General features: G+C 35.2%; 2 protein-coding genes across 2 annotated transcripts; one reads left to right on the forward strand and one right to left on the reverse strand.

The window, feature by feature from the left end:
• Window positions 1–23652: 23652 nt before the first annotated feature.
• LOC139849428 (eukaryotic peptide chain release factor subunit 1-1-like) lies at window positions 23653–24054 on the reverse strand. Its single transcript, XM_071839106.1, has 2 exons — window positions 23939–24054; window positions 23653–23848 (listed from the first exon to the last, which is right to left on the reverse strand). Exons 1-2 carry the CDS (start codon window positions 24052–24054, stop codon window positions 23653–23655), a joined length of 312 nt encoding a protein of 103 aa, XP_071695207.1.
• A 3474-nt stretch (window positions 24055–27528) lies between these two features.
• Window positions 27529–37823, forward strand: LOC139857885 (uncharacterized). The gene is made up of 6 exons (XM_071846739.1): window positions 27529–27661; window positions 27754–27906; window positions 37130–37170; window positions 37351–37413; window positions 37507–37566; window positions 37689–37823. Exons 2-6 carry the CDS (start codon window positions 27777–27779, stop codon window positions 37764–37766), a joined length of 372 nt encoding a protein of 123 aa, XP_071702840.1. The 5' UTR covers window positions 27529–27661; window positions 27754–27776; the 3' UTR covers window positions 37767–37823.
• Window positions 37824–72089: the final 34266 nt, after the last annotated feature.

Here is a 72089-nt window from a genome sequence, read left to right on the forward strand (position 1 = left end):
AGGGCATAAAAATAGAGAAATCTAATTCCAACCCCGATGAACTTTATATGTATCGTCAACCCCCGAAGTCCTTAAGTTGTAACAATGACCCGGGAACCTCTAAACCACCAGGTTTTTCTAAACCAATGTGGAAAACGACGGCTCGTATTAAGGGAACATCATATATCCCTAGAAACTTGGCAAAACGAACCAAAACCGAATAAGAAGAAACAAGCGAGTCGAAATAAGATAGTTGTATTCGTGTGGTGTAATATATGTAATATAGTGTGCTTATGCTTTATGATATATGTAAAAATTGCTTGTATTAATAAGTATTTTTTTTTATGAATCTAACTCTTGTCTATTTTACAGTATAAAAACACAAAATGGATAGACAACCCAATATTTTAAGAGACCTACCCGGAGACATGATTGATGAAATCTTGTCTAGAGTCGGTCAGAATTCTTCGGCACAACTATTTAAGGCGAGATCAGTTTGTAAGACATTCGAAGAACGTTCCAAGAATGCCTTGGTTTATAAAAGGCTTTCGTTCGAAAGATGGGGGATATCACATTGGGAAATCCATAAGTTACGATGTGTGTTACTTTGACGCATATATTACGGGGAACCCAAATGCTATTTTACGCAATGGGTTAAGAAATTATTTTGACTCAATATATCCGAATATTGGACTTCGTGATTTAGAAAAAGCGGCTAACATGCAACATAAAGAAGCATGTTATGCTTACGGATTAGTAATGTTCGCTTCTCACCAAAGTGAGAACAAGAACATCGGGCTACAACTATTAAACAAAATGTTCCCACAAGTGATGGAGTCGGTAATTGGGGTAAGAAATGAGGTTTTTAGATTGTTACGGGACTATTGGACATTACGGAACCCTCGTCCCTTTGACGACGTTACAACACGCTGTCTTATCAACGGCCATAACGGTTATGTTCCACAAGACCAAGGATGGGAAGTAATCCTAGTAAAACCAGAATGCATGACTTGTTTCTGGACGTATGAATTACGTGTCTTTATTGCCTTTGCTGAACGACTTGTGTACTTGCTAGAATTATCTTCACAACCATCTTGTATCAAATTTATTGTGTGCTATATTTCATGCTATATGTAAAATAAGCGGTATTGTAAGTTTGTAAAATATTGTGTAAAAGTTTGAACGCGAAATATTATTATAATCAGTTTTTCATATAGAATTGTAGTAGTTGAATTGTATATTAGCTACTAAGTATGAACTTAACGGGTAGGAACTACCCGAATTTAAACTTATAAAACGCTAATATGAAGAAAAAGCTTTTATAAATGAGTTCATATTATGCTACGAAATACTATTAACTACTCTTAATATTCTGTATGATTAACTTGTTCCATTTGACTATTTTAAAGGAAATGGCACCAACTACTCGACACACCGTGAATATGAATGAAGAGGAATTCCGTACTTTTCTAGCTTCAAACATAGCCACAGTACAGGCTGCGCTACATACCAACAATAACCTTGGATCTAGCAGTACAGGAAATCGTGTAGGATGCACCTACAAAGAATTCACTGCCTGCAAACCTTTGGAATTTGATGGAACCGAAGGACCGATCGGATTGAAACGGTGGACCGAGAAGGTCGAATCGGTGTTTGCCATAAGTAAGTGCACTGAAGAGGACAAAGTGAAGTACGCTACGCATACCTTCACAGGTTCTGCGTTAACATGGTGGAATACCTATCTAGAGCAAGTGGGACAAGACGATGCGTACGCACTACCGTGGTCAGCATTCAAGCACTTGATGAACGAGAAGTACCGTCCCAGAACCGAGGTCAATAAGCTCAAGACAGAACTTAGAGGGTTACGAACCCAAGGATTTGATATTACCACGTACGAAAGACGATTCACAGAATTGTGCCTATTGTGTCCGGGAGCATTCGAAGATGAGGAAGAGAAGATTGACGCGTTTGTGAAAGGATTACCGGAAAGAATCCAAGAAGATATAAGTTCACACGAGCCCGCCTCCATACAACAGGCATGTAGAATGGCTCACAAACTAGTGAACCAGATTGAAGAAAGAATTAAAGAACAGACTGCTGAAGAGGCCAATGTGAAGCAAGTCAAAAGAAAGTGGGAGGAAAACGGTGATAAGAATCACCAATACAACAACAACAGCAATTACAACAATAATCGCAACAATTATCCCAACAATCGCAACATCAATCGCAACTACAACAAACGGCCCAACAACAACAACAACAACAACAACAACAGCAACTACAACAATCATCCCAACAACAATAATAATCGCAACAACAACAACAACAATCAGAAGCAGCTATGCCAAAGGTGTGAAAAGTATCACTCGGGGTTCTGCACCAAATTTTGCAACAAGTGTAAAAGAAATGGTCATAGCGCGGTGAAGTGTGAGGTCTACGGACCAGGGGTTAATAGAACGAAAGGAACAAATGGTGTCGGAACGAGTAATGGCGGAGCAAGTAGTGTCGGAGCAAGTTATGCCAATGTAGTTTGTTATAAATGTGGAAAACCGGGCCACATTATTAGAAATTGCCCGAACCAGGAGAACACGAATAGACAAGGCCGCAGAAGAGTTTTCAATATTAATGCGGCAGAGGCACAGGAAGACCCGGAGCTTGTTACGGGTACGTTTCTTATTGACAATAAATCTGCTTACGTTTTATTTGATTCGGGTGCGGATAGAAGCTATATGAGTAGAGATTTTTGTGCTAAATTAAGTTGTCCATTGACGCCTTTGGATAGTAAATTTTTACTCAAATTAGCAAATGGTAAATTAATTTCAGCAGATAATATATGTCGGAATCGAGAAATTAAACTGGTTAGCGAAACATTTAAGATTGATTTGATACCAGTAGAGTTAGGGAGTTTTGATGTGATAATCGGTATGGACTGGTTGAAAGAAGTGAAAGCAGAGATCGTTTGTTACAAAAATGCAATTCGCATTATACGAGAAAAAGGAAAACCCTGAATGGTGTACGGAGAAAAGGGCAACACGAAGCTACATCTTATTAGTAATTTGAAAGCACAAAAACTAATAAGAAAAGGTTGCTATGCTGTTCTAGCACACGTCGAGAAAGTACAAACTGAAGAAAAGAGCATCAATGATGTTCCCATTGCAAAAGAATTTTCCGATGTATTTCCGAAAGAATTACCGGGATTACCCCCACATCGATCCGTTGAATTTCAAATAGATCTTGTACCAGGAGCTGCACCAATAGCTCGTGCTCCTTACAGACTCGCACCCAGCGAGATGAAAGAACTGCAAAGCCAATTACAAGAACTTTTAGAGCGTGGTTTCATTCGACCAAGCACATCACCGTGGGGAGCTCCTGTTTTGTTTGTCAAGAAGAAAGATGGTACATTCAGGTTGTGTATCGACTACCGAGAGTTGAACAAACTTACCATCAAGAACCGCTACCCACTACCGAGAATCGACGACTTATTTGATCAACTACAAGGCTCGTCTGTTTATTCAAAGATTGACTTACGTTCCGGGTATCATCAAATGCGGGTGAAAGAAGATGATATTCCAAAGACTGCTTTCGGAACACGTTACGGTCATTACGAGTTTATGGTCATGCCGTTTGGTTTAACTAATGCACCAGCTGTGTTCATGGACCTTATGAACCGAGTGTGTGGACCATACCTTGACAAGTTTGTCATTGTTTTCATTGATGACATACTTATTTACTCAAAGAATGACCAAGAACACGGTGAACATTTGAGAAAGGTGTTAGAAGTATTGAGGAAGGAAGAATTGTACGCTAAGTTTTCAAAGTGTGCATTTTGGTTGGAAGAAGTTCAATTCCTCGGTCACATAGTGAACAAAGAAGGTATTAAGGTGGATCCGGCAAAGATAGAAACTGTTGAAAAGTGGGAAACCCCGAAAACTCCAAAACACATACGCCAGTTTTTAGGACTAGCTGGTTACTACAGAAGGTTCATCCAAGACTTTTCTAGAATAGAAAAACCCTTGACTGCATTAACGCATAAAGGGAAGAAATTTGAATGGAATGATGAACAAGAGAAAGCGTTTTAGTTATTGAAGAAAAAGCTAACTACGGCACCTATATTGTCATTGCCTGAAGGGAATGATGATTTTGTGATTTATTGTGACGCATCAAAGCAAGGTCTCAGTTGTGTATTAATGCAACGAACGAAGGTGATTGCTTATACGTCTAGACAATTGAAGATTCACGAACAAAATTATACGACGCATGATTTGGAATTAGGCGCGGTTGTTTTTGCATTAAAGACTTGGAGGCACTACTTATATGGGGTCAAAAGTATTATATATACCGACCACAAAAGTCTTCAACACATATTTAATCAGAAACAACTGAATATGAGGCAGCGTAGGTGGATTGAATTATTGAATGATTACGACTTTGAGATTCGTTACCACCCGGGGAAGGCAAATGTGGTAGCCGATGCCTTGAGCAGGAAGGACAGAGAACCCATTCGAGTAAAATCTATGAATATAATGATTCATAATAACCTTACTACTCAAATAAAGGAGGCGCAACAAGAAGTTTTAAAAGAGGGAAATTTAAAGGATGAAATACCCAAAGGATCGGAGAAGCATCTTAATATTCGGGAAGACGGAACCCGGTATAGGACTGAAAGGATTTGGGTACCAAAATTTGGAGATATGTGAGAAATGGTACTTAGAGAAGCTCATAAAACCAGATACTCAATACATCCTGGAACGGGGAAGATGTACAAGGATCTCAAGAAACATTTTTGGTGGCCGGGTATGAAAGCCGATGTTGCTAAATACGTAGGAGAATGTTTGACGTGTTCTAAGGTCAAAGCTGAGCATCAGAAACCATCAGGTCTACTTCAACAACCCGAAATCCCGGAATGGAAATGGGAAAACATTACCATGGATTTCATCACTAAATTGCCAAGAACTGTAAGTGGTTTTGATACTATTTGGGTAATAGTTGATCGTCTCACCAAATCAGCACACTTCCTGCCAATAAGAGAAGATGACAAGATGGAGAAGTTAGCACGACTGTATTTGAAGGAAGTCATCTCCAGACATGGAATACCAATCTATATTATCTCTTATAGGGATGGCAGATTTATTTCAAGATTCTGGCAGACATTACAGCAAGCATTAGGAACTCGTCTAGACATGAGTACTGCCTATCATCCACAAACTGATGGGCAGAGTGAAAGGACGATACAAACGCTTGAAGACATGCTACGAGCATGTGTTATTGATTTCGGAAACAGTTGGGATCGACATCTACCGTTAGCAGAATTTTCCTACAACAACAGCTACCATTCAAGCATTGAGATGGCGCCGTTTGAAGCACTTTATGGTAGAAAGTGTAGGTCTCCAATTTATTGGAGTGAAGTGGGGGATAGACAGATTACGGGTCCGGAGATTATACAAGAAACTACCGAGAAGATCATCCAAATTCAACAACGGTTGAAAACCGCCTAAAGTCGACAAAAGAGCTATGCTGACATTAAAAGAAAAGATATAGAATTTGAAATTGGAGAGATGGTCATGCTTAAAGTTGCACCTTGGAAAGGCGTTGTTCGATTTGGTAAACGAGGGAAATTAAATCCAAGGTATATTGGACCATTCAAGATTATTGATCATGTCGGACCAGTAGCTTACCGACTTGAGTTACCTCAACAACTCGCGGCTGTACATAACACTTTCCACGTCTCGAATTTGAAGAAATGTTTTGCTAAAGAAGATCTCACTATTCCGTTAGATGAAATCCAAATCAACGAAAAACTTCAATTCATCGAAGAACCCGTCAAAATAATGGATCGTGAGGTTAAAAGACTTAAGCAAAACAAGATACCAATTGTTAAGGTTCGATGGAATGATCGTAGAGGACCCGAGTTCACCTGGGAGAGTGAAGATTAGATGAAGAAGAAATACCCGCATCTATTTCCAGAAGATTCGTCAACACCTTCAACAGCTTAAAATTTCGGGACGAAATTTATTTAACGGGTAGGTACTGTAGTGACCCGAATTTTTCCATGTTTATATATATTAATTGAGATTGATATTTACATGATTAAATTTTTTCAACATGTTAAGCAATCAAACTTATTAAGACTTGATTAATTGAAATATGTTTCATATAGACAATTGACCACCCAAGTTGACCGGTGATTCACGAACGTTAAAACTTGTAAAAACTATATGATGATATATATATGGATATATATATAGTTAACATGATACTATGATAAGTAAACATATCATTAAGTATATTAACAATGAACTACATATGTAAAAACAAGACTACTAAATGATTTTTAAACGAGACATATATGTAACGATTATCGTTGTAAAGACATTTAATGTATATATATCATATTAAGAGATATTCATACATGATAATATCATGATAATATAATAATTTAAAATCTCATTTGATATTATAAACATTGGGTTAACAACATTTAACAAGATCGTTAACCTAAAGGTTTCAAAACAACACTTACATGTAACGACTAGCGATGACTTAACGACTCAGTTAAAATGTATATACATGTAGTGTTTTAATATGTATTTATACACTTTTGAAAGACTTCAATACACTTATCAAAATACTTCTACTTAACAAAAATGATTACAATTACATCCTCGTTCAGTTTCATCAACAATTCTACTCGTATGCACCCGTATTCGTACTCGTACAATACACAGCTTTTAGATGTATGTGATGTCGTGCGAGGTGTACGTGAAATACTATATATTTTTGATACGAAAAGCGATACAGATTACACAAGTTTTAATTATTTATTTACAAATGGGATATACCTAAACCTTGCTACAACACTATAGGTAGTGTACCTAATCGTAGAGTAGTATAGTTTTTAGTAAGTCCGGTTCGTTCCACAGGGAGCTGGCTTATTTTACACTATATTTTTAAACAATTATATTTGTACAAAATATATTATATATATTAATAATATATAAAAGGGGGTTTACCGTTTAATGACTGGTTTGTCGATTTTATTTTTTAAGCGAAGCGTAAAGTAAATGATGATATTTAACTAACAATATAAAATAAATAACAATGATTAAAATGACAATAAATAAAAGTACGAGGAAAAATGAAATAAAATATATTATGCTTATTTAAGCTTCCGTAACCATGATGTTTGACGTTTTGATTATTTATTACCCTGGGTTAATTGTCCTTTGTTCTGGATTATTTGATAAGTCCATCTGGTTTTTGTCCATAACGGTCCATCAGTCATAAATATAAAGTGCGAGTGTCCTCGTCAAATTATCCTTATGTCTGAAGTCAAATATTCCAACTAATTGGGGACTTAAACTGTAACAAGATTTTAATACTTTGTTTAATAATTACACCAGGATATCGACTGCGTGTAACCCAAGGTTTTAATACATTGTTATCAATTATGTGATGACCCGGGAATTTCCGACCAAATTTAAACTTAATCATTATATGAATTCGACACGATAAGCAAAGTCTGTAATGTGAAGTCTCAAAAACTTTGAACTGTGTTCATATATTCATTTGACCTTTGACTACTTCCAACAATTCACAAACAATTGTGTGTAAATAAAAATGTAAATATGAAATGAATCTATATATGATTTCCATATATGATAATGATTATATGTATACTGTAATGTATAAGAATTCAATTATACATAGTATACAATTATTAAACATTATATAATTAATAAAAATTGTAATGTTAATATATTAAAAGTAATCCTAAGTTAAAATATTGTTATTATTACTTTCATTATCATTACAATAAATATTAATACTAATATTAAAGTTAGTATTATTAATTAAAATATATGAATACTAAATTCGATACATGTAATTTGTTACATTACTAATATCATTAATATTATTGTTATCATTAATAGTACCATTGTTACTAGTAAAAATTATAATCTTAATTATTATTATAATTACTAAAAGTATTATTAATATTAATTAGTATCAGTCTTAGTAATTAGAAGTTATTATCATTATCATTTTTTTTTATTAGTATTACCATATAATTATTATTTGTCTTTAACAATAATAATATTATTATTAGTAGTATGAATATAACTATATTAATTATCAAAAGAAAATAAGAAATCAGATATATATAACCAAAATATATAAATTTAGATTTTATATATTACAGATATATATATTTATATATAAAAATACGCCTTAATACATGTATATATATATAAATTTTGTATTCTGTTGTCAATCACTCTTCAACTATATCTAAATTCGTTTTGGGTCTACCAGTTAGTACAGATCGATTCCAAGTGTTTCAATAACAACAAAATCAGTCAGGATCAAATATAACTTTTTATTTATTTATTCTGACAGAATAATTTGGGTGTCGAGCAATCAAACTACAAAACAAATGAATTGCGTCACACTAGCTGTCATTAAGTCTACTAATATTCATAATACGCTGCAATTACAATTGGAGTGAGGGAGAAACAGAAAATCAAAGTTTATTTCTATTAAATGCATAAAAGGTCTCTGTTCTTGACCAAGAACATCAAATGTCGATTTCGAATTGATTTTAAAAATCTAAAAGTGTAGAAAGCATCCAATTCAGGTCGTTAATCTTCCTGTAAGTTTTCAGATTTTAATTTAAAGAATTAAAGATGAATTTTAGAGTCAAAGTTATCTTGAAAAAGTCAACAGTCGAGTTCTTCAGCAAAATTCGAGTTCAATTCAATATATTGGATCCAACTGAAGATACATAAAGTTTATACGTTTGATTTACAACCATTTTCATGTAGAAAACATTTACTAAAATGTTCTTAAAATCAAAAAGTTATTTTTTTTTTTTAACATCGACGCTGCTGTGGCAGTTTTTTTTTTTGTTTTTTTTTTGTTTTCAAGTAATTTAAAGACCCATTTAGCTTGACTACAATTCGTATGACAGTCTCAAAGCCAATATATAATGTTGTTGTTGTTAAATCGAGCTTGGGTCGATGGTGTCTGAGTCAAGAAGATGAAGCAATAGAGGAAAAAAATATGACGGGTTATATGATTTAAATTGGGGTTACAAACCAGGAAATGGGCAACAGCCCAATGGATTAGGGGAGTGTGCAACGAGCGAGAGGTCTCGAGTTCGAGACCCGGCAGTGGCATATCTTTTTAAAATTTGACTTCAAAGGTTGTATCCATTTTTATTATTATTATTATTATTGTTATGTTATTATTATTGTTAATACTAGTATTAGTAATTAAAATTGTTATCATATAAATAAAGATTACTAATATAACTATTATTATTACTACTATTAATAGTATCATTATTGTTATGATTATTATTATCATTAAGTATTAAATCTATTATTATTAGTATTGACATGGTTATTATTATCATTATATTATTTAAGTAAAGTATCATTTTATTATTAGAACTACTATTATTATTATTAATTATTATTTTTATTATTGTTATTTGTATTATTATCATTAGTTATAGACTTATAGTTATTATTATTATCACATGTATTATAATTATTATTAGTATTAATGTTAAAATAAGTATTGGTTATCATTATTATGATTAAGATATTATTATTATTATTATTAAGTATCTGAATTATTATTATTAAGCATTATGAATATTACTTATTATTGTTACTACTGTTAACATAAGTAGTAGTTACCAACTATTATTATCGTTAACATAACCCTAGTTACAATTATAATAATTATTATTATTGTTACTACTAATAATATTATTATCAATATAAGTATTAATATTATATAATATTATTATTAATATTATCTTTATTAATCTCAAAAACTATCACTTTTAAGCAAATAAATATGTTGTACATAAAATATATTTATTATATATACTACACTTATATTAAAACTCCACATAACTATAAATATATAAAACCTACTAAAATTATTTATATAAACACTTACAACAACAAATTATCGATTTTTAAATATAATATCAAACAAGTACGTATATCAAAATATTAATATAACTATAAAAATATTAACCACTTGAATGAACATACAAATTAAAAATATATATTATTAATATAAAAATAATGTAATTAATAAATTTATATATATATTCATTCGAATACGATTATATGTATTAATAAATATACAAATGATTTAGGTTCGTGAATCCGAGGCCAACCCTATACTTGTTCAATGTCGTCGTATGTATTTTTACTACAAAATACATTAGGTGAGTTTCATTATTCCCTTTTTAAATGCTTTTGCAATATATATTTTTGGGACTGAGAATACATGCGCTGCTTTTATAAATGTTTTACGAAATAGACACAAGTAATTGAAACTACATTGTATGGTTGAATGATCGAAATCGAATATGCCCCTTTATAGTCTGGTAATCTAAGAATTAGGGAACAGAAACCCTAATTGACGCGAACTCTAAAGATAGATCTATCGGGCCCAACAAACCCCATCCAAAGTACCGGATGCTTTAGTACTTCAAAATTTATATCATGTCCGATGGAGGATCCCGGAATGATGGGGATATTCTTATATGTATATTGTGAATGTCGGTTACCAGGTGTTCAATCCATATAAATGATATTTTTGTCTCTATGCATGGGACGTATCTTTACGAGAAATGGAAATATGAAATCTTGTGGTCTATTAAAATGATGGAAACGATTGTTTATGTTAAACTAATGAACTCACCAACCTTTTGGTTAACACTTTAAAGCATGTTTATTCTCAGGTACGAAAGAAATCTTCCGCTGTGCATTTGCTCATATTAGAGATATTACTTGGAGTCATTCATGACATATTTCAAAAGATGTTGCATTCGAGTCGTTGAGTTCATCAAGATTATTATTAAGTCAATTATATTTGGATATATTATGAAATGCTTTACATGCCTGTCAACTGTCGATGTAACGAAAGTTTGTCTTTTAAAAACGAATGCAATGTTTGTAAAATTTATCATATAGAGGTCAATTACCTCGCGATATAATCAACTGTTGTGAATCGTTTGTAATCGATATGGACTTCGTCCGGATGGATTAGGACGGGTCCTTTCAAATTATGCCAAGTATCCTTGTACATAATTTCACCCCTGTTTTAATAATTCTAGTGACTATTAATCCATTCCCATGTCCGGTTAAATGAACGATTATTCGTACATATAAATACCCCGCCCACCGTGTCCGATCGAGTGTATATGGTTATTTATAGGGACGTCCAATTGTAAATCTTTATATTAAAATTAACAAACTATCATTTAGTTAAACAAATATAAAGCCCATTAATAGCCCATAGTCTAATTTCCACAAGTGTCGTTCTTTTGTCCAAACCCCAATTATGGTACAAAGCCCAATTACCACGTCTTTAATTTTTAGCACAACATCATGATTACTTCGGCTCAAATAAGTATAATAATAACTTAAGCATGAGACATTAATTTAAAAAGGAGAACATAGCTTACATTGATTATTTATCGCGTAGTGATACACGAACAGAGCTCCGACTTTAAAACCCGTAAAAATAACTTTTACATAACCCAAACTAATCTAATATAACACTAATCTATACTATATATATATATATATATATATATATATATATATATATATATATATATATATATATATATATATATATATATATATATATATATATATATATATATATATATATATATATATATTTATTTATATTATACTACGGAGTATTATTATTATTATGTTATTTTTACTCGCAGAATTCGTGACCTTTTATAGGCATTTTGATTTCTGACAGCTCCGCGAGTCGTGGAGTTTTTGGCCTTCAAACTCCTCGAGTCGTGGAGTTTGAAAATCCAGCTCACAAACTTTTAGCTCCTAGCTTGTCGACATAATAAATATATAAATATAAAATATAAATAATTAATATAATTATTTATATATTATATTATATTCTTGTGCATAGTAGAATTGTAATTTTTGGTCCATTGCGTCGAGCGTTGATAGTTGGCTCGGGTACAGGTTCCGGATTTTCGAACGTCCTTTCGTATAATTTAATATCTTGTACTTTGCGTTTCGAAACTTGTACTCTTGTAATTTTTAGACGTTTCTTATCAATAATTTGAACCACTTGGATTGTATCTTGTACATTTGAGCTTTTTGGACGTTTGTGTCTTCAAATCTTCATTTTCGCCTTTTGTCTTCGCACTTATTTATTTAAACAATTACAATGAAAATATAATACAATTACATATGAAAACCTATTATTTAGGAGGGATATTGCTATGAAATATATGTTCCTTTTTAGCCTTATCAAACATCCCCACACTTGAGCGTTGCTTGTCCTCAAGCAATACAGAACTTGAAATAAAAACATACATGAATCACTTTTTTATTCATCACACTTTGTACATCAGTGATTTTGATATGGTGATATAAACAATGATAGTAACGATAGAACCTTGGTTAAAGGTGGGTGTGTCATCCACAGTTGCCTCGGGTTTAGGTCAACGACACTTGCAATCAAATAGCCGATTCACTTTCGGTTTCCAAAGCAAAGTGCACATTTGAAAGGCGGTTTACAGTCCCACATGACTATGAAAATGTAGATCCTTAAGGAAATTGGATCTTTATGAAAACATTTGATCTTTTGAAAATTCAAGCTAGATTTTACCCTAGACAAGTTTTCTGGAATAACCCTTCACCGGTGTTTGCAAAATATTTTTGTGGGTTGTGTGGGTTTCAGATTTGAAAATTTTAGCTCAACACTTGTGGTTTTTTGTTACCCACTTGCTAACCTTGTATTAGGAAAGCAACACGTCCAGTTCACTTGTCCCGTATATTACCTTTCGATAAACTACCGTCCGGTTGTAAAGGAAAGCGATGAACAAGAAACTGTTAAGGCAATGTCTAATGACATGCATTTGATTATTGGTCTAAAACGTGTTGGATGCTATTACTATCCTTTGTAGGAGCAATAGTAAAGATCATCCTATGATTTTTCGGTCTGGCACAAGGTCCTGTCTTCGACCATGCTATGCAACCACCGTTCTTACGGTTGACACCCGATTTGGTTCAGGTGACCTAATGAATTCCAGGTGAATTCCTAGGATTTTACGTTCAATGGTAATGAACGCATTGAAAATGGGTTTTCAGAAAACAAATCGGTTTGTATTTTTGATCAAAATATTTTCTCGTTCAAGCTCGAGTTTAGATATCATCGAATTCCATGAGTTTGTAATTCTCAATCTTTAAGGTCAATCTCAAGGATTGAGTAATATCAGTCTTAAAAGCTGATTTTTGATCTTTAAGGAGATTATCCTTTCTGGGGATCTGATTCATTAGTCTTATCCAGCTAATTTGCACGGCATCCTCCCCATTTTACAAGACAGATCCTCTCATGGTTAGGATAAGTCTGACTACTTGGCGACCCTGTTTGATGCTGAGGTCCGTGGATATCCTGCTGATTTTAGAGATGACTTTTCTAGATTTTTCGCCAACCTACAGCTGGTCTGGACGACAACTTCTTGACCTAAATCAAGAAGCGCGTGTCTTTTTCGGAAGACTTTACTTCCTTTTAATGATGGAATTGATTCATCGTGTAGATCCATCTCTTATTTCAAAAGTATTACAGTAAATCGGGTAAAACTGATTAAAATCGTCCAAAACAAAAGTATCTGCAATAACTTTACAGAAACATGTGATAGATAGTTTTTAATTGAATAACTTGGTACATTCTCCCCACACTTAGTTTCTTTCTTTGCCTTTTTATTCTCCTTTATTCCATTTTAAATGAATTCAATCGTTTTAAGGTGTTTCTCAATTTATGTCCTTTTCGAGGTAACGATAATTTCGGTATTAACACCTAGTTTTCACCGTTCATAAATATATATAAACATGATTTTAAATTCATTTAGTTGAAAATTTTTAAAATTTTCACAAAATTTGGCAAATAAACAAAGTATAAACCCGAGAGAATTTATAACCCTTCCCCACACTTGAGATCATGCAATGCCCTCATTTGCATAAAATCAGACTTTAATTATAAATTCACGAGGGTGATAAGTGTAGAAAAGTGATTGAAAATACCCAGTTTGTAATTACAAAGCTCGTCGAATGATAGATGGCGCGCCTCATCGTTCATTCCTTCTTGTTTTATCACACATGTTTTTTCTTCAAAAACGGTTGCTTTTCTGAACTGTTTACTAATATTTGAAAAAGCGTCTTTTACCCTAATCAGGCATTTTTATTAACGAGTTATGCACTAACCCAAACCCCTAATTTAACGTTAAGTGGGGTTAAACTTCCCCACACTTAGCTGACGACATGTGAAGTCGGTAGAATAAGTTCCAAGAATTAAAATAGTGAGCCAGTTATTTACATCTCGGGTGGTATATATTATATCAATGGGTTTAAAGTTTAGACCCACCAGATCGTCACTACTTAATTCTTTTTTAAGTGTAGCTTTTAGTAAATGGATATGTCTCTTTTCTGGTTCTTGGTCAAATGGATCGATATACACCGACATACATATTATAGGGTGGATAATTTCTAACGTTTCCTTTCGTTCATTCTCGAGATCAAAGTTTTCACCTCTATTACCCAATTGGGTGAAATCCGAGGTGTCATTATCTATTACAGCACGTAGGTCATCTTCAGTAGATGACTTGTCTATTGAGAATATTGGGTTGGAAGGTTGTGGCTGGATTGAAGCAAATTCTTCTTCATTAACGGTCCTTATCGGTTCTACCACTTTGGTCTCGGGGGTAAAATTTTCAACGTTATCGTTTTCCCAAGAGTACCAATTTGTCACCCTTACTTCTTCTTTATCCATTGATGGATCGATGATTTCGTCGGTAGAGGCTAATGTGTCGATATGTTGTGAAATTGGTAAAACTGAATAAAAAGTATCATCGGTATAATTGGTGATTTTGGAGCTCTCGAATTCATCAAAATTCGATGATATGAGATTTTCTTGCACACGACTCCTCAGATCAACAGGTGTGTAGTCTGATAGAGTTTCAGCTTGCCGGTTTACAAACTCTCTCATTTGTTCATTTTGAGCATTGAGTTCTTCGAGTTTGATTTTCATTTTGTCTAATAAATTTTCAGACACGTAATTTTCCTCGTCTACTGGTTGTTGAGTTTGGAAATATTTTTGGGAATAATCCCAATTTGAATTGTATTCTTCATAATCGTTCCATTCAGGTTCCATGGGTGCATAATTTTCCATAGGAACGTAATAATAACATTCCCATGTTGAGTGATAATCTCCACAGATTTCACAACCAGTTATTGTTTCGTCATTCGTGATCCAGATTACACAAGTTTTAATTATTTATTTACAAATGGGATATACCTAAACCTTGCTACAACACTATAGGCAGTGTACCTAATCGTAGAGTAGTATAGTTTTTAGTAAGTCCGGTTCGTTCCACAGGGAGCTGGCTTATTTTACACTATATTTTTAAACAATTATATTTGTACAAAATATATTATATATATTAATAATATATAAAAGGGGGTTTACCGTTTAATGACCGGTTTGTCGATTTTATTTTTTAAGCGAAGCGTAAAGTAAATGATGATATTTAACTAACAATATAAAATAAATAACAATGATTAAAATGACAATAAATAAAAGTACGAGGAAAAATGAAATAAAATATATTATGCTTATTTAAGCTTCCGTAACCATGATGTTTGACGTTTTGATTATTTATTACCCTGGGTTAATTGTCCTTTGTTCTGGATTATTTGATAAGTCCATCTGGTTTTTGTCCATAACGGTCCATCAGTCATAAATATAAAGTGCGAGTGTCCTCGTCAAATTATCCTTATGTCTGAAGTCAAATATTCCAACTAATTGGGGACTTAAACTGAAACAAGATTTTAATACTTTGTTTAATAATTACACCAGGATATCGACTGCGTGTAACCCAAGGTTTTAATACATTGTTATCAATTATGCCAAGTGTCCTTGTACATAATTTCACCCCTGTTTTAATAATTCTAGTGACTATTAATCCATTCCCGTGTCCGGTTAAATGAACGATTATTCGTACATATAAATACCCCGCCCACCGTGTCCGATCGAGTGTATATGGTTATTTATAGGGACGTCCAATTGTAAATCTTTATATTAAAATTAACAAACTATCATTTAGTTAAACAAATATAAAGCCCATTAATAGCCCATAGTCTAATTTCCACAAGTGTCGTTCTTTTGTCCAAACCCCAATTATGGTACAAAGCCCAATTACCACGTCTTTAATTTTTAGCACAACATCATGATTACTTCGGCTCAAATAAGTATAATAATAACTTAAGCACGAGACATTAATTTAAAAAGGAGAACATAGCTTACATTGATTATTTATCGCGTAGTGGTACACGAACAGAGCTCCGACTTTAAAACCCGTAAAATAACTTTTACATAACCCAAACTAATCTAATATAACACTAATCTATACTATATATATATATATATATATATATATATATATATATATATATATATATATATATATATATATATATATATATATATTTATATTATACTACGGAGTATTATTATTATTATGTTATTTTTACTCGCAGAATTCGTGACCTTTTATAGGCATTTTGATTTCTGACAGCTCCGCGAGTCGTGGAGTTTTTGGCCTTCAAACTCCGCGAGTCGTAGAGTTTGAAAATCCAGCTCACAAACTTTTAGCTTCTAGCTTGTCGACATAATAAATATATAAATATAAAATATAAATAATTAATATAATTATTTATATATTATATTATATTCTTGTGCATAGTAGACTTGTAATTTTTGGTCCATTGCGTCGGGCGTTGATAGTTGGCTCGGGTACCGGTTCCGGATTTTCGAACGTCCTTTCGTATAATTTAATATCTTGTACTTTGCGTTCCGAAACTTGTACTCTTGTAATTTTTAGACGTTTCTTATCAATAATTTGAACCACTTGGATTGTATCTTGTACATTTGAGCTTTTTGGACGTTTGTGTCTTCAAATCTTCATTTTCGCCTTTTGTCTTCGCACTTATTTATTTAAACAATTACAATGAAAATATAATACAATTACATATGAAAACCTATTATTTAGGAGGGATATTGCTATGAAATATATGTTCCTTTTTAGCCTTATCAGTATGTACTATTGGTATATACACTCCAATGATCAGCTCTTAGCAGCCCATGTGAGTCACCTAACACATGTGGGAACCATCATTTGGCAACTAGCATGAAATATCTCATAAAATTACAAAAATATGAGTAATCATTCATGACTTATTTACATGAAAACAAAATTACATATCCTTTATATCTAATCCATACACCAACGACCAAAAACACCTACAAACACTTTCATTCTTCAATTTTATTCATCTAATTGATCTCTCTCAAGTTCTATCTTCAAGTTCTAAGTGTTCTTCATATATTCTACAAGTTCTAGTTACATTAAATCAAGAAAACTTTCAAGTTTGCTAGCTCACTTCCAATCTTGTAAGGTGATCATCCAACCTCAAGAAATCTTTGTTTCTTATAGTAGGTTATCATTCTAATACAAGGTAATAATCATATTCAAACTTTGGTTCAATTTCTATAACTATAACAATCTTATTTCAAGTGATGATCTTACTTGAACTTGTTTTCGGGTCATGATTCTGCTTCAAGAACTTCGAGCCATCCAAGGATCCGTTGAAGCTAGATCCATTTTTCTCTTTTCCAGTAGGTTTATCCAAGGAACTTAAGGTAGTAATGATGTTCATAACATCATTCGATTCATACATATAAAGCTATCTTATTCGAAGGTTTAAACTTGTAATCACTAGAACATAGTTTAGTTAATTCTAAACTTGTTCGCAAACAAAAGTTAATCCTTCTAACTTGACCTTTAAAATCAACTAAATACATGTTCTATATCTATATTATATGCTAACCTAATGATTTAAAACCTGGAAACACGAAAAACACCGTAAAACCGGATTTACACCGTCGTAGTAACACCGCGGGCTGTTTTGGGTTAGTTAATTAAAAACTATGATAAACTTTGATTTAAAATTTGTTATTCTAAGAAAATGATTTTTATTATGAACATGAAACTATATCCAAAAATTATGGTTAAACTCAAAGTGGAAGTATGTTTTCTAAAATGGTCATCTAGACGTCGTTCTTTCGACTGAAATGACTACCTTTACAAAAATGACTTGTAACTTATTTTTCTGACTATAAACCTATACTTTTTCTGTTTAGATTCATAAAATAGAGTTCAATATGAAACCATAGCAATTTGATTCACTCAAAACGGATTTAAAATGAAGAAGTTATGGGTAAAACAAGATTGGATAATTTTTCTCATTTTAGCTACGTGAAAATTGGTAACAAATCTATTCCAACCATAACTTAATCAACTTGTATTGTATATTATGTAATCTTGAGATACCATAGACACGTATACAATATTTCGACCTATCATGTCGACACATCTATATATATTTCGGAACAACCATAGACACTCTATATGTGAATGTTGGAGTTAGCTATACAGGGTTGAGGTTGATTCCAAAATATATATAGTTTGAGTTGTGATCAATACTGAGATACGTATACACTGGGTCGTGGATTGATTCAAGATAATATTTATCGATTTATTTCTGTACATCTAACTGTGGACAACTAGTTGTAGGTTACTAACGAGGACAGCTGACTTAATAAACTTAAAACATCAAAATATATTAAAAGTGTCGTAAATATATTTTGAACATACTTTGATATATATGTATATATTGTTATAGGTTCGTGAATCAACCAGTGGCCAAGTCTTACTTCCCGACGAAGTAAAAATCTGTGAAAGTGAGTTATAGTCCCACTTTTAAAATCTAATATTTTTGGGATGAGAATACATGCAGGTTTTATAAATGATTTACAAAATAGACACAAGTACGTGAAACTACATTCTATGGTTGAATTATCGAAATTGAATATGCCCCTTTTTATTAAGTCTGGTAATCTAAGAATTAGGGAACAGACACCCTAATTGACGCGAATCCTAAAGATAGATCTATTGGGCCTAACAAACCCCATCCAAAGTACCGGATGCTTTAGTACTTCGAAATTTATATCATATCCGAAGGGTGTCCCGGAATGATGGGGATATTCTTATATATGCATCTTGTTAATGTCGGTTACCAGGTGTTCACCATATGAATGATTTTTATCTCTATGTATGGGATGTGTATTGAAATATGAAATCTTGTGGTCTATTATTATGATTTGATATATATAGGTTAAACCTATAACTCACCAACATTTTTGTTGACGTTTTAAGCATGTTTATTCTCATGTGATTATTAAGAGCTTCCGCTGTCACATACTTAAATAAGGACGAGATTTGGAGTCCATGCTTGTATGATATTGTGTAAAAACTGCATTCAAGAAACTTATTTTGTTGTAACATATTTGTATTGTAAACCATTATGTAATGGTCGTGTGTAAACATGATATTTTAGATTATCATTATTTGATAATCTACGTAAAGCTTTTTAAAACCTTTATCTATGAAATAAAGGTTATGGTTTGTTTTAAAAATGAATGCAGTCTTTGAAAAACGTATCACATAGAGGTCAAAACCTCGCAACGAAATCAATTAATATGGAACGTATTTAATCAATAAGAATGGGACATTTCAAAGTACGTGGCCGAGGAAGAGGACAAGGATATATAAAACATGGAGGTTATAGTTCTTACAGAAATGAAGAAAGAAGTCAAAATTTTCACCCGACAAGAGGACGCGGGAGAGGCTACACAAGTAGAAGGCCAAGGTGTGACAATTCTCAAACCAAATGCTATAATTGTCATAAATTTGGCCACTATGCTTCGGAATGCGAGAAGTCAAACAATTACGTGCAAGAAAGAGCAAATTTAGTGCAAGAAGATACCGAAGCCGTGAAAAACACTTTGTTACTAGCATGCAAAGGTGAAGATAACGGAGAATCAAATTTGTGGTATCTCGACACGGGTGCAAGCAACCATATGTGCGGTGACAAAAACATGTTTGTGGAGTTAGACGAGGTAATTAGTGGAAATATCACCTTCAGAGATTCCTATAAAGTCCCGGTTAAAGGCAAAGGTAAGATTCTCATCCGCTTGAAAAATGAAAGGCATCAATTTATCTCTAACGTGTATTATGTGCCCAATATGAAGACGAATATACTGAGTATTGGACAACTCTTGGAGAAAGGCTATGATATTAACATGATAAATCATACCCTTTCTTTAAGAGACCAAAAAGGAGGTTTGATTGATAAGGTGCCAATGTCAACGAATAGGATGTTCATGCTAAATATTCAACATGACATTCCAAGATGTTTAAAAGCATGTTTCAAAGATAATTATTGGCTTTGGCACATGAGATACGGGCACTTAAATTTTGGAGGCTTAAAATTATTATCAAGTAAAGGAATGGTGAAGGGTTTGCCTCCAATTAATCATCCGGATCAAATATGTGAGGGATGCCTTCTAGGAAAGCACTTCCGAAACAGTTTTCCAACAGAAGCTTCTAGTAGAGCGAAGAAACCTCTAGAACTTATTCACACGGATGTGTGTGGACCCATCAGCCCACCGTCTTTTGGTAAAAATAGATATTTTCTTCTGTTCATTGATGATTTTAGTCGAAAGACATGGGTCTATTTTCTAAAAGAGAAGTCGGAAGCTTTTGGAATGTTCAAGAAGTTTAAAGCATTTGTGGAGAATCAAAGTGGTCTCACCATAAAGGCGATGAGATCCGATCGTGGAGGAGAGTTCACATCCAAGGAATTCAAGGATTTTTGCGACAACAATGGGTTACGACGTCCTCTAACCCTTCCGTATTCACCTCAGCAAAATGGTGTTGCGGAAAGAAAAAACAGGACCATTCTATATATGGCTCGGAGTATGTTAAAGAGCAAAAGGATGCCTAAGGAGTTTTGGGCTGAGGCAGTGGATTGTGCGATCTATCTAGCAAATCGCTCGCCCACTAGAAGCGTCAAGAACAAAACGCCCATTGAAGCTTGGAGTGGAAGGAAGCCCGGCATCTCATACCTTCGAGTGTTCGGAAGTGTGGCATATGCTCATGTGCCAGATCAGAAGAGGACGAAGCTCGATGATAAAAGTGAGAAACTCATATTCGTGGGCTATGACTCAAGTTCGAAGGGTTACAAGTTATACAATCCCAAGACCGGTAAAGTAATCTCAAGTCGAGATGTGGTGTTCGATGAAGAAGCAACATGGGATTGGAATGTTCCCGAAGAGGAGAACTACGACTTTCTCCCTTATCCATTCGAAAGTACTGCAAGGAACGAAGAATATCTAGAAGTTCAAGAACCTTCTAGTACATCATCTCCTTACTCTCCACGTACTCCAACCACTACACCTAATGAAGTGACACCAACATCAGGAGGGGAATCAAGTAGGCTACAACATCACACAAGGAGCATTAGGAAGTTGTACGAGGTAACTCAACCTATGGAGGATCTATCATTGTTCCGCCTTCTTGCCGATTGTGAGCCAATAAGTTATGAAGAAGCAGCAAAAAGCCAAAAGTGGAAACGTGCCATGGACGAGGAGATTCAAGCAATCGAGAAGAATGATACGTGGGATCTTGCTACACTACCAAAAGGGCATAAGGCCATTGGTGTAAAGTGGGTGTACAAGGCCAAGAAGAATTCCAAAGGTGAAGTTGAAAGATATAAGGCAAGGTTGGTGGCGAAGGGATATAGTCAACGAGCCGGCATAGACTATGACGAGGTATTCGCTCCCGTCGCTCGTCTAGAAACTATAAGATTGATAATCTCACTTGCGGCTTAACATAATTGGAAGATTTATCAAATGGATGTCAAATCCGCGTTCCTTAATGGCCACTTAGAAGAAGAAGTCTATATAGAACAACCTTTGGGATACATCGTGAAAGGCCAAGATAATAAGGTGCTGAAATTGAAAAGGGCCTTATATGGGTTGAAGCAAGCGCCTCGAGCATGGAATAGCAGGATAGACAAGTATTTCCAACAGAATGGCTTTACAAAATGCCCACATGAACATGCTCTCTATACCAAAGTAAGCAAGGAAGGAGATGTTATGATTGTGTGCCTATATGTGGATGACTTGATATTCACTGGCAGTAATCCCAAAATGTTTGAGGAGTTCAAGAAAGCAATGGTTCGGGAGTTCAAGATGACCGACATTGGACTTATGGCTTACTATCTTGGGATCGCGGTAAAACAAAAGAAAGAAGGAATATTCATATCCCAAGAAGGATATGCGAATGAGGTGCTCAAGAAGTTTAAGATGAATGACTGCAAGTCAATGAACACACCGGTGGATTGCAATCTCAAATTGTCAAAAGATGATGAAGGATACTTGGTGGACCCAACAAAATACAAGAGTTTGGTTGGAAGTCTGAGGTACCTAACTTGCATGAGACCAGATATTCTCTACGGAGTTGGACTAGTAAGTCGATACATGGAAGCACCTACAATAAATCACTTGAAGGCGGCCAAGAGGATACTTCGCTACATCAAAGGTACGATTGACTATGGCCTGTTTTATTCGCCTTCTGATCACTTCAAGCTAGTTGGATACAGTGATAGTGATTGGGCTGGAGACATAGATGATCGTAAGAGTACGAGTGGTTTCGTGTTCTATATGGGTGATACGGCGTTCACATGGAGTTCGAAGAAGCAACCCACTGTGACTCTGTCAACGTGTGAAGCCGAGTTTGTAGCAGCAACATCGTGCACCTGTCATGCAATATGGCTCAGGAAGTTACTAAATCAGCTTAAGTTTTTCCAAAAGGAAGCTACAGAGATATATGTGGATAACAAGTCTGCGATTGCTCTAGCAAAGAATCCAGTCTTACATGATCGAAGTAAACACATCGATACAAAATACCATTACATAAGGGAGTGTGTTACAAATAAAGAGGTGCAGATAAAGTACGCGAAGTCACTTGACCAAGTTCCTGATATTTTCACAAAGCCCCTAAAACACGAGACATTTCAGAGATTACGGAATATGCTCGGAGTGACAAAATCAAGTTTAAGGGGGGCTGTTGGAAACTAAACTTGATTTTGGGCTATGGGTTTTGGATTTGGGCTTGCAAGTATCCAATTATTTTGGATCAAGATTGTAGCCCATTATCTAGAAACCTCATGGAATATGTAGTAGTCAAAGTGTATAGAAAAATCTTATAAAATATCTAAGTCTAGAATTATCAAGAGAATACTTAGGAAATATCTAGATATTAGTGGATGGTGAAGTGTTCTAGAGTAGTCCATTGTGTAGTATAAATAGAGGGCTTCACCCCTCATTGTAATCAAGCAAAGCAAAACAATAAGCAATAAAACAAAGTTTTCAAGATTAATCAAACTTCTAAATCATCAATCCTCTCTTCCACAAATAATATACATAACCTCCTATTTCTAACAGATTTCGGATACTTGCAAAAGACTAAAAACGATGGCATGTTTTCCATGCAATAAAACATGAAACCAACAAAAAAAGTCTACAAACAAAATTCAGAAAGGATTTGGTCCATATAGAACCAATCTAAACCAATTTATCGTTATTATTATAAGTATCACTAGCCATATCTCAAAATATAAACAACTAAGTGTTTACTTAAATAAGTTCGCCATAAACAAATTCTGAGGACAGCTCAATAGCAGTGTCGAAGCCCATCTCACCACCGTAAGTAACATCTGCAACTTTCAAGATTTTAGCTTTAAGACGAGGATCAAACATATCAGTCCGATTAAGCAGCCCAGTTATAAAACCAGGAGTGCCGGCAAGAATAAGTCCAGAAACATTCGGTTGACTAGTGACGGGATCAATGTATAACTATGTTGCTAGCTCTGCTGTCTTCTTCAGATAGTCGCGATATTTCTCCTTTTGAATATGTTCATACCTAAGAGCAGCTTGCCCTCCACGCACAAATTTGTGTGGTACATTAACCGTCAATTGGTGTAGCACTTCCTTGGTGGTTCCACTCAATGTCCCAAAAAGGCTCCCTTTATTGTCCATGACTACGAAACCAAGGATATTATAATCAACTATGTCCTCCCTGTTAAAAAAATAATAATAAATAAAAGATAATCTACTATATCAATGTACTCAAATAGGATCAATAGATACGGTCATCTATATATTAAACCCTATGAATATAAAATCAAATCCATGTAACATATAGATGTTACTGTATTAGTTTTGGCTGGAAACACATAAGAAACACTATCAAATATCTCTCGAATCTTATATATACATACACAAATGAGTCGTATTATTGCACCTGTCAAATACACTCTCAAAAAAGTGATAGCTTTTAAATTACGTGAACTTCTTATGTGGTTGCACCTGTCATCTATAATACATCTAACAGTTAATTGGCTATATAATTATAATGATTTGACTTAATTAACTAAACACATGCAAAACAACCAGTTCGATAAACTGTAAGTCACCAATATCACCAGATTCAAATCAAGTAACTCAATATGTTGCATATATTAACATGTAATTAGGAAGAAAAATCACAAAACGTGACGCAAAATTTGACGATGTAAAGCTAAGATACTAAATAGATACAGTTATCGACAGAGTAATTAAACCTTATGCATATAAAATTAAATGTATGTAACTTAAATTAGGTGAATAAATCTGAAGAGAGTACATGCTTACATGAAAAGCTGTAGGAAGATGATCGGCCGCAGGTAAAGAGTCAGACTTTACGGAATGCGGTGGACGTACGTAGAATAATAACCCCGTGGATTCTTGTATATTCAATATTTATAGAGCACGGTACATATGCTAGCTAAACCTAATGGCCCATTTATAAAATTGGATTGTGTCTTATTATAACCCAACTATATTATTCTAGTATTATTCTAGTTAAATTAAATGGGAGGTGAATAGGGCTCTAAACGAGCCAAGCCGAGTCCGAACACTGCCAGGCTCGAGCTCGGCTCGTTCGAGTTTCATAGAGCTCGAGCTCGGCTCATTTGATATTTTACAAGCTCGAGCCGACTATTATTCTGGTTAAATTAAATGGGAGGTGAATAAGGCTCTAAACGAGTCGAGCCCGAACACTGCCAGGCTCGAGCTCGGCTCGTTCGAGTTTCATAGAGCTCGAGTTCTGCTCGGTTCGAGCCTAATATATTAAGCTCAAGCTCTGCTCGTTTGATATTTTACAAGCTCGAGCTCGGCTCGAGCTCGACTCGTTAACGTATAATCTTATTATTTTCTGTTATATACATTTTTTTTTATTATAGAGCAAATGACCCGAAAAAGTAACCTAAGTTACCCAATTTGACAATCAAGATAACCCTAAACTTGTCTAAGCCCAAAAAAGGATGTCAATTTTATTTTTGCTCAAGAAAATGATTAAGATTTGAAAAGGTGTTAAATTGGAGTAATCTTCGTCAAACTGGTTAATGATAGTTAATCAAAAATACATGATTGGTCCCTGAAGTTTCTTAAAAATTGTACCCATCATCCTCTTCATCATCTTCATTCCCATTATTATTATCTTCATTTTCAGACTTAAACCCAGATGCAAATTAATAACCCAGCTGCTAGCTTAATACCTCTCGATTTGCAATCTTGAAAATTTTAAATCTGATAAATAGAACAATATAATCTTAAAGCTTTCAACTTTTTAAATTATACGAAATAGTATTTTCAAGTTCCCATGAAGCAAAAGGGAATTTTTTTTTTTTTTTTTTTCTTCATAAACCTACATAAGCATCAATAAAGGAACGTCAATCCATACAAAGCCTTTAATCCAGTCGAATTTACATAATTAAGGTTCCACTTTGGAGAAAATTATATATTTATATATGAATAATGAATTATTAAATTGACTTCCAATTACGACAGTTCAACTCCTCTCATATAGCTTAGCAGATCAATAATAAAAAGGTCAAATAAGCTAATTTAATTTGATATTTGAATCAAAAGAACCCTAAAATTGAAATAACAAGAGAACCTTAAATTATCATCACAAAGAAACTGACAACTAAACAGCTAATCAAGTAAAATTGAACATCTGAACTAGTCAAACAACCAGATCTAACAGAACCTTATAACAAATATATTATAAACACGCAAAATGAGTCAATGATAAAAAAAAAATCTGCGGTTTGACTAGTACAAGAACATACTATTCGGGATTCATATCCGTGTATAGAGTTGAGATCGATTAAATCAAAGATAGGCGGAGCGTTGTTAGTAAATGTTCGATCAAGCGGCGAGTCTGTTCACGAGTCGTGAAATGTGTGGGTCCTAGCTTTGGGCATGGGTAAAAGATTTGACCCGTAAAATAGTTTATGGTCTTTACGGGTAAAGAAATTTTTTGGTGAACTGGACACTTACGTGTCACTTGTCGTTGTGTTCAGAGGCAAAAGTAATGTAGATCGGGGGCAGATGACCCATTCAATTTCAAACTTTTAGTATAAAGATTTTTAATTTTTTCATTTTGACCATAATGAGTTTTTTTGCTCAAAAGGTGTTCATCATTTACCCCCAAACTCTATATATTAACCTTATTTTAACCTTATATATACTAAAAAGAGTGAGAAATAACCATTCAGTCTTGCCTGAGTAGCCACCGAATTGCCCAATGAAGCACACCACCCGGGTTCAATCTTTGGCTATGCCAAATTGTTCAAAAAGGGAGTGTGACTAGAGGGTGCGCATAATGCGCAATTCACCTGGTACCAGGTCTCGCGCTCGGGGGGCTTGATTACCCGAGGTTTTACCTTCTATGGAGGAACCAATGTGCTCGTTCATAGGAGGGTTTCCTCGCTTACCCAAAAAAAAAAAAAAAAAAGAGTGAGAAATTATGACGTTTTTGGTCCCCCATGTTTCCCAAACGACAACAAGCAACAAAGTTACAAAACACTCCATAAACAATGTTAAATATGTCAATTTTTCAGGGGTAAAAAGCATTTAATTATTATTTTATAAAAAAGACTTAAATAAACTTCACCTAAATTTTTAACGGGCCGTATCTTACCATCCGTTGCGAGTTAAATTTTTCTGACGTCACCGTTCAAATCGTAATAATTTTACGAACACAACGCAACTAAGTATACACGAAACGGGCGTTTTTTAAAAAAAAAAGGTGAAATATTTTGGGTTATCTATCGTACATATATATACACGCATAATAAACAAACCAAACTAACAACATCATATCGATAGTTTCGTCCCACTTTTTTATGCGATTATCTCGGCGTTAAAAACGCGTAGGTCATTAGGTATACTAGGTACTAATCACATATATCCAAATACACCCGTAGCAACGCGTTTTTAACCTTGTAAACACGTAACGCTACGTTAAATATACATACGCAACTCGAAAGGCTCTGCCACATCGGGCCGACCGATACGGATCTAGTTTGGACTAAAAACATAGGTATTTTACTCAAAAACTTAAATATTTTACCTTAAAAAAAGGTTGTTAAGGTTTTACAAAAAATTCGCCCGGTGAAAATAAAATCGTTTTTTTGGAAAACCGATCTGAAAAGCCGAAAATCGATTTTCTAAAAAACCAGTTTACAGAAAACCTTTTGTGCCTGACCTGTTCAACCGCCGCATCCACCGCGTCACCGCCGTCGTCGTAGGGTGTTTAAGCTATATATCTTCTATCTTTTCGTTTAATCTCTAAAGTTTGTATCTACAACCCTATATATATGTTTAAAACTAACATATATGTTCATCAACAGGAATTTAGGTCAGATATAATAATGAGTACTCAGATAGACAGCATACATCAAAGTGATTTTATGTTTTGTGAGTTTTGTGGAACCACGCGTTCTTTCGATTCCAGAAAATATGTTCGATGCCAACTTTGCAAATTCAAAAAGAAGATTAAAGGTTATATCTTTATCTATTTTTTACTTTTAACCCTTACTTTGAGTTTTGAAATTTATTTAATGTCTTAGTTGCTTATTACTTGATGAATTTCAAAACACTTTATTAAGCTGTCAGAGTGGTGCTTGTTTGAACAGATTTATTGTTAAGCTAGAAGAACTTAGAAATATGCAATTTAGGAATTAACATTAACATCTCTAATCATCGTGACTTGCCTTAATCAACTGTTAAACATAACTTGATATAATATTGAAATATTTGGGGCTTCAGATTGACATTTGTAACAATGATAAAGTAGGACCCAAGTAATTTTACGCGATGCGGGTTCTATCTGATTTTTGTAAAATAACTTGTTAAATAGATTCTATGGATTTGTCCCTTTAGACAACACCAGTGATCATATTTTGATTCCACTGCTTTTTGACTGTTAATGATCCGGTGTGATCCTACCCGAGTCCGAGAAAAACGAAGATAACCGTTAGTCAAAGATTTGTTCCACAAAAGCAGGAGAGCTGGGCTACTTTGTTAACGGTCACCCCATGACCCGATTTGTATGTTAGTACGTGGGTAGCATGGGAGAAAGAGTCTTTTGCAATTTTAATTATAAATAGGATTGTAAAAGAAAGTTTGGGATATGCCTCTAGTTACTAAAATTCCATATATGCTGTAACTTGAGAGAATTAATAAAAAAGAATACCCATTATCCCATCTTAGAGTTGTTCTCAATTTATCTTCTCTGTTCCATTTTCATTTCAATACGTACAAAAACTCCCAAATATATAACAAATTTAGTATCCTTGCAATATCGTTTTCTACATCAATATTGTAACGGATCAGTTAAACAACACACATATATAATTTATTTTATGTCTGCTAAAACTTAGCTCAAGTATGTCACCGAGCTCAACATAATGGTAATAGGGCCATTTTCCAATTTTTTTCAGTGTTTTTTTTAAGGCAAACTCACTCACACTTTACACGAATATTTACAATAATTCACGAAATATGTCCAAGACGGGACTTGAATCCTCAACCTCTTGATTAAATGTCACCACGATACTGCAAGGCCAATGGCCCTTTGGTAATAATTAAAGTGTCCTCGTATAGACATTAATCATGCTCTAAAAATAATAAGTGCCCTTATCTTTTTGTATCTTTAGGAGCAATTGTTGAGAATGTTTTTTGTTTTTTTCTTTCAACCTGCTATTCGCAATGTCACTCTGATACTGCTAGTAAAGATAAGAGACGAAATGTTATGTATGCGACTTGACACCAACGTCGGAAACATTATAAGCATTAATCCTATTCTTATTATATAGTGCTCTAGTTTTCAAATTTTATTTAAAGGCAAGTTGTTGGCATCAAACACTCTCATTTGCCACGCACGCGCTTTCGGGCGGAAACCCGAAACGCATTACAGGGATCCGAACCTTAAACCATCCCGAGGGGCAGGCGGGTCGGACATGGGTCTGAATACGGGTAGGTAAAACCTCCCCAGGGCAATCCGGCTTTCAGAAAATAAATCCCACGGATATTATTAAGGAGAGGGACTCGAACTTGAGACCTCCCCACCCCATCCCAATACACAAGTGTATTGGTATAAAAAACTTAGAATGATGCATTGGGACTGTTAGTTTTTTGAAACCATTTAATCAGTTAGAAACTTATCTATATCTAGTTCTTGTTCTGGAGAATTTATTGTTTTTTCTGTGTGTAGTTCATATATATTTTTTTTTATTTCTAATCATATATGCACCTCTTATCTGTTTCTTATCTGAAATTAGTCAAATTACTACAGAATCTATTAGAACTGAACAATGGCTATCTAGATGTTATCGAGTATTTTCACCACATTTCATACTATCTAGTGCATAAATAGGGAATCATAAAAGATAAGTAGCTGAAGTTTTCCATAAAGATCAAATCTTAATGCCCATGATCCTTTTCCTGATCCGCTTCCGATTAATGTTGCAAAACTCGCAATTACTCGGCGAGTACTTGGTCAAACTTGGTTAAACTTGGTCAGAATCGGTCAAAACTTTAACAAAATTCTGAATAATTCGTAAAATCGGTCAAATTTCAGTCAAACTCGGGATTACTTGAAAGGTCTAAATCAGTCGAAGTCAAACTTGGTCAACATTCGAGTACTCCCCGAGTTCCTGAGTTATCCCTAAATAATCCCGACCGAGTACTCCCAGGGTAGCAATGTTTGCAACCTGGCTTCCGGATTGACTCCAAAGAAACGGGACACATTATCCTAAAGACCATGACAACCAACTGAAGGATCAAAATCATTAATTACGCAATTTCCTCCATGGAATATTTTTATGATTACTTTTTGTTGGAGGTTTTACTAAAATTCTTTCGTGTAGGGTAAAATAATCGATAGCCGGATAAATCACTGAATCGTGGTATCACTTTCCGAAAGTAATTATTCGACCCTTATAGCCTGGGTTACACGAATATCACTTTGGGATAAGACAGAGATTAAATTCTTGTTTTGGCAGAAACAAGAATTCCTTTTGCAGAAGAATATTTTGGTGTTCGTAACTTGTGTATATTTCTCATGCATATTGGTTAATATATTTATATACACCCTTAATCATGAAAGAGTCTTTTATTAAAATCAATTGGCCGATTGATTAATAAAAGTATCTTCTATAATATTCAAAAGTGGCTACAGGAAGAATATTTCTTCCATCATTAAAGTAAAAGTTATTACTTTTACAATAAACAAATATTATCATTTCTATCATTAAAGTAAAAGTTGTTACTTTTACAATAAACAAATATTATATTTTACAACTATCAAAGCATGAGTGATCACTTTATAATAAACAAGTATTATTCCTTCAACCACTAAAGTAAAAGTGGGTGCAAGAATAATTCTTCCGTAATCACTCAAATTGTGTTAAGTGTTTTCTTACTGCTGTCTCTTAAGAACCAGCACTGCAAAAGGACCAGCAGCGCAAAAATCAGCAAACAGGACCAGCAGCGCAAAAGTCAGCATACAGGACCAGCAGCGCAAAAGTCAGCATACAGGACCAGCAGCGCAGAGGAACCAGCAAACAGGACCAGCTGCGCAGAACAACCAGCACAGGGACCAGCTGCGCAGAACAACCAGCACAGGGACCAGCTGCGCAGAACAACCAGCACAGGGACCAGCTGCGCAAAACAACCAGCACAGGGACCAGCTGCGCAGAACAACCAGCACAGGGACCAGCAATGCAGAACAACCAGTACAAGGACCAGCAATGCAGAACAACCAGCACAAAACACTTAGCCAAATTTCAGCTTACTAAGAAAACTTAGTACTGAAAACACTTAGTCAAATTTTAGGTAGACCAAGTCATGATAGTAAATAATGGAAAACCACTTTTGGGTTCGGGTAATCTATCACTTAATGGGTGTACACTCCGTACCTCCAAACCCATTTACAAGTGTAGATTAAAACCCAAAATTACACTAAATTTACAACAATCCTCCCCAATTTAGTGCAATTCGTTTCATGAGAATTAAACAAATTAAAACAAAACTCATGCATAAATGAAAATATCTTGAAGATTGAATTTTCACCTTAGTACATTACACATTTCAAATATTCGAGAATCGGGGTGTTCTAAGAATTGAACCCTTCAACCCATTTGAATAACTGAAAATAACATACACATAAGTTTTCAAATACTCTAAAGCTATCCTGACACTTTACAAGCCATGTGTCCATATCCATTCATGAATGTATCTAAAGCAAAAGTCCAAGCTTTGTTGAAGCGGCAAAACTTCACATTCACATAGGTAGTTCATTTCAGTCATGCACCTGCTATTGCACTTTTTCAAATAAACCATTAAGAAGCTAAACTTCATCCTCACCTTCAACAGGTCCGAGTACATACCTTACCTTGGGATGATACAAAATTTTGTACTCCAAATTTCTAAGTATAAGCCTTCCACATTGAATTCAACTTCTAATTTTCATCAGAAGGGAATTGGGTATCTTATAATTAGAAATTTATGTGGACTTTAAACCCATCCCCACAGCAGACTTGTTCACCAAGTCTCTTGCCAATCCCTTCGTCAAGTGATCAGCTAAATTCTGTTGTGACCTCACGAACACTATAGAAATCACCCCATTCATGATGAGTTCACGAATCATGCTATGTCTGACACCTAAGTGTCTAGACTTTCCATTGTACATCTGGCTATAAGCCTTTGCCAATGTCGCAGCACTATCACAATGGATAGACATGGGTGCTATAGGTTTAGGCCATAATGGTATCTCATGGATCAAGTTTCTAAGCCATTCTGCTTCTTTACCAGCAGCAGCTAAAGCAACAAACTCAGATTCCATCGTTGAGTTGGTAATACATGTCTGCTTCTTAGAAGCCCATGAAATAGCACCTCCCCCAAGCAAGAACACCCAACCACTCGTTGAAGAATGATCTTCAATATTGGTTATCCAACTCGCATCAGAATATCCTTCTATTACCGAAGGAAACCCATTATAAGATAAACTATAGTCCATAGTTTTCTTCAAGTACTTCAGTACCCGCCTAATTGCTTGCCAGTGATGAGTACTAGGATTACTAGTATATCTACTCAGTTTTCCCACAGCAAAAGCAATATCCGGCCTTGTACAAGTCATGGCGTACATCAAACAGCCAATCACCTGAGAATACTCAAGTTGTGATACAGCTTCACCTTGATTAGGCATAAGCTTCTCACTTGGATCAACAGGGGTACTCACAGGATTACATTCAAAGCAATTGAACTTTTTCAACACCTTCTCAATATAATGAGATTGACAAATCGAAATTCCTTTGCTTTCACGTTTGATCCTAATGCCAAGGATAACGTCAGCCTCCCCCATATCTTTCATGGAGAATTTTGATGACAAAAATTCTTTTGTTAAATCAACCTGACTTTGGTCAGTCCCAAAGATTAACATGTCATCAACATATAGACAAATTATAACTCCTTTACCAGAATCATCAAATTTACTATATACACATTTATCTGCTTGGTTTAATTTAAAACCACTAGATAAAATCACTTCATCAAACTTTTGATGCCATTGCTTAGGTGCTTGTTTCAAACCATATAAGGATTTCACAAGTTTGCACACCTTGCCTTCATTTCCTGGCATGACAAAGCCCTGAGGTTGGTTCATATAAACCTCCTCATCCAATTCACCATTCAAGAATGCTGTCTTCACATCCATCTGGTGAATAACTAGATTGTGAATCGTAGCCAAAGCAATCAGCAGTCTAATGGTAGTGATACGTGCCACGGGAGCATAAGTATCAAAATAGTCAATTCCAGACTTTTGTCTAAAGCCTTGAATGACTAACCTTGCCTTGAACTTTTCAATAGTTCCATCCACCTTCATCTTCTTTTTGAAAATCCATTTGCAACCCAAAGGTTTGCAACCAGGAGGTAGATCAGCTAACACCCAAGTGTTATTGCCCATGATAGAATCTATCTCATCATTAATTGCCTCTTTCCAGAATGCAACATCCTGAGACCTCATTGCTTCATCATATGTTTTAGGATCATCATCAACATTGAAACAATACGAATATTGGGTAGAAACATCATCCCTAGAACCTTCAACTAAGTATAGTTGAAAATCTGGTCCAAATGATTTAGGTTTCCTTTTTCTTTTGCTTTTTCGAAGCTCAAGTGACTGATCAACAGCCTTTTCAGAGACTTCATCATTACAATCCTTATTGATTCCATTGTTACTTGGAATCATATCCTTTGGTCTAGGTATAGATGAAAATCGATTTTCATCAAAGATTGCATCCCTTGAATCAATCACAGAATTGATTGAGACAAACTCATTAGGCTCTATTACATAGAACCTATATGCCTTGGAATGTTCAACATATCCAACAAATATGCAATCTATACCTCTTTCACCTAAACTTTTCTTCTTGGGATCAGGTAGTCTTACAACCGCCCTACAGCCCCATACCCGAAGATAATTCAAGTTAGGTTTCCTTTTATTCCAAAGTTCATAAGGTGTAATCTTGTTTCTTTTGTTAGGAACTCTATTAAGCAAATAACAAGCTGTTAACATAGCTTCCCCCCAAAATCCTTCACTTAAACCCGAATAGGATAACATGGAATTAACCATTTCCTTAAGGACCCTATTCTTCCTTTCAGATATACCATTTTGTTGTGGAGTATAAGGAGCTGTGGTCTCATGGATAATACCAACGGATTGGAAATACGATTGGTCAATGTATTCACCTCCCCTATCCGTTCTAAGTCTTTTAATCAAAGCCTTTTGTTGTAATTCTACTTCAGTTTTAAATATTTTAAATTTATCTAATGCTTCATCCTTAGTATGTAACAAATAAACATAGCAAAATCTAGAAGCATCATCAATAAAAGTCACAAAATATTTCTTGTTCCCTAAAGTAGGAGTAGCATGCAAATCACATAAATCACTATGTATTAATTCCAAAATTTCAGTATCACGATGTACATTTTGAAATGGTTTCTTAGTGATCTTTGTTAACATACACGTTTTACACTTTTCATTGTTCATGTCAAAGGCCGGTATTAATCCATCTTTAGACATATCTTGCATTCTTTTAAAGTGTATATGTCCTAGTCTAGCATGCCAAAGTGTAGAATTATTTATGCTAGAAGTAGATATAAAAGCAAAATTAACATTCAAGTGATTAATGTTAAGTCTAAACATTCTATTGCATAAATAACCAAAACCAACAAACATACCATGTTTTGACAAAACAAACTTATCAGATTCAATCACTTGTTTATAACCACAACAATTTAACACACTACCGGAAACCAAATTTTTTCTTATTTGTGGTACATGCAAAACATCAAACAAACAAATAGTTTTTCCAGAACTAAAACACAAATCCACACTTCCACGTCCATGAACAGAGGCTGTTGACTCATTTCCCATATGAAGAATTGATCCATCAGTCACGGACTCGTAAGTCTTGAACCAAAATCTATCCTTGCATACATGGGTGGTGGCTCCCGAGTCAACCCACCACGCGACATCATCATCCTGCACAAAATAAGCCTCAGATATATATGAAACATAATAATTCTCATTTGAATTATTAAATATATTCTGACCTTTCGAGTTGTGGTTGTTTAAACCATTTCCCGAACCGCTTGTGCTAGATCCTTTGGCATTATTATTACCAAAAATAACCTTGCAATCCTTTTTCATGTGTCCAGTTTTACCACACTTCCAACAAGTCAATTTAGACTTCTTGTTCGGATTAGCCTTGTTATAACCTTGATGTTTACGTTTGCCCTTTTTGTCATTATTACTAGTGAACTTTTTATGTTCCACCATATTGACAACAGACGTACCAGCAACTTCGTTGCTCTTTGGCTTGTCATTATCCTGCAACCTGAGGGATTCCTCAATACGCAGATGACTACCCAACTCAACAAGAGTTAACTCCTCCTTCTTATGTTTCAAAGAATGTTTAAATTCTTTCCAAGATGGAGGTAGTTTATCAATTATGCTTGAGACTTGAATAGACTCATCCATGTTCATCTTATGTTGTGTGAATTGACCAAGTATACGAATGAGCTCATTGTATTGTTCCAAGACTGGTCTAGAATCGACCATCTTGTAATTATTAAAATTACTCACAAGGAACTTTTTACTAGAAGCATCCTCAGACATATACTTGGTTTCTAAACAGTCCCATAGTTCTTTAGAAGATTCAACATTTAGGTAAATATCAAAAAGGGAATCAGCCATACCATTGAGGATTAAACCTCTAGCGATGTAGTCATCGTTCTCCCACTTGCACCTTTTCCGAATTTGTTCAATAGTGGCATCATCACCATGATCTTCGGGAATTGGTGTGCTGAGTACGTACACCACACTCATGCTGCTCAGAAAGAAGTGCATCTTCTTTTGCCATCTCCTAAAATCAATTCCCTCAAACTTATCAAGTTTGGAGAAATTCGTCGTCATGTGTTTCATCGTAGCCGCCATCGATTATAACAGATAATTACTTTCGATTGTTGGAGGTTTTACTAAAATTCTTTCGTGTAGGGTAAAATAATCGATAGCCGGATAAATCACTGAATCGTGGTATCACTTTCCGAAAGTAATTATTCGACCCTTATAGCCTGGGTTACACGAATATCACTTTGGGATAAGACAGAGATTAAATTCTTGTTTTGGCAGAAACAAGAATTCCTTTTGCAGAAGAATATTTTGGTGTTCGTAACTTGTGTATATTTCTCATGCATATTGGTTAATATATTTATATACACCCTTAATCATGAAAGAGTCTTTTATTAAAATCAATTGGCCGATTGATTAATAAAAGTATCTTCTATAATATTCAAAAGTGGCTACAGGAAGAATATTTCTTCCATCATTAAAGTAAAAGTTATTACTTTTACAATAAACAAATATTATCATTTCTATCATTAAAGTAAAAGTTGTTACTTTTACAATAAACAAATATTATATTTTACAACTATCAAAGCATGAGTGATCACTTTATAATAAACAAGTATTATTCCTTCAACCACTAAAGTAAAAGTGGGTGCAAGAATAATTCTTCCGTAATCACTCAAATTGTGTTAAGTGTTTTCTTACTGCTGTCTCTTAAGAACCAGCACTGCAAAAGGACCAGCAGCGCAAAAATCAGCAAACAGGACCAGCAGCGCAAAAGTCAGCATACAGGACCAGCAGCGCAAAAGTCAGCATACAGGACCAGCAGCGCAGAGGAACCAGCAAACAGGACCAGCTGCGCAGAACAACCAGCACAGGGACCAGCTGCGCAGAACAACCAGCACAGGGACCAGCTGCGCAGAACAACCAGCACAGGGACCAGCTGCGCAAAACAACCAGCACAGGGACCAGCTGCGCAGAACAACCAGCACAGGGACCAGCAATGCAGAACAACCAGTACAAGGACCAGCAATGCAGAACAACCAGCACAAAACACTTAGCCAAATTTCAGCTTACTAAGAAAACTTAGTACTGAAAACACTTAGTCAAATTTTAGGTAGACCAAGTCATGATAGTAAATAATGGAAAACCACTTTTGGGTTCGGGTAATCTATCACTTAATGGGTGTACACTCCGTACCTCCAAACCCATTTACAAGTGTAGATTAAAACCCAAAATTACACTAAATTTACAACACTTTTGAGTTTTGATATTATATAACTTACCTTAGAACCTAACGTTAATTTAATTCAGAAATTGCTGGGAAGGAAATAAAATACACTGTGAGCGAAGAGGTATGTACATATACTTTGCTTCCCTTAAAAAAGTTTCGGATTGTTTAAAAGCGTAACTTCACTGGCTTACTGCTAATGAAAGAACAAGAAACTTTGCATATCCACTTTAACACAAGTTGTATTTATTTAAGTTGGTTTTTAAGTTGCATGTCATAAATTTTAATCGTCCCTTCATTGCAGCAAATTAGAAGAGAATTGGGATTGTCATCAATCGAGGTTTCTGGAGAAAGTTCAAGATCAATGGTATATATATGTTTTCTCATTACATAATTTACATGTTTCAAAAAGTAGCGAAATTATTTTAACTTTTTATCTTGGCTGCTCTTTTCTTAACAGGACTATAATGTAAGATGTCCGAAGTGCTCAAACAAGGGAGTATATTATCACACACAACAGGTACTCTAAAACAACTCTCACTTTACCATTTTCTTGCATCATTATCGTGCATCATATACTTATCCATTACTATTACTATACATGATTGATGATTGATTGTGTGTTTAATTATATATGAACAGACCAGATCTGCTGATGAAGGTCAGACCATGTTTTACAATTGTCCCAACTGTGGATACAACTTCACTGATAATACATGAATGGTTAATTTACCAACCATCCCTTTCACTTTTTAATCGCCATTATCACCCTTCCATATGACTCTGTTGATTGAGTCAGATCTTGAATTAATGGCATCAGAATGCTAATCTTTTTGTAGATTTTTACTATGTTGTTTCTCTTTATGTGGCGGTTTTGTAGTTGGGCTCTGAGTTGATTTGTTTCTTTATAGTGATATAGTGAATCATGATAGAAATATTATCTATATCATTCAAGTTTATGAGTTATGACTATCTAATTAAAATTTGATATCGATAATAATGACAAATTAATAATTCAAAAATTCCGAATTATAACAAGCGTAGTCCCTCACTCGTTAGAATCCCTCATTCGTCTACAGTTTTAATTTCTTTTATATACGCAAAAAGGTGAAAATCCATGAACAACTAATCTGATTAAACAACATAAATTCAAAATTATATTACATACGTACACACAAATTCACGTAGGGGTTTGGTGGGTTCTCTCTGACTTGTCTCACTGTTCAGATCATCTGTATCTTTTCATCCCTCACCATTTTCTTGTTTCATCTCTTTTACAATCAACTAAGTTTCAACAACACTAGATCACATTTACTTTACCCTTTCTCTCTTTCCGTAATCTCAAACATTTTGTAGATCTATGGTTTTCTCACCTTGCAACCGCCACCGTCTTCTTATGCTCCTCATTTCTCCGGAGCTCCTTCCACTTGCTGGTTTGTAAGTCCTTGAACGTTCCCCTCTCCGACCACCGGCATCTCACTGGTGGTCCGGTCATTTGTTTTTTCTTTTTGTACGTTGGTTAATATATTACATCCTCTCTTTCTCCCATTCCGACTTCCTGCTCTTCTGCCATGCTGCTCCACCCACTTTCCGGCAAACAGGCGGCGATTCAGTGCGTGTACTCACCGGATATGTAAACTGGGTTTTGTTGCGGGGTAGTTGTGGTGGTTGTCCTCCAGTTTGGGAAGGTTGGTTGGCATGTGGTTTTATGATCATTCTTACCTCAGTGTCGCCTCTCTCCAAGGTGGTTGTAGGCTGCGAGTTCCATTCGGAACTCTACGGCCATCATGATCGGGTGATGATTTTTTTTTGAGGTTGATGGTTTGCGTGGCCAGAGGGTTGTGATAACAATGTCACCGGATTTTCTTCCTCTGACGGCTGCAGACGGCTGTTAGTGACGGCTGGCGGTAGCCGGCGGCTGTTTGGAGGTTGTGGTTAGTCACTGGCTTTCCGTTGATGGTTGTTGGTTTTGTAGTGTCCGAGGACAATAGCTGATGGTTGCTACTGGCGCGCCATGGATGCTGCTGGTGGCGGCCGGTGGCAGCTGGAAGGTGCTGATTGCGACTAACGATTGTTGGCAGATGTTGGTGGATGGCCGTGCCGGGATTGTGGTTGTGTAGAAAACTAAAAAAAAATTTGGCGAATTCGGACTTGATCTCTTCATGGTCCGTCTTAGCGGATGATTCTTTTTGGTTGTTGCACGAACGATCTCGTTCATTCCATTTGTCCCGTAGTTGTGTCTACGTAGGTGGGTTTGATGTCGTTGTTGGCGTAGTTGACTTGCTCAGCTTTGGAAAATTAGGTCTCGGGATTAGTGTTATTGGGCCCGGTGGACGTGGCTGATGTGCGACTTTCGAAGAGTGTAGGTGTGATGACTCGAAAATTTCTGACCAAATTTAAACTTAATCATTAACGTTTCCGATACGATAAGCAAAGTCTATGAAGTTGAATCTCAAAATTTTGAATTATTCAATTACCCTTCGATTGTTCTCAACGATTCGCGAACAATTATATGTAAATAGGTACATATACTATAACTTGAAAACGTAGCAAAGTGTTATGAAAACGATACTGTGCATTAACCTTATTGGTTTGACTATCTGATTGATATATTTAAATACAGATTTAAAAGATTATGCCAAACGATTGAATTAAAAAAATATTTATTGAGACCCTTAAGGATTATAATATTACTACGGGTTTCTGTTGTGAGGTCCACGTTGATTTGGGAAATCATTCATTTTTAACGATATTTGAAATAAATGGTAAGTGTTTGTTTAAATAACGTAATTTGGATACATACAATAACAAGGAATATTAACTGTTGGAATTAGATATATGAATAAATTGCGAGATGTATTTTAAAACGTGTTTATTAATGTTGAAAATATATATTTAACAATACGATAAAATATAATATTAACTTGGTCATAAAAACGAATTGTTATTATATATATATTAACACATAACGAGACAATGATTTATAGAAGTAAATGACCAAAATACTCAAACGTATAAGTTATATTTCGAGTGGTATAGTTTATGGATAATTTAAGACTATATTTTGATAAAGGTATAATTCGCGAAATGTAAAGTACCAGTTTTCTCAGTATACGAAAGGACGTTCGAAAAACCGGAACAGGTACATAAGTCGAGTAATGACGTACGACTTATCAGAACAAAAATTACAAGTCAACTATGCATGTGAATTTAATATAATATATAATTAATTATATAAATTAAATATATTATATATATAATATAAAATTATGTCGACAAACAAGAAGTTAAAAATTTGTGAGCTGTCCCAGGGTGCCATGCGATCACATGGCCTTGAAGCACAAATCTCATGCGATCGCATGGGGTGCTTTTTCAGGAAAGGTTCTATAAATTGATCGAGTTCTGGCTTAATTCATACACACACATATTTATCTATATTACTCCGTATTATATTTATTTATTTATTTATTTATTATTATTATTATTATTATTATTATTATTATTATTATTATATTATTATTATTATTATTATTATTATTATTAAGATTAATATTATTATTATTAATCTTATTATTATTAGTAGTAGTAGTATTATACATAAAATACTACGACGAGGTTATGAACGTGTCGCTTTCAAAATGGTTTTCGAGCGGGATAAAGCTAAGGAAATTATGAGTTATAGCTATGAAGGTTATGGGTATGATTCGAGGGTTTTGCTCGTGAGTCAAACTAGTGTTTATCATCTCCGTTACGTTTACGTACTTTCCTACAATATTGAATCTCAATACTGATACGTAAGCACTCATATCTTATCTTTTATATATTAATTATGTATCCATGTCTAGTGCTCGAGTATATATATTTATATATGCTTGTATGCTAAATTTCGTCGTTAAACAGTTTATAATGAATCACTAATTAAATACATATATTACTGGTAAAAGGTATATGATATACATGTTTTTGGAAAGCTGGCGAAAAATCAAATTTTTTTCATTTAGATATCGAATAATTTCGATGAACGAATCAAAAGATATGGTCAACTGAATTATAATTGACGTTAATTGAAATTGCTTTTGAATCTGCAATTAAGATTTAAACAACTTGTTTACGAGATTGATAAAATGGATTTTTGAATATTACCAACCGAGTAAATGAATCCTTATACGTGAGTAGAGACTTTTACGCTAAATTGAATTGTTCATCATTACCTCTAGATGCTAAGTACATGATTGAGTTAGCTAATGGTAAACTAATTAAAGCCGATAAAATTTGCCGTGATTGTAAAATAAATTTAGCCGAAGAAATATTTAAGATTGATTTGATACCCGTAGAATTAGGAAGTTTTGATGTAATAGTCGGCATGGACTGGATGTCCAAAATAGGAGCTGAAGTTGTGTGTGCAAGAAGGCAATTCGCATTCCTCGTAAGGATAAAACGCCAGTAATGATTTATGGAGAGAAGGGTAACTCAAAGCTAAAACTCATTAGTTGTTTGAAAGCTCAAAAGTGCTTGAAGAAAGGGTGTTATGCTATCTTAGCACATGTTAATAAAGTCGAAACGAAGGAAAAAGTGAAGAGCATCAATGGCGTGCCTGTGGCAAGAGATTTTCCTGAAGTCTTTCCGGAAGAGTTGTCGGGATTACCTCCATTTAGATCTGTAGAATTTCAAATAGATCTAGTACCAGGAGCTGCACCAGTGGCTCGTGCTCCATATAGACTTGCACCATCTGATTTAAAAGAACTTCAGAGTCAGTTAAAAGAATTACTGGACCGTGGATTCATACGACCAAGTACTTCACCGTGGGGAGCTCCGATTTTATTCGTCAAGAAGAAAGATGGATCTTTTAGGATGTGTATAGATTATCGTGAATTAAATAAGTTAACTATCAAGAATCGGTATCCACTACCGAGAATTGACGACTTATTTGATCAACTGCAAGGATCATGTGTGTACTCGAAAATTGACTTAAGATCGGGCTATCATCAATTACGTGTCAAAGAAGAAGATATTCCGAAAACTGCTTTTCGGACACGTTATGGTCATTACGAATTTTTGGTTATGCCGTTTGGGTTGACTAATGCGCCAGCTGTATTCATGGACCTCATGAATCGAGTTTGTAGTCCGTATTTAGATAAGTTTGTTATCGTTTTCATTGACGATATTCTTATCTATTCCAAGAGTGAGCAAGAGCATGAGCAGCATTTAAGGTTGGTATTAGAATTGTTAAGAAAAGAACAGTTATACGCCAAATTTTCTAAGTGTGCATTTTGGTTGAAAGAAGTGCAATTTCTTGGCCACGTTGTTAGTAGCAAAGGAATTCAGGTTGACCCAGCTAAAATTGAGGCCATTGAAAAATGGGAGACTCCTAAGACACCAACGCAGATACGCCAATTTTTGGGTTTAGCTGGTTATTATAGAAGGTTTATTCAAGATTTTTCCCGAATAGCTAAACCATTAACAGCGTTAACGCAAAAAGGGAAGAAGTACGAATGGACTTCTGAGCAGGAAAGTGCATTTCAATTACTGAAGAAGAAGTTGACTACAGCACCTATTTTATCGTTACCTGAAGGGAACGATGATTTTGAGATATATTGTGACGCTTCGCGACAAGGTTTTGGTTGCGTCCTTATGCAACGGAAGAAAGTTATAGCATACGCATCTCGACAATTGAAGAATCACGAGCGGAATTATACGACGCATGATTTAGAATTGGGAGCAGTAGTGTTTGCATTGAAGATATGAAGACACTATTTATATGGGGTTAAATGCACTGTGTTTACTGATCATAAAAGCCTTCAACATATTTTTGATCAAAAACAGCTGAACATAAGGCAACGTAGGTGGGTCGAGCTGATAAACGACTATGATTGTGAGATTCGCTATCATCCCGAGAAAGCGAATGTAGTGGCCGACGCTCTAAGCAGAAAGGAACGGGAACCAATTCGAGTACGAGCGATGAACATAAAAATTCGCATGAATCTCAACTCACAAATCAAAGAGGCTCAACGAGAAGCTCTTACTAAAGAAAACATAGGAAATGAAATAATGAAGAAGTATGGGAAACAACTCGTTATACGGGAAGAAAGAATTCGATATTTTGCAAACCGTATTTGGGTACCAAAGTTGGGTGGATTAAGGAAGTTGATATTGAACGAGGCACATAAGACAAGATACTCGATACATCCTGGAGTTGGAAAGATGTATCAAGATCTTAAGACGCATTATTGGTGGCCTAATTTAAAGACAGATGTTGCAACATGTTGAATTTAAGCAAGATCTTGAGTATGCATATTTGTGTCAAAAATAAAACTGCATATCGGAGGATTTGTAATGTAAAATATGTTGGAAGTCGTATTGTTATTATCACATGTAAAGTTTGTAAGTCTAAGATTATCGCTAAACGATAATCATTATTAAGTTGTTTAAACCTTGTATTTGTAATAAAAGCTATGGTTTGTATTGTAAAAACGAATGCAGTTTTTGAAAAATGTCGCATATAGAGGTCAATACCTCGCGATGAAATCATATGTTATTGTATTCGTCCTTATGGTTAAGGTCGGGTTATGACATGATCCACCTTTATATACAGATTATGCGAAACACTAAAACTATGAACTCACCAACCTTTGTGTTGACACTTGTTAGCATGTTTATTCTCAGGTTCCTATAAGTCTTCTGATGTTTGCTTATATGTTAAACAAGCTATGTGCATGGAGTCTTACATGGTATATTTATCAAGGAAACGTTGCATTCACCAAATCATCACCATGTATCTTATTTTGACTGCATTGTCAATGGAAGTACTATTGTAAACTATTATTTACGGTGATTGTCTATATGTAGAAATCATCAGATGTCGAAAACCTTTGATTTAAATATTCATTTAAGGTGTGCCTTTTCAAAAAAATGCAATGTTTACAAAACGTATCATATAGAGGTCAAATACCTCGCAATGAAATTGATGAATGACGTGTTCGTCCATATGGATTTGGAGCAATCGTCACAGTTGGTATCAGAGCGTTGGTCCTAGTGAACCAGGTCTTGCATGAGTGTGTCTAACTGATAGTTGTTAGGATGCATTAGTAAGTCAGGACTTCGACCGTGTCTGCATGTTAAAAGTTTTGCTTATCATTTCTTGTCAGAAATTACATGCTTATCATTCTTAAGTCTAGACACGTTTTCCTGCATTTATTGCATAAATAGTGTATAGACAAAAATTCATATCTTAGCGTATCTGTTACTGTAAACTTTGTCTGACAGCTTTCGAAAGTTCCTCCGTAATTTACGGATCCCTTGTATTATATATAGGTATTCTATGTAATTAGAATATCATCCGATATCCAAAAATCATTTCATATCAAAAATCATTTATCCAAACCGTGTAAGATGAATTCCGCATCTAGTTCGAATTCCTCAGATTTCGACAGCTATTCCGATATGGATTTCCACTCGGGCTCCGAAAGCAGCGTAACCGGAATGAATCAACCAATTAGCCATCATCTATTCTGGATGAATTGGGGATGGGTTCGTAATCTACTTAATCAGTGGAGACAGGAAGAAGGCGATCCCTTCCATCCACCACATTCACCTCTTGGTGAAGAACCTGAAGCACTTACCGGCGAACCCGTTCGTAACACCATTTTCACCCTCATTTCCAGAACAGCTCGCAACGACTACGTAATATCCAATATTGTAAATCTTATTCATCCGCTTGTCCGAACCGCCAATCATCCGGGGGTAGTAGAAGAAGTCAACGAGCTTCGGCCTCGGGTAGTGAATTTAGAGAATATGGTGCAAGGGTTACGAACACCAGCAGCAGCACCAGCAGCATAACCGGTACCACCGTCATCAACACCAACAGTACCATTACCACCACCAACAACATCCGCATCACAAACCTCAACTTCACAATCTGTTCCACGAGCATCAACGTCATATGCACCGTAGTTACCAAGAAATACCAGCAACAATAACCGACGAAGTATTAACTCATTTCCCCTGAAGATATTTTATGTATATTTAATATATATGAATTTTGAAATCAAAATAAATCTTTTCGTACTAAGCTATTACGTGTGAATCTTAACTGGTAGGTACTACTCGGTTAGTACATATTACTAATATGCAATGATGTACATCCTTCCTTAACAACTTAATCATTGTTAACAACAATCTCTATTTCAACCCAATGAATTCCATTTCACAATAAACCAAGTGTATTAATCAATTACATAATTGATTTTATATTTTCAATTTCGATATACTCGAAACTTTCCAGAAAACATCATCTGTGCCCTGTAAGGTTCACAAAAATTCCACGAGCATCAACATCCTTCACCGAGGAATATCAATAAGAATAAATAATGAAGTGTTGATTTCATTAGTGAAATACTCCGCGAAAATTATGTAATCTCTAATGTTTTAGAGATTATTCATTTCTAATTCAAGCCAAAAATCAAATGAGCTTACTATGATCCGAATTACATCCGAAGAAAATATACATACAGATATTTTCATAAAGACTGTAATGAAAAATTCTTTTGCACAAAATATTACTTGTGAAATCTTTAACGGGTAGGTAATACTCGGGAAATATATAAGTTCACAATTAATATGTTACACCGTACATTCTTCAACTTTGATTCAAAAATTATTAACAATGCTCACAACGATATACAATCGTTTTCATACAAATTCAATTACATATTCTGATATTGACGGATCAGAATCCAAGTCATAATTCTGAACCAGTGACATCATTCTTAGATCTCTATATCTTTCAAAGCTCTACTTTGACTTCAAAACTGTGCAAGATCATTTGGTATTGTTTTTACCAAAAATAACCTTGCAATTCCTTTTCAAAGTATCCAGTTTTACCACACTTCCAACCAGTCAACTTCAACTTTTCAGATTAAGTCTTATTGTAATCTTGATATATACGTTCTTGTTACTGGGGAACCTTTTATGTTTCACCACATTAGCAGTAAATTTACCAACAACTTCATTAATCCTTGACCTTCCGAAAAATCCTTATACTCATTGAGACCCTATCATGTACTCATCTACATCTTCTAACGATAATTGCCATACTAACTACCGGGAATTAGCAATCAGTATTTTGAATCTCGCAGCATTTTCTACGACAACAGTTATATATAGATAACATCTATCTTCTAGACTTATATACTTCGAATGTGAAGTTTCTGAAAAACATCCCAAACTATGAACTAGTTCTCTGAAATTGAAAAAATGCTGACGAAGCAGCAAAAACTGTAAATGACCTTAACAGTCAAAAGTTTGATGATAAAGAATAGTATGGTGGTAAAGCTGAGAAAAAGAGAAGGTTTGGAACTGAAAAACGGATTGAGTAAAGTATGAAAGAGGCTGTGGATAAATCACAAAGACTGAACCTGCCTTCAAAGAATCCAAATGATTCAGTGACTGCTGAAACCATTAGTAAGAACCTTACTTCTTATTCTAAACCTTCACACACAGATTTTCCGCATCATCCTCTGATATTAGAAATTCTAAGATATCATCGTATCTTTCATTATAAATATCCTCCATATTTCTGAAGATATTTCCATAATTATTCTTATCCGAAATCATTTATCTCTTCGCACCATCTGTATTATATCATAAAAGAAACTATTTTAGTTTCTAAATTCTGAAACCTTCAAGTTTAAAATATGAATGTTTTTGAAGTAGTGTTGGGAACTGAAGCATGAGTTAGTATAATATAATATAATGACACTTGGTCAACGTGATTATATTACAGTAAGTCATGCTGAGTTTCTAATGGAACGTGATAAAGGTTCACAGATCCCACCCTCATCATGAACCATGTTACATAACTCTTTCATTCTATATAATCTCTAAATATATCAAGAAAATATATTTCTTGATGATTCGATCTTTTTCGGATATTCTGGTAATTTGACAAATCAAGATCGTGCCATTACAATTCCCTTCTTAGAACATTAACTATGTTCATTTCAAAATCCATACCTACGAATTCTGGACCATTATTCGCTTGACTTAAAGTCGGGAAGAGAAAACGAAAGCATGAAGCTCCGAAATATAATGGAAAATATAAAGCCCTATAACAACCCCGAAATTACAAACCGTGTATATCAATGCGTATAGCAATATAAAGACACGGGAGAATGAAAAACACTATAACCCCAAGGTAATGGTAGAAGAAAATAACTTTCTCTGGTGGTAGATGAAAAATAAGAATGACAGATATGAAAGTTAGGAGTATATCAAGAATCAGAACTGGATGAAGCATTTCACAATCTCTTGGAAGTATGAAATGAAGAAGAAGATGTAGGAGTGGTGAAAATAATGAAACGGAAGTGTTTAATTTATAGCAAAATATCAGACATAGCAATCGAGGCAGATTACGCATTTAATCAAAGAAAATCCTAATTTTCGTAAATTCCGAAGAATCAAATCTTATTTAGATAATGAAGATTTTCTATTCCTTAAATTACGAAAATCAATCGTTACTACGTCAACAGTTAAGGTGAATCTCTATTCCTTCAATTCACTATTTTACGATAACTTCTCTCATATGCTTCGAGTAATTGGATTGTTTTATCCATATTATTCAACGGTAATAAAAATTATATTTATCAACTCATATTCATCATGAAAACATTTTTATTGTTAGCCATGACGACCTCACTCAAATTTCGGGACGAAATTTCTTTAACGGGGAGGTACTGTGATGACCCGGAAATTTTTGACCAAATTTAAACTTGATCTTTAACGTTTCCGATACGATAAGCAAAGTCTATGAAATTGAATCTAAAAATTTTGAATTATTCAATTACCCTTCGATTGTTCTCAACGATTCGCGAACAATTATATGTAAATAGGTACATATACTATAGCTTGAAAACGTAACAAAGTGTTATGAAAACGATACTGTGCATTAACCTTATTGGTTTGATTATCTGATTGATATATTTAAATACGGATTTAAAAGATTATGTCAAACGATTGAATTAAAAAAATATTTATTGAGTCCCTTAAGGATTATAATATTATTACGGGTTTCTGTTGTGAGGTCCACGTTGATTTAGGAAATCATTCATTTTTAACGATATTTGAAATAAATGGTAAAGTGTTTGTTTAAATAACGTAATTTGGACACATACAATAACAAGGAATATTAACTGTTGGAATTAGAAATACGAATAACTTGCGAGATGTATTTTAAAACGTGTTTATTAATGTTGAAAATATATATTTAACAATACGATAAAATATAATATTAACTTGGTCATAAAAATGAATTATTATTATATATATATTAACAAATAACGAGACAATGATTTATAGAAGTAAATGACCAAAATACTCAAACGTATAAGTTATATTTCGAGTGGTATAGTTTATGGATAATTTAAGACTATATTTTGATAAAGGTATGATTCGCGAAACGTAAAGTACCAGTTTTCTCAGTATATGAAAGGACGTTCAAAAAACCGGAACCGGGACATAAGTCGAGTAATGACGTACGACTTATCAGAACAAAAATTACAAGTCAACTATGCATGTGAATTTAATATAATATATAATTAATTATATAAATTAAATATATTATATATATAATATAAAATTATGTCGACAAACAAGAAGTTAAAAATTTGTGAGCTGTCCCAAGGTGCCATGCGATCGCATGGCCTTGAAGCACAAATCCCATGCGATCGCATGGGGTGCTTTTTCAGGAAAGGTTCTATAAATTGATCGAGTTCTGGCTTAATTCATACACACACATATTTATCTATATTACTCCGTATTATATTTATTTATTATTATTATTATTATTATTATTATTATTATTATTATTATTATTATTATTATTATTAAGATTAATATTATTATTATTAATCTTATTATTATTATTAGTAGTATTATTATACATAAAATACTACGAAGAGGTTATGAACGTGTCGCTTTCAAAATGGTTTTTCGAGCGGGATAAAGCTAAGGAAATTATGAGTTATAGCTATGAAGGTTATGGGTATGATTCGAGGGTTTTGCTCGTGAGTCAAACTAGTGTTTATCATCTCCGTTACGTTTACGTACTTTCCTACAATATTGAATCTCAATACTGATACGTAAGCACTCATATCTTATCTTTTATATATTAATTATGTATCCATGTCCAGTGCTCGAGTATATATATTTATATATGATTGTATGCTAAATTTCGTCGTTAAACAGTTTATAATGAATCACTAATTAAATACATATATTACTGGTAAAAGGTATATGATATACATGTTTTTGGAAAGCTGGTGAAAAATCAAATTTTTTTTCATTTAGATATCGAATAATTTCGATGAACGAATCAAAAGATATGGTCAACTGAATTATAATTGACGTTAATTGAAATTGCTTTTGAATCTGCAATTAAGATTTAAACAACTTGTTTACGAGATTGATAAAATGGATTTTTGAATATTACCAACCGAGTAAATGAATCCTTATACAAGGTACGTCTCGTTTTGTTGAACTATTATCAAAATTGACTTTTTGAAACGACTTTGGATAACTTTTGTATGTCGATCTCGAGCATTAGGATTGTGATACACTTTGACCTGACCTAGCTTGATAGACATTTATTGACCAACATATGTTCTCTAGGTTGAGATCTACGGTTATTTGGTAATCCGAGTTTCAGTCACATTTTGGTGAACGACTTTATATGCTACTAAGGTGAGTTTCATATGCTCCCTTTTTAATTGCTTTTGCAATCTATATTTTTGGGCTGAGAATACATGCATTTTATTTTAAACGCAATGGATACAAGTACATACTAAATTCTACACCGAGTTTGAATCGAAAATTCCTTAGCTTTGGTAACTAGTAACTGCCGGTTATAAGAACTGGTGGGCGCGAGTAGTTATATATGGATCCATAGGGCTTGATAACCCCGCCTGTTCCAGGTATAGAAACCCTAGCCTGAACTATAAAACAGACGTATGCTATTTGAGTTTAGTACACGTTGGTTTGCGTGTATTGTTGATATTACTCAAAATAGACATATCATTAGTCACAATATCAAGTCCTATCGTCGGTTATTTCATACGAATATGTAATATTTCCATTATTATTCCGTTGTATTGTAATTAAGCATAGAATCATTGAATACTTGAAGAAATGTTGAAGATAATGAATGAAACAACTCAAAGATCAAAACCAGAACAAGAAACGAAGAAACAGAAAAATGAAAGCTACAGTGCGCGCCGCGCACTATCCGCGCACACCACCGCGCACTCAAGACTTTGATCAGAACATTTGATTAAAATGGAAACCAGAGAGCGCCCCGCGCACGTTCAACAGAGCGCGCAGCGCACAACAGAGCGCGCCGCGCACTTCGCCGCGCACAAATACCTGAAACTTCCTAATTAAAGTGCGATCGTGAACTGGAAAGTAAAAGTGTGGTAGGTGAGTAGTGCGCTCCGCGCACCCCTTATGTGCGCGCCGCGCACAGTGCTTTCCAGCTACTTTTCAGCCTTTTTAAACCTCTTTCCAGCTTCATTCCAAGTGTGCCAGTTTTCTTTCTGTTCAGAGACGAAAACATATCATTCAAAACAGTTCTTGAGCTTATCAAAGTGCATCTAAACACTAAAATCATTGAAGATTCAAGGATCATTCAAGGGCTTCATCCAAGATTACTCTAAAAAGGTCAATCTTGTATTTACAATGAATTCTATCTTTGTTACTGTTATGTTTAAGTTTTCTAGCATGATTGTTGGCTAGTTCCTTTTATGTTCATCTAGATAAATAACCGAGATGTTGAATGTTTACTTTTGATTGATAGTTACCATGCACGATAGTTTAATGTTTGAATACAAGAACCATTCTTGTTAAGTTTAATCTTTTCGATTCAACTAGTTAGTATACTTGTTCAACTAAGAAACACCATCTTGCTGATTTAGTATATTGATTTACACCTAGTGACAAGTGTTTGCCCATCTTTTACCAAAAGGGGTAAGTTGCGTTCAAACGGTTAATCTATATAGGAATATAAGAACGACTCTTGCAGATACTCTCAGATAGCTTAATTGATATGTGTAGTTGTCTAGGTGAACGATCAATTCCCTAGAATCTGTCATGCATATTTTCACTACTCAATTCCATATAACTAATAGGTGTTAGTAATTTGCCTTATCTAGTGACGTTTATAGGGATCTTATTACCACACTTAATTGTTTACTTGGGTTGGGTGAATTGAACATTTAACCAGATCAAGGGAATGAACTAAGCTAAACCATTAGTTGACATAGGAGTGGATCATGATCAACACACCATTGACTTGATCATTCTTCAAGTCTTTAGACTAGTTGAATTAGTTGATTACAAATAGGAGGTCTTAGATGACAAGAACATCACTTGCGTCGTGTAATCCCGTTTGAGTGTTTATTCAAGACTACTCTTGGTAAACCGATCAATTAGTTCTCGTGCATAACCAATCAATCCAATCTTAATCCTAAATAAACATTCACATCGAGGGTAAAAAGTCTAGATGAGCATATTTCATCTCTTTGATATCAAAACTATCTTAATTGCTTTCCTTGCACTTATAAATTTAAAAGACCAAAAATATTGTTTTTACTTTTACTCTTCTCTGATTTGGCTAATCGTTAAATAAGCCACAAAACATAAAACTTGTACCTTTAAGCTTCATTTGCTTAGTTAATCATAATATAGTTTACAATTCTAGTTTGACTAATACAACTGTCCTTGGAATGATACACGGATTTTACCATTATCTATACTACTACACGATCGGGTACACTGCCCGTTAGTGTGTGTAATCTTTAAAACCGGTATTTTCCATATAACAATTCATATACCACTTTTCGCACATCAAGTTTTTGGCGCCGCTGTCGGGGAACAGTTTTGTGTCAAAATAGAATTATTAACTGATTTGTGATTAAGTAGTTTCTTAATTATTTTAAATTATTAATAGTCTTTGATTTTTTTTTAAACTTATAGAATCGGTATGTTTAATAGTTTTTGTTAGTTGTGTGATTGACAGTTTATAGGTCGCATATGCCACATACCCGAAGTTCAGAATCTCCATTACTTACACCGTTTACAGAACCTGATAGAAAGCTTGGTAGGATTTCAAAAGAAGTACTTGAAATTTTTGAATCTTCATCAAAGCAAGAAACCTTTGATTCAGAATCAAGTACGACCAAGCCTCGATATTCAGACTTTGGTAAACCCGTTCAACCCCCAAATTTTGAAATGGAAGGAGAAAGACCGTTGGTACCACGACAATCAATGGCAGCAAAGATGAAAGCAACCCGGATCGGACAAGGTAGTGCTATTACTCCACCTACTGGTGAGGTAACTTTTGAAATAAAAGGACCTATTCTTCAAATGATTAATAACAGGTGTCAATTTAGTGGTGGTCCGAATGAAGATGCAAACGAACATATTCGTCTCTTTCAAGAGATATGTCTTCTTTTTAAACTTAAACCAGAAACTGACCAGGCCATATTATTAAGACTTTTCCCTTGGACACTCCAAGGGGAAGCACGAAGTTGGTTAGATTCATTGGCCAAGGCTACGATAGAAACGTGGGATGGTATGTTGGAAAAATTTCTTAAAAAATATTTTCCAGCATCCAAGTCCGCGAGACTCCAACACGAAATTACCCAATTCTGTCAAAAGCCGATGGAAACCCTGTACGAAGCATGGAATCGATTTTCCAAAATGCTAAGAGGTTGTCCAAACCATGGTTTGGATACCTTCCAAAAGGTCCAAATCTTTTACAAAGGTTGTGATGTAGCAACCCGAATTTCAATTGACCAAGCGGCCGGTGGTTCTCTTATGGACAAAACCGAGCAAGAGGCTTATGAAATAATCGAGAAGCTAGCCGATTATTCTCATGAGTGGCATCAAGAACGCCCAATTACTCGTAATGCTCAAGTCCAAAGCGCCGGCGCCTATGATGACCTTAGTTCCCTAAGTGTTAAAATAGACGGTGTTGCTCGAACCATGGATAAAATCACCAAGGAAATTCATAGTATGAAAGTAGGTTGTGAATACGGTGGTGGTCTTCATTTAGGAAAAGATTGTGATGCCAGTTTAACAATGGCTCAAAAAGAAGAAGTGGCTTTCATAAGCCAAAGAAATAACAATCAATTTCAAGGAAGAGCCCAATTTAACCGGAACTTTAACAACCCCTACAACCCTCAAGGTTAAAATTCCAATTACCAACAAGGGTCAAGTAGTGGGTTCCAACAACAAACTCCGGGTTTTTATCAAAAACCCCAACAGGAAGAAAAAAAGTCAAATTTGGAGAGTATGTTGGAAAAGTTGATTTCATCACAAACTCAGCTTGTCGCAAATATAAACCAAACCAACGAGAAAAACGAACACCAGTTTCGAAATCAACAAGCCTCAATTCAGAATTTAGAGAAACAAATGAGTGGTTTAGCTAATTTACTTAGTGAGAGAAAACCAGGTAGTTTACCGGGCGATACAAATAAGAACCCTCAAAATGAGCACGCCAATGTTATCACCACACGGGGTGGTTTAGCATACGATGCTCCAAAAATGCCCGAAAATTCTGATTTTAGTGTTCCGTTGAACCGAAATGATGAACCGATTAAGGAGCCGGAAAAAGTGGTTGAAAAGGAAGAACGGGAAAAACCCGTAGTGAAACCATATCAACCACCGCTCCCATACCCAAGAAAACAACAACAAGAAAGGCTAGAGGCCGAAAGGTCAAAATTCCTAGATATGTTTAAACAAATTAACATAAATATGCCTTTCATTGATGTAATCTCAGGTATGCCCAAGTATGCTAAGTTCTTAAAAGACTTACTTACTAATCGGAAGAAAATGGAGGAACTTTCATCCGTCACCATGAATGCTAATTGTTCAGCAATTTTGATGAACAAAATACCAAAGAAATTAGCAGATCCTGGAAGTTTTACCATACCATGTCTCCTGGGAGATTTGGAATGCATTAAAGCATTAGCGGATTTAGGGGCTAGCATAAATTTAATGCCTTATTCATTATATGTTAAGCTAAACCCCGGGGTACTAAAACCAACCCGAATGGCAATTCAACTAGCGGACCGCTCTGTTAAATTCCCTCGTGGAATTTTAGAGAATATGTTAGTAAAAGTAGGTACCCTAGTATTTCCGGCTGACTTTGTAATTTTGGACATGGAGGAGGACACACGTGTGCCTCTTATATTAGGTAGACCTTTCCTCAATACCGCTAGAGCTATGATAGATGTTCATGGGTAGAAATTGACCCTTAGTATTGAGGATATGAAGGTTACCTTTTCCATTGACCATGCCCTACAATACCCCGAGTCTACTGATGATCAATGTTATTATGTGCAAACCATAGACACATATTCGGAGTTGTTGCAGGAATTTCCAGAATTGCAAGGTACGGGAGAATGCATTTTTGTGGAAGGTGATGAAGAGAATATGTTGGAAGAAGTGGAGATGTTGACCACCTTGATGGCTAACGGTTATGAGCCAAATGATGAAGAATACAGAAAGTTGGATTTAGGAAATGAGTACCGATGTAAAACATCGATTGAAGAACCTCCCGTTTTAGAACTCAAGCCACTTCCAAAACACTTGGAATATGCTTACCTACAAGAAGGTTCTACTCTCTCGGTTATCATTTCATCCGAACTCTCTGTAAGTGAGAAGTCTAAACTTGTTTCCATGTTAAAAGCCCATAAAACGGCTCTAGCATGGAAAATTCATGACATCAAGGGTATAAGTCCCTCTTATTGTACGCATAAGATATTAATGGAAGATAACTATAAGCCATGTGTACAAAGACAAAGGCGACTCAACCCTAATATGCAAGAAGTTGTTAAAAAGGAGATTGTCAAACTCCTAGATGCAGGTCTCATTTATCCAATTTCGGATAGCCCTTGGGTGAGTCCGGTCCAATGCGTGCCCAAAAAGGGTGGCATGACCGTTGTCACAAATGAAGACGACCAATTAATTTCTACCAGGACTATCACGGGTTGGAGGGTATGTATTGATTACAGAAAATTAAATGATGCTACCCGAAAAGACCATTTTCCTCTTCCTTACATTGATCAAATGTTGGAAAGGTTGGCAGGAAAGAACTTTTATTGTTTTCTTGATGGTTTCTCGGGATATTTCCAAATCCCTATAGCACCAGAGGACCAAGAGAAAACGACCTTTACATGCCCTTATGGTACTTTCTCCTATCGACGTATGCCCTTTGGCTTATGCAATGCTCCTGCTACCTTTCAAAGGTGTATGGTAGCTATTTTTCATGATATGATTGAAGACTTTATGGAAGTATTCATGGATGACTTTTCAGTCTTCGGTGATTCTTTTGACTCATGTCTTCATAATCTTGAGCGTATGTTGATTAGGTGTGAAGAATCAAATCTTGTGCTAAACTGGGAAAAATGCCATTTTATGGTAAAAGAGGGCATTGTATTGGGTCATAAAATTTCTTGTGCAGGTCTGGAGGTGGATAGAGCTAAAGTGGAAGTCATGGTCAAATTACCACCACCGTCAAATGTAAAAGGCGTAAGAAGTTTTCTGGGGCACGCTGGTTTTTACCGGCGGTTCATTAAAGATTTTTCCAAAATTGCAACCCCCATGAACAAAATTCTTGAGAAAGACGCTCCATTTGTCTTTACGGACGAGTGTCTTACCGCCTTTAACCTACTTAAAGCAAAGCTCACACAATCACCCATTCTCATATCACCGAATTGGTCAATACCATTCGAACTTATGTGTGACGCTAGTGACTTTGCTATTGGTGCCGTCTTGGGGCAAAGAATTGAAAAACATTTCAAGCGCATTTATTATGCTAGCAAGACATTGCAAGGAGCCCAACTTAATTACACTACCACCGAGAAGGAACTCCTGGCAATCGTCTTTTCGTTTGATAAATTCCGATCCTATCTGGTACTAGCAAAGACGGTTGTCTATACAGACCACTCGGCATTGAAGTACTTGCTTGCTAAGCAAGATGCTAAACCCCGGTTAATACGTTGGGTCTTGCTTTTGCAAGAGTTCGACATCGATATTAAAGACAAAAAGGGGGCCGAAAACCTAGCTGCCGATCACCTTTCTCGACTTGAGAACCCGAATCTTGGGGTTCTCCATGAGACTGTTATCCAAGATAACTTTCCAGACGAAAATCTCATGAAGATTGAGAAAATTGATGATCCATGGTTTGTAGACATAGCCAACTATCTTGCGGGTGGATTCCTAGAAACCGGTATGTCACATCAGAAACGAAAAAAAAATTTCAGTGACATAAAATACTATTTTTGGGAAAACCCGTATCTCTTCAAACGGTGTCCCGATGGGATAATCCATCGATGTGTCTCCGGGGAAGAATGCAATCAGATTCTTCTCCAATGTCATCTTGGTCCCACTGGTGGACATTTCGGACCCCAAGTCACGGGGAGAAAAGTCTATGAGGCCGATTTTTATTAGCCTACCATCTTCAAGGATGCCCACCAAGTATGTAAATCATGCGATTCTTGCCAAAGGGCAGGAAAAATTAGTCAGAAAGACGAAATGCCTCAAAACATAATCCGAGTTTGTGAGGCTTTCGACATTTGGGGCATTGATTTCATGGGACCATTCCCAAAATCTAATTCCAACCAATACATACTCGTTGCAGTTGACTACATGTCAAAATGGACGGAGGCAAAGGCTCTCCCCACAAACGATGCACGAGTTGTTATAATTTTTCTTAAAGAGCTTTTTGCCCGATTTGGTACCCCGAAATCATTAATTAGTGACCGTGGTACCCATTTTTGCAACACCCAATTGGAAAAGGTGTTGAAACGATATGGGGTAACCCATAAAATTTCTACATCTTATCACCCACAAACAAGTGGGCAAGTTGAAAACACGAATCGGGCATTGAAAAGGATCCTTAAGAAAACAGTTGGATCAAATCCTAAGGTGTGGTCAACAAAGCTTGACGATGCTTTGTGGGCGTTTAGAACCGCCTACAAAACTCCTATTGGAACCACACCTTACCGCCTAGTCTATGGGAAGGCATGTCATCTCCCTTTGGAGATAGAGCACAAATCACATTGGGCTCTTAAGACATGTAATCTCGATCTTACGGAAGCGGGAAACCTCCGTCTAAACCAACTTAATGAGTTGGATGAGTTGAGACAAAATGCCTATGAAAACTCACTCATTTACAAGGAAAAGACCAAAGTTTGGCACGATAACCGTCTCAGGAATCCAAAAGATTTTAAAGAGGGTGATCGTGTCTTGTTATTTAACTCACGATTTAATCTTTTCCCTGGAAAACTCAAGTCCCGATGGATGGGACCATTTGTGGTTAATAAGGTTTTTCCATATGGAACGGTGGAGTTAAGAAACGCAAAAGGTGACACGTTTAAGGTAAACGGGCACAGGGTCAAACTATATGTTGATGGACCCATGAACATTGAAGATGAGGTCAACCTCATTTTCGACCCCAAAGCTACCTAAGTTTGGGGGAAGAGTCGAGTGAAGCGACTCAAATTTTAAACCTTCACGAATGGTAGAATTAGGATTGCGTGATTTTGAGTGATTCTGTGTGATTTTTACTTCTGTGATTACCTTAAAGTTACCAACTAAAGCTAAACTGATCAAAAGCGAAAAAACAGTGAAGAACACATGGTGCGCGCCGCGCACCCTTGTTAGTGCGCCCCGCGCACACCACTGAATTCATTATATCGGGAAAAATTTTTGATCAGCAAGCTTCCTGAGTTAGTCTCTGGTACACTCCGCGCAAAACCAAAAAGAAAAACACCGTGCAAGCTTGTGCGCGCCGCGCACACTTCTGTGTGCGCTCCGCGCACCCCTCCTTTCAGCTACTTATTGGTTCAATTATTGTGGGGCCCACTTTTAATTCTCAACCACAAAAACCCCAACCCCGATTTCTGCCATTTTTCATCCCCAAATTCTGCATCTATCTCTTCCAAACTCAAAAACCTACCAAACCCTAACCAATTTTCATCCAATCTTCACCAAATCTCTTCCATTTTCAAGCAAATTCAAGATGAGGAGAGTATGTTCATGTTCTTCTACTTTTTATTCTTTTTAATACATCGATTTTAATCTCTTAATTTCGAATTTGTTGAAGAATTTAAGTGGGTTTTCTTTAAATTCATGATTTTTGTGAACATTAACATGCTATAATTATTATGTACACCTTGTATGCCTTAAAATTGAGATTCCATTGTATTTTTATGATATTCTTATGAATCTAGGGTTTACATGCCAATATAATTGCTAGCTTGATAATGTGTTAAGGATAGTTTGTAATTAGTAATTGTGGGTTGATTGAAGATGATTTTGGATGTTTTATGAGTCTTGTTATCTTGAATAAAAGTCTCAAAGTTGGAATGCTAACATGAATTGAATGAAAAAAAATTGATAATGTAAGCATGAAAAACTTTAGTGTTCCACTTAAGCATGCTTGTTGTGATATGATTAATAGATTTTTGGGTAACAATAACATGATGAGTTAAATTGTGCTTAAGGATTATGTTCAAATTTGGTTTCTATAATGCTATACTAGTCATGATAATCTTTGCTCTTAAAATGATTTATTTGCTTGAAGGATTAACATAACTATTGCTATATGTATCTTTGAACATGTATTTTGATTTAACCTAACACTAACAAGGTATTATTTCTATATGCCTTTTTGTTTTGGTGATGTTTCTTATGTGTAGACAAGGTCATCTAGTCAAGCGGCCCAACAAGGACAAGGTTCAAACCAAGGAAGACAACAAGCACCCGTACCGGATCAAAATGATCCTGCTGTTTGGTTAGCTTATGTCCGGGATCATGAGGACTACGCGGAAGAATATGAATGGGTGGTAAGGAAAAAGTGTGAGGCCACTTGGTATTTTGACCCGGAACCATTGGTTCAAGCAAGAGAGTACAATAGAGTCGCACGAATGTTAGAGGTGAAACACCAATTGTCATCCGGACAAGAAATCACAATTCGGGCATGGGAACGGGTTATGCGGATAAATGAAACCATTTACCCCGAGTTGTGTAAGGAATTCATCGCAACTCTGAACTTTCAATGCATTTTAAATCCGAGAGGGCAGGATTTTATGAGGTTTAGATTGGGAGGTTTGGCTCGATCAATGAGCCAAATCGATTTAGCTCGTGCTTTGGACATATATAACGAGCTAGATGACGATCAATTGGACGCATATCTCCGACAGACAGAGTATTACGATTCCAGCTACAATCCCAGAATTTTTTGGAGCGACATAAGTAATTACCAATTCGCTGCTAGTCGAAGCACATTCACGAAAATACATCATCAAGAGGCGAAGTTAATTCAGAGGTTGGTTTCTTGCACATTCAATGCAAGAAGGGAAGGAAACAACAAGGTAACGAGGCTAGATGTTTTTCTGATGGACAAAATCTACAATAAAAGTCCAGTTGATATTCCAACCACAATGGCAAAATATCTAAACGAAACAGGGACAAGAAATATAAACCCTATTGTAGGTGGTCACTATATCACTCGAATAGCGAGCTCGTTTGGAATTAACTTTGACCAGCTAGTAGCAAATCCGGACATGATGGAACCTTTGGGAAGTATATACTATATCAATGCCCAATTTTTGCAGCTCAACCAACACAATCGGCTCATTCCCTTTGTTCCTAGGATGGAACCACCTTAAAACCCACCCCGTGCCCACAATCATGAAGCAGGTGGTAGCGGTGTCGGACGAGAAAATGTGCAGGAGGAGGTTCACATGGAGGAACCTGAAAGTGAAGAAGAATTACCTCAGTTTCAAAGGAGAAGGCGTAGGCAGACGCAAAGGACACGGGAAGAAGAGTTGGAGGAAGTGATTTCCGGTTTTCATGATTTTCAGGTTGGTTATCAACACAGATACGACCAATATGAAGAACAAAGGCGACAATTTAACGAATTTCAGGAAGAACAACGGGAACATAATAGGGCTTCAAGGTATGATCAAAGGTGGGGGAATTACAGGGGCGATTGGCTTCGCCATAATGTTAGTTTGTATATGCAACACCCACAGGATTATTATGCCACTTCCTACCAAAACCCGACCTATTATAACACACCGAACAGAGTTCCGAGTCCTCCCTTATACGATGAGCAAGCGGCTATGCAGGATGCACAGACGCGCTTTGAGGACCAATACCCGCGCGGGAGACCTCGAAATGATGGTTCGGGAACCTACTCTGGATGGCCTTTTGGTAATTTCTCTAGTGATGATTAGAGGGCAAATGTACCTTATTTGATGATTGGTAACAATTTGGTGATTTTTCAGAAGCTTTGGTTTGTAATTATTTGAATATTTGTATTGTAGACTAATGTTTGTGGTGGTTGTGTTAAAAACACCATTTTTATCTATTTATATTTTGTGTGCTTGTTTATTTCTTATTGTTAAGGTTTAGTGATGCTGGCATTAAGTTCAGCAACGTACAAACATTTTGGAATTTGTGATAGAGATTAAGGAATGAACGATGTTCTTATGCTGGCATTAAGTTCAGCGCCATCGCTTACCTAAGTTTCACGATCTCAGGCTTATTATCAAGGTTTTTTCGAACTCTTTTCACACAAATGCCCTCGTGAATTTAAGTAATAAGATTTAAGTAATGAGGGCCTTACTTAATCTCAAGTGTGGGGAGAGGTAATTCTCTCGGGTACATCTTGGCTTACTTTCGAATTCTTAATGGAAATATTCTTTCGGGTACATCTTGTCTTACTTTCGAATTCTTAATGGAAATAATTATTAAAGCCTTAACGAAAAAGCCAAGTGTGGGGGATTTTACCAATCTTTTCGAATTACTATCACAAATTTTGCAAAATTAAAACGATTAAAGTACGTTTGGCTTGAAAAAGGAATAAAAGTCACTAAACGAAAGGATGCATCTAGTTCATCCTTGAAGGAAGTAAAGTCTTCCGAATTTCGCCTTACTTGGTATAGCAAACTTCCTAAACTATGTCATTTCATACTAATATCATTTCACGATATAAAATACAGTGGGAAGGGAAAGTCTTGAACTTTCAAACCCGAAAATAAACTTGGTAGGGTAAATCCAAGTCGCTATCCAGTGCAAGACCGATTACGGTGTATAAGCTGGAGCAGGATCTGTCCCGCGCGATAGCTTAGTCTTCGCAGTTTTAACCCTTGATCTTAATTGTACAAAATTGACATAAAATACCGATATTTATATCGCGTCAGGGGGCGCCCGGTTAAGAGTTCCATGATACTACAATCATAGGGGCGAATAGCTTGCTACTCGCCGACTGAGACTTCGGTTTTCAGTTACCCTCAACCGGAATTTGAGGTTAAAACCGGAAAATGTGTCTAGTTAAAACTAGCAATGACATTTTCAAAATCTTAAAACGTTTTCTCAAAGATCCAATTTTCCCTAAGGATCCAAATTTTTAAAGAACTTTCATCGAAGTTCACCTCTCCCAAGCAATCCAAATGTGTGCATGTGTTTCATAAATTGTGTGTTGTACCCTCACGAGTGTGTATTCCAATTGTGTAAACATGTGTTCATATAGCGTGAGTTGTGTTACAAAATAATGTGTGTGTTTTGTGTACTTCGTGTGAATCGTGTGAAAATTATGTACCATATAGCGTGAGTCTTTATGTGTGTTTTGCGTGATTCGTGTGATTTGTGTATAATGTACTTCAAACAATGTTTTTGATTCATATATTTTTGTGTTTTGTATACGCATGATTAGAACAAGACTTGCTTGAGGACAAGCAAGAGTTAAGTGTGGGGGATTTTGATATTACTCAAAATAGACATATCATTAGTCACAATATCAAGTCCTATCGTCGGTTATTTCATACGAATATGTAATATTTCCATTATTATTCCGTTGTATTGTAATTAAGCATAGAATCATTGAATACTTGAAGAAATGTTGAAGATAATGAATGAAACAACTCAAAGATCAAAACCAGAACAAGAAACGAAGAAACAGAAAAATGAAAGCTACAGTGCGCGCCGCGCACCATCCGCGCACACCACCGCGCACTCAAGACTTTGATCAGAACATTTGATTAAAATGGAAACCAGAGAGCGCCCCGCGCAAGTTCAACAGAACGCGCCGCGCATAACAGAGCGCGTCGCGCACTTCGCCTCGCACAAATACCTGAAACGTCCTAATTAAAGTGCGATCGTGAACTGGAAAGTAAAAGTGTGGTAGGTGAGTAGTGCGCTCCACGCACCCCTTATGTGCGCGCCGCGCACCCCTTATGTGCGCGCCGCGCACAGTGCTTTCCAGCTACTTTTCAGCCTTTTTAAACCTCTTTCCAGCTTCATTCCAAGTGTGCCAGTTTTCTTTCTGTTCAGAGACGAAAACATATCATTCAAAACAGTTCTTGAGCTTATCAAAGTGCATCTAAACACTAAAATCATTGAAGATTCAAGGATCATTCAAGGGCTTCATCCAAGATTACTCTAAAAAGTTCAATCTTGTATTTACAATGAATTCTATCTTTGTTACTGTTATGTTTAAGTTTTCTAGCATGATTGTTGGCTAGTTCCTTTTATGTTCATCTAGATAAATAACCGAGATGTTGAATGTTTACTTTTGATTGATAGTTACCATGCACGATAGTTTGATGTTTGAATACAAGAACCATTCTTGTTAAGTTTAATCTTTTCGATTCAACTAGTTAGTATACTTGTTCAACTAAGAAACACCATCTTGCTGATTTAGTATATTGATTTACACCTAGTGACAAGTGTTTGCCCATCTTTTACCAAAAGGGGTAAGTTGCGTTCAAACGGTTAATCTATATAGGAATGTAAGAACGACTCTTGTAGATGCTCTCAGATAGCTTAATTGATATGTGTAGTTGTCTAGGTGAACGATCAATTCCCTAGAATCTGTCATGCATATTTTCACTACTCAATTCCATATAACTAATAGGTGTTAGTAATTTGCCTTATCTAGTGACGTTTATAGGGATCTTATTACCACACTTAATTGTTTACTTGGGTTGGGTGAATTGAACATTTAACCAGATCAAGGGAATGAACTAAGCTAAACCATTAGTTGACATAGGAGTGGATCACGATCAACACACCATTGACTTGATCATTCTTCAAGTCTTTAGACTAGTTGAATTAGCTGATTACAAATAGGAGGTCTTAGATGACAAGAACATCACTTGCGTCGTGTAATCCCGTTTGAGTGTTTATTCAAGACTACTCTTGGTAAACCGATCAATTAGTTCTCGTGCATAACCAATCAATCCAATCTTAATCCTAAATAAACATTCACATCGAGGGTAAAAAGTCTAGATGAGCATATTTCATCTCTTTGATATCAAAACTATCTTAATTGCTTTCCTTGCACTTATAAATTTAAAAGACCAAAAATATTGTTTTTACTTTTACTCTTCTCTGATTTGGCTAATCGTTAAATAAGCCACAAAACATAAAACTTGTACCTTTAAGCTTCATTTGCTTAGTTAATCATAATATAGTTTACAATTCTAGTTTGACTAATACAACTGTCCTTGGAACGATACACGGATTTTACCATTATCTATACTACTACACGATCGGGTACACTGCCCGTTAGTGTGTGTAATCTTTAAAACCGGTATTTTTCATATAACAATTCATATACCACTTTTCGCACATCAATTGTACATGTTGGTTGCATGTATGTTAAAACAGGGGTACTTATTATAATGTTAAAGTTTAGCTACCAGGGTGCTCAATCTTGTAGAATATTTTGATAAACATTTCTGGATGAAACAACTGAAATCTTGTGATCTGTAACGACCCGGATTTTTCTGATCATTTTATACCTATGAGATTAATATTTACATAAATTAAACCTTACCAACATGATAAGTAATCTAAATTGTTGAGATTTATGTTTTTAAAAAGAGTTTTACACAACGTTTGACCGTCCAATTTGACCGATGATATCACGAACTATATAACAAACGATAATTATATGTTTGTGTATATATATGTATTTATATATATTTAACATGATCTAAGAATGGTTTAACATCTTATTGTGTACTAATAACAATAAGTTATAAGTATACTTTGAGACTACTAACTTAAGTTTTCAAAATGATAACTATACGTAACGTTATTTGACATATATACCTTTAACCTATAATACTTATACAAGTATCATATAAATATATATTTAATCACTTTTAAAGGGCTTATATACATAAAAAATATAAGTATATTTACAAAAGATAGCTATATTTGAATTCTCGTTCCGTTTCCTCAAAATTTCTACATGTATACCTAGAGTATATGTACTCGTATCATACTCAGCTCCTATACGTATTTACTATTAGTATATACACATCACAATCACTTTATTAGCAGTCATGAGTCAGCCAATTTTGGATCTTAGCATGCGTGATTAATCAATTTGGCATATTACAAGACTTTTGCACAATATTACAAATTTATACATCTTTTCACCACCATTTATACTCCATTCCAATTTCATTTTTACTACACATTTTCTCTAACCAAAAACACACTCTTAGGAACCTTAAGTGTTCTTCACAATCTCAGAAAATAATCATGAAGATCTAGCTTCAAAAACAAGCCTTAATCATCATAATAAATTCCTTACAAGAAAACTTCAATAATCCTTCCAAAAATACAAGTTTACTTCCAACCTTTTGATCCAACTCCACCACTCCTTTGGTTCTAGGATTTTACTCATCTTTTACAGTAAATTTGTCCAAGTAACTTGAGGTAGTAACCTTGTTCATAATTTTATTCGATTCATATTTATATAGCTATCTTATTTTATGTTGTAAAATTTTAACAATAAGAACATAGTTTGAATGATTTCAAACTTGTTTGCAAACTAAATAGATTCTTCTAACTTAACATTTAAAACACTTCAAGACCTGTAATATATCATAATGATATGCTAACTTAACAAGATATAACTTGGTTTTACAAAGAACATCTTAAAACTGAATCTACGTCGTCGGAGTGCAACCGGGGGCTGTTTTGGGTTGGATAATTAAAAACCATCTTAAGCTTTGAATTGGAAGTTAATGTTCTGGAAAAATGATATTTCTTATGAATATGTTAACACATAAAAATTTCATGGTTTAACTCAAAGTGTAAGTATTTTTAGAAAAATGATCATTAAATGTTGTTTTTATGATGGAAAATGATCACTTCCATAAGTTTCACCAAAGTTTGACCTATAACCTGTGATTTCGAATACAATCTAAGGTATTTTCAGTTCATATTCTTAAAATTTGACTCGATCCAAGGAAGTGGCAAGTTGAACCAACAAAAATGGAGTTGTAATGAAGAAACTACGACTAAAACAAGATCGGGTATCCGAAGCTAGTTTAGCTACGAAAATATTTGGAGAAAAATTAAATTAATCATATATTTCTAATTAATATGATATTTCATATATATTTACTTATGATTTGATTTTATATATTTCAGGACCACCCGTAAACAACACTAGAAGATTAATCATAAGACCTCATGATTGTACGCAACACGTCATTTGACAACACGGTACTTTATGTACGCAACACGTCACTTGACAACATGGTACCATGGGTCGAGATTAATTCTGATCAATACGAATACGATGGGGTCTTTATTTATTTTATTTAAGCAACTAATTGTGGACCACTAACATCGGACTGCTAACTACGGACTAAGAAAATATTAAAAGTATTAAAAGTATATATATATATATATATATATATATATATATATATATATATATATATATATATATATATATATATATATATATATATATGTAACGATTACTTAAAAAGAAAATATGTTGATATATTATATATATGGTTAGGTTCGTGATATCTATCGGAGACCAAGTCGTGATAAATACCTTCAAGGCAAAAGTGAGTATATAGTCCCACTTTTAAACTCTAAAGATTTCGGGATGAGAATACATGCATTTTATGATTTACGTTATGGACAAAAGTGATTAAAAATATATATTCTACGTTGAGTTGTACCACTGGCATACTTCCCTGTAACTTGGTAACTATTTACATGAGGTATTGTAAACGCGAATCCTGTTGATAGATCTATCGGGCCTGACAACCCCAACCGGACTGGACGACCAGTATTCAACGGTTGCACAGTACTTCGTTTCGGTGACTACACTTGGTACGGTGTAGTAAGATTTCATAATAAAGGGAATATGCGACGTTGATTAAATGTTAAGTATGGTTATCAAGTGCTCAACAACTTAGAATATTTTTATTAAAATGTTTATATATGAAATCTTGTGGTCTATATTTATAACGCTGCCGACATTAAACCTATATCTCACCAACTTTATGTTGACGTTTTAAGCATGTTTATTCTCAGGTGATAACTAAAAGCTTCCGCTGCAACATGTTGAATTTAAGCAAGATTTTGAGTATGCATATTTGTGTCAAAAGTAAAACTGCATATCGGAGGATTTGTAATGTAAAATATGTTGGAAGTCGTATTGTTATTATCACACGTAAATTTTGTAAGTCTAAGATTATCGCTAAACGATAATCATTATTAAGTTGTTTAAACCTTGTATTTGTAATAAAAGCTATGGTTTGTATTGTAAAAACGAATGCAGTTTTTGAAAAATGTCGCATATAGAGGTCAATACCTCGCGATGAAATCATATGTTATTGTATTCGTCCTTATGGTTAAGGTCGGGTTATGACATGTGGTATCAGAGCGTTGGTCTTAGAGAACCAGAAAATTTGCATTAGTGTGTCTTATCGAGTTTGTTAGGATGCATTAGTGAGTCTGGACTTTGACCGTGTTTGATTTAGAAAACTATTGCTTATCCTTGTTGGTTAAAAATTAATATGTAAATATTATGTGATACTAACATGCTAGTTGTTATGTGATAGATGTCTAGCTTAGAACTTGTTATCACATTCAACGACTCCGAACCAGAATCTTCAGATGGTGTTCCAGTCATTAACCTATCCGATGATGAAAACGACACCTTTGGGGAAGACTCACAAGTTCCGGATGAATCAATTGAAGAGGAACCGGAAAGTGATCCTGAGGAGGAAGAAATACAGGAAATTACGAAAGACAAGTTCGAACGAGGAAAGAAACGAAAGGCTACTGAAATGGAAAATCCAAATCCCGAGTCTAGAGAGAATGTTGTGGCACCAACTCCACCAGATACTTCCACACATATTCCCGCTATTCCTATTAGTTCTATCCCGACATCCAGTTCTTCGGTTCCTCAGCCAAAACGCAGGGAGACAACCAGGATAACCTTTAAGCGATTTCTTTGAACACAAACGCTTTGGGTTAAATGATGCGCTGTTGTTTTAAACCATGGGATCATATAATGTTTTGTATAATATTACTAGTGTGGTTTGCTTAATGTTTGATGTAAGATAAGCATATGTAAAATAGTGAAGTGTGAAATGCAATAATTTTCCATGGTTGAGTAATATTTGGGTGATAGTAATTGATTTTCGTACTAAGCTATTAAGTATGAACTTTAACGGGTAGGTACTACCCTAGGTATAATTATAAAACGCTAATAAGAAGAAAAGACTTTTATAATAATAACTGGTTCATATTATTAATAAGCTACGATGTACTGTATATACATACTACATCTATAATATTCCATGTGAATAATTATTTTTTTTTCCATTTTTATTGAAGATTATGGCGCGATTGAACCGAATGACGGAACAAGAAATCCAGGAACTCATCAATCAGCGAGTGAAAGACAGAATGTTATGGGTCGAGGCTGCAAGAGGTGCTGCAGTTAACCCAAATCCTCGTGTGGGATGTACTTACAAAACTTTTCAAGGTTGCAAGCCCTCATCATTCAGTGGAACAGAAGGACCAGTCGGTTTAACCCGGTGGATCGAAAAGATTGAGTCTGTGTTTAAAATCAGTGGTTGTATTGAGAAGGACATGACCAAGTATGCATCATGCACCTTACAAGATAGTGCACTCACGTGGTGGAAAAACTATGTGAAGGCCGTAGGAGGAGATGTAGCTTATGATACTCCCTGGGAAGAATTCAAAACAATGCTAATCAACGAGTATTGTCCAAGGAACGAGGTTAGGAAGTTGGAAGCTGAATTACGAAGCCTGAAAGTTGTTGGTACTGAACTCACCAACTACAATCAGCGATTCATGGAATTAGCTTTGCTATGTCCCAAATTAGTACCAACCGAAGAACGGAAGATTGAACTGTACAAAGATGGTTTGCCTAAAAATATCAAAGCAAATGTTACAGCATCGAAACCCAAGACTATTCACGAAGCCATCACCATGGGATGGACCAGATTATTCTGGATAAGAACACCGATGTCAAGACATCGGGAAACAAAAAAAAGTGGGAAGTTAATCATCAACAATCCAACAAGAAACAAGAAACCACGCAAGGTGCGGGTAGCGGTTCGAACTCAGGTTACCAAGGACGAAATCCTTTATGTAACAGATGCCACAAACATCACTCTGGTTATTGTAATGTGGTGTGCGAAAATTGTAATCGAAGGGGTCATCTTGCTGAAGATTGTCGGATTCCTGTTACAAATACAAATGACACCAAGACTCTTGCCACTAATGCAAATAGAACTGCCTTGGCCACTGTTACCTGTTATAGGTGTGGGAAACAGGGTCATTATAAGAGCCAATGTCCGAATCCAGAGAAGAATAATGGATCTGCATGTGGAAGAGCATTTACTATTAATGCTAGAGAGGCGTGTGAAGACCCGGAGCTTGTTACGGGTACGTTTACCATTAATAACTTATCCGCATCTATTATATTTGATACTGGTGCCGATAGAAGTTACGTGAGTAGAGACTTTTACGCTAAATTGAATTGTTCATCATTACCTCTAGATGCTAAGTACATGATTGAGTTAGCTAATGGTAAACTAATTAAAGCCGATAAAATTTGCCGTGATTGTAAAATAAATTTAGCCGGAGAAATATTTAAGATTGATTTGATACCCGTAGAATTAGGAAGTTTTGATGTAATAGTCGGCATGGACTGGATGTCCAAAATAGGAGCTGAAGTTGTGTGTGCCAAGAAGTCAATTCGCATTCCTCGTAAGGATAAAACGCCAGTAATGATTTATGGAGAGAAGGGTAACTCAAAGCTAAAACTCATTAGTTGTTTGAAAGCTCAAAAGTGCTTGAAGAAAGGGTGTTATGCTATCTTAGCACATGTTAATAAATTCGAAACGAAGGAAAAAGTGAAGAGCATCAATGGCGTGCCTGTGGCAAGAGATTTTCCTGAAGTCTTTCCGGAAGAGTTGTCGGGATTACCTCCATTTAGATCTGTAGAATTTCAAATAGATCTAGTACCAGGAGCTGCACCAGTGGCTCGTGCTCCATATAGACTTGCACCATCTGATTTAAAAGAACTTCAGAGTCAGTTAAAAGAATTACTGGACCGTGGATTCATACGACCAAGTACTTCACCGTGGGGAGCTCCGATTTTATTCGTCAAGAAGAAAGATGGATCTTTTAGGATGTGTATAGATTATCGTGAATTAAATAAGTTAACTATCAAGAATCGGTATCCACTACCGAGAATTGACGACTTATTTGATCAACTGCAAGGATCATGTGTGTACTCGAAAATCGACTTAAGATCGGGCTATCATCAATTACGTGTCAAAGAAGAAGATATTCCGAAAACTGCTTTTTGGACATGTTATGGTCATTACGAATTTTTGGTTATGCCGTTTGGGTTGACTAATGCGCCAGCTGTATTCATGGACCTCATGAATCGAGTTTGTAGTCCGTATTTAGATAAGTTTGTTATCGTTTTCATTGACGATATTCTTATCTATTCCAAGAGTGAGCAAGAGCATGAGCAGCATTTAAGGTTGGTATTAGAATTGTTAAGAAAAGAACAGTTATACGCCAAATTTTCTAAGTGTGCATTTTGGTTGAAAGAAGTGCAATTTCTTGGCCACGTTGTTAGTAGCAAAGGAATTCAGGTTGACCCAGCTAAAATTGAGGCCATTGAAAAATGGGAGACTCCTAAGACACCAACACAGATATGCCAATTTTTGGGTTTAGCTGGTTATTATAGAAGGTTTATTCAAGATTTTCCCCGAATAGCTAAACCGTTAACAGCGTTAACGCAAAAGGGAAGAAGTACGAATGGACTTCTGAGCAGGAAAGTGCATTTCAATTACTGAAGAAGAAGTTGACTACAGCACCTATTTTATCGTTACCTGAAGGGAACGATGATTTTGAGATATATTGTGACGCTTCGCGACAAGGTTTTGGTTGCGTCCTTATGCAACGAAAGAAAGTTATAGCATACGCATCTCGACAATTGAAGAATCACGAGCGGAATTATACGACGTATGATTTAGAATTGGGAGCAGTAGTGTTTGCATTGAAGATATGGAGACACTATTTATATGGGGTTAAATGCACTGTGTTTACTGATCATAAAAGCCTTCAACATATTTTTGATCAAAAACAGCTGAACATGAGGCAACGTAGGTGGGTCGAGCTGATAAACGACTATGATTGTGAGATTCGCTATCATCCCGGGAAAGCGAATGTAGTGGCCGACGCTCTAAGCAGAAAGGAACGGGAACCAATTCGAGTACGAGCGATGAACATAAAAATTCGCATGAATCTCAACTCACAAATCAAATAGGCTCAACGAGAAGCTCTTACTAAAGAAAACATAGGAAATGAAATAATGAAGAAGTATGGGAAACAACTCGTTATACGGGAAGACGGAATTCGATATTTTGCAAACCGTATTTGGGTACCAAAGTTGGGTGGATTAAGGAAGTTGATATTGAACGAGGCACATAAGACAAGATACTCGATACATCCTGGAGTTGGAAAGATGTATCAAGATCTTAAGACGCATTATTGGTGGCCTAATTTAAAGACAGATGTTGCAACATGTTGAATTTAAGCAAGATCTTGAGTATGCATATTTGTGTCAAAAATAAAACTGCATATCGGAGGATTTGTAATGTAAAATATGTTGGAAGTCGTATTGTTATTATCACATGTAAAGTTTGTAAGTATAAGATTATCGCTAAACGATAATCATTATTAAGTTGTTTAAACCTTGTATTTGTAATAAAAGCTATGGTTTGTATTGTAAAAACGAATGCAGTTTTTGAAAAATGTCGCATATAGAGGTCAATACCTCGCGATGAAATCATATGTTATTGTATTCGTCCTTATGGTTAAGGTCGGGTTATGACATGATCCACCTTTATATACAGATTATGCGAAACACTAAAACTATGAACTCACCAACCTTTGTGTTGACACTTGTTAGCATGTTTATTCTCAGGTTCCTATAAGTCTTCCGATGTTTGCTTATATGTTAAACAAGCTATGTGCATGGAGTCTTACATGGTATATTTATTAAGGAAACGTTGCATTCACCAAATCATCACCATGTATCTTATTTTGACTGCATTGTCAATGGAAGTACTATTGTAAACTATTATTTACGGTGATTGTCTATATGTAGAAATCATCAGATGTCGAAAACCTTTGATTTAAATATTCATTTATGGTGTGCCTTTTCAAAAGAATGCAATGTTTACAAAACGTATCATATAGAGGTCAAATACCTCGCAATGAAATCGATGAATGACGTGTTCGTCCATATGGATTTGGAGCGATCGTCACAGTAGGAAGCGATGTTTGGGTACAGGTTTGGGTGTATATGTATTTTAGAATAGTGTACGGTGGTGTTTTTTATGTTTGTGGTTAGGTTTCAATTGTGATAGGTTTCAATTGCTCACTCTTAATCTCGCATATTGAAACGTATAGAGTGGACTTCAATGGTTAGGATCGATCATCTATTGTGTTTGTACAAGCAGTTCATCAGAATTGCTACAAGTTGTAACCAACATATCATTTGATCTATATATATATATATATATATATATATATATATATATATATATATATATATATATATATATATATATATACATACTAGGTTTTGAGCCC

This window comes from Rutidosis leptorrhynchoides, chromosome 1 (genome assembly GCF_046630445.1).
Source record: "Rutidosis leptorrhynchoides isolate AG116_Rl617_1_P2 chromosome 1, CSIRO_AGI_Rlap_v1, whole genome shotgun sequence".
NCBI lineage: Eukaryota > Viridiplantae > Streptophyta > Magnoliopsida > Asterales > Asteraceae > Rutidosis > Rutidosis leptorrhynchoides.

What these genes read in the sequence shown, in the direction of transcription:
- LOC139849428 (XM_071839106.1), bottom strand. Translation starts at nt 24,054, where the DNA reads ATGGACAATAAAGGGAGCCTTTTTGGGACATTGAGTGGAACCACCAAG. An exon ending in GGAGGGCAAGCTGCTCTTAG is followed by an intron (nt 23,849 to 23,938) that starts GTATGAACATAT and finishes TCCCGTCACTAG; the next exon opens with TCAACCGAATGTTTCTGGAC.
- LOC139857885 (XM_071846739.1), top strand. Translation starts at nt 27,777, where the DNA reads ATGAGTACTCAGATAGACAGCATACATCAAAGTGATTTTATGTTTTGT. An exon ending in ATTCAAAAAGAAGATTAAAG is followed by an intron (nt 27,907 to 37,129) that starts GTTATATCTTTA and finishes AATTTAATTCAG; the next exon opens with AAATTGCTGGGAAGGAAATA. An exon ending in TATATTATCACACACAACAG is followed by an intron (nt 37,567 to 37,688) that starts GTACTCTAAAAC and finishes ATATATGAACAG; the next exon opens with ACCAGATCTGCTGATGAAGG.